Raw genomic sequence first — 60,948 nt, forward strand, 5'->3', positions numbered from 1 at the left:
ATTTCATTGAGGAATGTCCTAGATTGACTTAAGCTGAACCTTAAGAAGGATTTACATTGTTGGTACACGTAGTCGTTCAAGGCATTTTATAAATAACTTGGAAAAAGCCCCTGAAGCACAGACCATTGCTGTAGGGTCTTGTTAAAAAATACTTGAAAATTAAGAAATGGGGGAGATATTGAATAATATTTTTTCGTTGTCCATGGCTAACTACAGGCATTTTTGCTCTTATTTGGCCATGGAATAATTTGTCTTAGATTTTTTCTCTTAAAAAATCCAAGCTTTTCTCTTTTTCAGCATACAAATCGCCGGTGCTTAGCCACCCATAACCTGAAGGCGTTGCAATTGTATGCACGCACACATTACTCAATACCTGGTTCAAGCCGATTATCAATTATCTTGCAAAGGGAATAAATATGTGTACAGAACTGCGTTAACCTATCCATGTCCTCATTAGTACATCAGTACATCATGCACAGATGCTTGTCTATTTCACCCCATTTCCATTTATAAACACTGAATACTATTTACTTAAGTAAAATTAATACAGTAATAAATTTGCTGAGAATAAGCTTGAACCAAGGAACCTTTGACATCTTGTAATTCATAAACAGTTATTATGCAAATAATTCAGAAACAAAACGGGAACATACTTTATATTCTGATGTTACCTGGCGTGGTCCTGAACAATAAGGCACAAACCTTTTTTTTTTCTTAGGAAGGTCGGGGGGCCAGGATATTAGGTTGGGTTAGAAATCTTTTTTTTACGGGAACACACTTGATATTCCGGTGTTTGTTTTGTCCAAAAACACTGCAAAAAAAAAATAATAATAAAGTAAGACAAACATGTAAATGAAAACAAAAAAAAACAAATGTTTTCCCCGTTCTCTTAAGACACAGACCATTTTCTTTTCGAGGGAGCCTGGGATTTTATGCTGTTTATGATTTAGAAAACATTTTTCGCGCAAGCGCGAAAAAAAATTAATTATTATTTTCAACAGCATCCCGAGTTATTTGAAAAACTACATTGTTAAGTAATGGGGGATCATATTTCTTTTTCTGTCGACCTTGGTTGAATTTAAAATATGTTTTAGCTGAAATTTGGAATAAGTTTTTTTTCAAAATAACCACAGCCAGAACCGGTGCTTAAATAGTGATTCAAGAGGTTTTGCCTTACTGTCTGTCATGTTTTGTTGAATGTGGTACTAAAAAGATTTTAAAAATAATTTGGTCAAAAGGAAAGGTTAACAGTGATAGACCAAGTCGATGAAATGCTCGCACTTTATTGGCGAAAAATACCAGTATTGGGAACCAAATTTCCCTCGACTAGTATTTAGGCACAAACACCCTCCCTGCAATGATATACAGTAACTGTCCATAACAATTCTAACTTCGCATTTATTTTCGATGTGATGTGTCGTTGTTTTATACGAATAGCAGTCTTTATAAAACTAAGGCAAGATAGAGGTGAATGACTTATTCAAAAGCAGTTACAGACCACAAAACATGTTTTAATTTGTCGCTTGATGGTAGCACGTTTGAGAAAAAAATGGTACTTTACAAGAGTTATTGCTCTTGTTTTGATTGATTTATGTGAATGATGAAAGTTACGATTTTCTTCAAAATATAGATCTGTATGCAAAAAAAGGAAAAATTACGTAAAAATATGACCTATGAAGATTAAAAAGCAAAGTATGTTCGATGTGTATTGCTGCACCCATGATTAATTTGGCAGTGTCCGAATTTTATATGGATTGGTACTTAACTTATTTGTTAATCTCTGTTTCATTTAGGTATAGAATGATAGGATAATTAATTGGAAAGAGTGAATAGCCAAAATTTTATCACGAGTGCCGAAGAACGCCTAAATTTAACGAGTGTTCGAATTGAGATAAATCCTCAAGCGTTCTTATCCAATTGAGTATCCTACTTATTATATAGATTTTCTTCATAATTTATCGATATTTTCAATATAAATTTTAAATTCTGTGTTTGGCGGATCGATATCAAAGTCGTGACGTTGGGAGGAAGAAAGTCCGAGAGTGAAATTACCGAATTTATTTCACTGTGTGAATTATCGAAATTGATTACACTGAGAAACATTCGATAAAACACTGCTATCTATATAACAACTCTTGAAAGCTCACAGTTGTATTTCTAATACGCATTGATAGTCTCCTACTTGAAGTAAAATATTAATTTACTTTACTTACCCATTTATAACGATCCTTCCTGAAAATTACATTGATTTGTACTTTTTCGGGTCAATATACAAACTATGTATGCATATGAAAGAACAATTAAAACAATAAAAAATGAAATCTTACAATTTTTTACACGAAACAGAGTATGCTGATAATACGCACGAAAGGGATTATTAATCTTAATATTAAGAGCTAATTTTCCCAGTTAAGAGTATAACACAGGCCATTTTATTCACAAACACTTCGATGGACTTTTAAAATTGCAATAGAAAGCAAGGGCATATTTATGAATATTTAAATACCAGTCCACATAAAATTCAGACACTGACAATGATAGAGTGAATCATGGTGAAGAAAAACCCACCAAACAAACGATGCTTTTTCAGTCTACATATGCTATAGTCTCGCATAACGATAATCTTTTCTGCATTCAGATCTGCACTTTTTAGAAAATCATACATTCATCGCCCACTATAATCAATCGAATGAAACTAAATCAAGAACGATGAATTTTGCAAAGTGCCAATTTCATGTACCGTCTATATAATTTATATCTCAAAATTGCAACAACCAAATTAAAAATTAAGACTGGTTATGTGATCAGTAATTGTTTCTATACAAGAAATTAAACTGAATTCGATGAATCACCTTTTGTCTGATTTTTAGAAAGACTGATACTTAGCTATCAATATATTTTGTGCAACTTCATTTAAAAAAAAAAAACTGGCTCAACAATTTTTACCAGAATCATTTTAATAAAATGAACATGAAATGTATGGGATAATATACTGTACTTGGAAATTACAATATTTTCCTTGAATTTAATGAATTTTGAAAATGGAAGAATCATTAAAAACTGTGAAACCTGTCTAAACTTTGAAATTGGTCCGATTTAGACCGGTGTTCGGTAAGTTTCACTGTAAGCTTTAAACTGGATTAAGTAGCAATCTTTGTAAGAATCATGCAAATTCTGTAATTTGTAATTTTACCTCAAAAAGGCTACCTTCTTTTATTTTTGTTATCGAGTTGTTTTGTGGGTCTATATGATGAAATGTAATATCAATCATTCCAATCAGTCTGTCGAAAGGAAATAATCGACTGGTTTCCATTGTATTTTAGTGTTATCCACAGAGTTATTTCCCTTAATTTTGAATTCTACAGCACATTTATGTACATTCTATATAATTTTTATCTCCTAAGAGCACGGGTTATATAAAAGCCACCATTTTTTTCTGTTAACTGTAACATTTTAAACAAAATATCAAAAATAAAAATATGTAGGCTTTCCAACTATGAATCACATTTTGCATGGTTCCTACCTGGAGCGCCACTTATTATTATATCCCTAGGATATTATAAGTATTTCATTTTACCCCTGTCACCCTCTGTAATAATATATACTTTAAACAAGAGGCTCCCAGGAGCATGAATCGCTCGCCTGGTTAAATGTTTACCTTTCAAGGGCAATAACTCTAATAAGGAGTTGTCGAACAATTTTGACTCAAAGAAGACTTTGGTAGGACTTATCACAAGGATCATTTCAAGTTTCTTTTTATCTATTAGTTTCAAGATAATGGCTGAAAAGAGCTAAAACATCCTTTTTCGCCTTTAAAGTGCAATATCTCTAATAAGGGGTCGTCTGACAACTTTGATCCCCTGAAGAGTTTTGTAGACTTTTCAGCAAAGTTTCTTTCTGTCTGTCGTAGTTTTTAAAGATATTAGCTGACAAATGCTAAAAACCGCCCGTTTTCGCCTTTCAAGCGCAATAACTCTAAAAGCAGTCTTCAACAAGTTTGATCCCTTGCAAACTTTGTAGGCCTTATAATAAGGATAATTTGAGAGATGTGTGAGAAAAACTTTTGACTGACCCCTTTGTTCTATTTTTAGTTACAGCGGTCATGTTTTTCCAGGGATAAAAAATTCCTACATCAGATCTATGCAGAATGCCCTGGGAAATTTTCATACTAAGTTGGTCAGGTAGTTTCTGAGGAGAAGATTTTGAAAGAAATAACATTAAAAATAGGGATAAAATGTCGAAAAGGGGCAATAAGCCCAACGTGGCTTAACAGATTAAAACGAAAACTTTACCATAGAGCTTTTACCCAATGTCAGAACTTTGCTTAAACTAACGATTCGAAGATATATGCAAAAAAAACCCCACTTCTGTCTGACCTCTTATCTTCGATTTTTTAAACGACAGCCATGTTTCACGACGGATATGTCAGATATCCCAAGAAACCAAGATGGTTCTAATTAGTCGAAGAGTGTCAGTTTTTTGAAAAATTGTTAACGACGACGACAGTGATGTCAATAGCTAACATAGCGTTTGGTAGGGTAAACTAAAAATAACAATAGCATCAATAAAATAACAATATAATTCTATTCTATAATCTATGATGGCAAATCAAACCAAAATAATACATTCATTTAAAATATCTACTTATGATATTCACAACAATATTTGTACAAGAACCATTTTGAATTATTGAGAATAACACATATTTATATAAAAACAAATCTAATAGAGGGATGTAAAGATAGAACACAGGGGCAGATTCAGACATTTTAAAAAGGGAGAGGAGGGGGGGTTCCAGGTTATCATTTGGTAATTTTTACACGAAATTAACAAATTTTCAAACTTAAAGGGGGGAAGGGGGGTGTTCCGAATGTTTTTGCCCTCAAAATGCGAAAATTGTAACATCACTGTAAAAAAAATTAACATATGCCACAAATCATAAGTGTTACATAGAAAAAAACTAAGTTGTTCATTACGTATGTACAATATTAAATACGCAGACAAAATGGATATAGGGCTAACATGGAATGGCACACATTGATGTGCTATTTATACACTCACATCTATAGGAAGTTAATATTGAACAACAAGCAAAATTCATTACAACATATGCCCCTTCTATATAAAGCCAAACAAAATTTAAAATTTGGGGCCATGATTTTTGTGTCAAAAATTCTCTCTACCATTCCATACAGTGAAGTCCCACAATAGGGGTGTCTATATAAAGCCACACACCAAATTTGAGGTAAATCCATCCACAGGGTTATAGCTGTGGGAGTCATGGCGAAATTAATTTTTGATGTGCCGGACCGAATGACAATTATAGACTTTTTTCCTTATCTGTTCAACTAAAAAATCTGAAATTTTCTGTCGGACCGGAGGAAAAAACACCGGACATCGCCTTCGGTCTGACGAACTTCGCCATGACTGCTGTGGGATTAATGTGCTTTGGTTACTGTCTTTTTCCTGTTGAACCCCACATTTAGCGAAACAATGGCCAAAAATGACCATTTTCTACTAACAGACCCATTTAACCGTGTTGGCCCATTCACATTGCAGGAAAAACAAGCATATACAAGTATTTTTTGGGGGATTACTGTGAAAGTACTATTGTTCATTGGGTATCAATTTTCGTGTGTTTCGAGGGTAGGCCAAACCATGAAATTTGGTACCCATCAAAAAGGAGATTTCTACTGATGTGTACAGTGAAAACTTCAAAACCACGAATTCAATAATCCACGAACTTGTGTTTCTCCCCTAATCCACGAAAATTGGTATCCACGAATTAAAGTACTTTCAAAGTATATAAAAAGATGGGTATGATTATTTATTTTATTTTCACTACATTGACGACATTTACAAGTATGAGGTATATATAATACAACACTTTTTGGGTAAATATGAAAAATGCAAACTATATAAATCTATAAAATTTATATAAAATTATAGACTTTTTAGAAAAGGAAGATAAAAACAATCATCTATAGGTAAACAAAATAAATATAAAATAAAAATAAATAATTGAAAATCGTAAAAAAACTAAACCTGATAATAATGAAGCTAGACAAAAGAAAAAAAAAGATTGCACAAAACCAGGATTATTATTCATTATATATAAAATAGTGTAAAATAGATACCGGGTATATAATTGTACGTACAAATTATTTTGTAAAGGGGTATTTTTGGTTAAAATAAAATTTGCCTTGCATACAAACTTCGTAAAATCAGTATGGATATTTCAAATTTGTGCTTAATTTGACAATACCACCAATTTTACAATTAATCTTTTCACAACTTAGAAATAAGCAAAATTGTGTAACGCCTGTCAAACAAAAAAAGACAAAACACGTGATTTCATTTATTTTTTTTTCTAAGACAGAAATTTTGGCCACGTGATTTAACATCGGAAATATTTAAATCATAAAAGCCTATTGTCTCCAGACAACTTTTGAAGAATTACTCAATTTGATGAAGCATGTAATCCATATATCCAGATCGAAAAACCACATCCAAAACTCGTTGAAATGATGATTTGTTTATGTGATTTTGACTGGTAAATGTTTTAACAGATCATAAATCTTTTTTTTATTGGGTAATAAGTCATCTTTTGTACACCAAAAAAATAGACCAATAAGACTTTCAAGTACATAAGCTAAATTCTCAGGAAATTACATTGCTGTATTTGGATTAAACAAATATACCCCTTTATTTTTTAGCATTCATTATGTTGTAAAATCTGGAAAAATATAAAAAGAAAAAATAAGCATACTGTTCTGCAGTTAATCTTCAATCTTCGAAAGCGTCACCTTGACACGGATCTTCAATTACGTACATTTCAGTCGCACGTTTGTCATTTACAAGTAAACACATATACTTTTACAGTAACTGCAGTTATCTACTTTATGTGTTATATTTGCAATTATTGATTGATTCTTTATTCAAAGCTGCAAAATACTGTATATTGTATGCTGCAAGACAATCACATAAAATTAAAATCAGCTAAAAACAAAAATCTGTTTTTGTTCTTAAAACACATTTGTTTCTACAAAACAACTTACTTACTGTGAAAGTACTTTTGTCCGTTGGGTACCAATTTTCGTGGTTTTCGTGGGTAGGCCAAACCACGAAATTTGGCTCCCAACAAAAGGGAGAATCCCATTAATGTGTATACTAAACACCTCAAAACCTGGAATTCAAAAATCCAGGAACTTGTGTTTCTTCCCAAATCCACGAAAATTGGTATCCCAAATTTTAGTAGTTTCACAGTACATAGTGCACCTAAATGCATTTACGTATAATAATATATGGAAGAGATGTTACAATATACATGCGGTGTTTGATTTATATTCTAGGTTGAAATATTAACACAATTTTATTCTATGTGCTTGTACAGTGAATCATATCTAAACAAAACCCCATATAACATAAAAAACACTGTCCAAACCAGACAAAGTCTTATTATACCAATGTAAATATATATTTTGAACCTTGGTAAACCAAACACATGTCCAAACCAATTATAAGGTACCAAGGCGGTGAGGTTTAGACTACTTTCACTATACAGTTACTTCAATGCATAGCAATATTCCATTTTTTATCCATTTTCCATCTTTTAATCAATTAATGTGATATTTATACATGTTCATAGCACAACACTATTATTACAATAGGGAGGTAGACCTGGGGTAAGGAACATAACTCTTGAAATCAGTGATATGTTTGCATCATATTCAATTACACCAAAGCCTATCAAGCTTTCATTTGAAATAGAATGAAATCAATCCAAGTTACTTTGATGCTTATATAAGAGTGATGTAAAATGCTTTACACAAACATTCCAATTACTTGTAAGAGTTTTGCCCCTTAGGTCTTCCTTCTTAAATAAATTAAATGAACTATACAGTAACTTTCATGTCAATTAAGATTAAGTGTCAGTTTCTGTAAGAATCAGGCACTAGGTGAAACATGGTATGAAAAAACCCATCATTTTGATAGTGTAATTTGACTATTTGCATCATCAGAATCAAGGAAAACAGAAAAGAATTTCCATATCATGCTTAACAATTGAGTTACAATTTCAAAGAAAAGCATTGAAAATGAACATTTCAAGAACAGATTACTCTGTCAAAAACCTCATTTTTCTAAAATTATGAAATGGGCAAATCCAGTGATACAGCCAACAAATAATGGACTTTTCAAATAGAGAAAGCATTCTTCAGTGAAATCATATTGTCGGATTGGTGGGGTTTTAAAATGCATGTTTGCATGATTCAGATTTTTCTAATTTTGCCTGATTCTTACAAACACTAAAATTTAATAATATATATACATATGTATTTACAATGACATGGATTAAATACCAATGAATGACATCAAAAATAAGATTATCCCACAAAGCAATTCCCCAACTGTTGTTTAAAGTCCAAGAACAACTGATAAGTTCAGTAATTTTCCAAAAACAGAAGTGTGATGTAGTCTACATGAATTTTGTAAAACCATCCTACAAAATTTCAACAATTATAATAGCTGATTTTAAAGAAGTTACATGGATGTAGTAACGTTGGTGTATTGAAAAAGACCATTTGGAAGTCTCTGTATCATTTGGCAGCAAAAGGAGGGGCAAGGTAATGATAAAGTAAAACCATTATCACGTAACAACACGGAAACAATAATACAGTAAAACCTACATCATGTAACAGTTTAAAGAAACAAGATAGAATATAGGAACCGAAAATTAAATAATAAACATAAATACATGTCTGTTTAAGAGGCAGGAAGATAACGGTACAAATGAGTTGTATCGTATTGATTAATGGACATAGAAAACACTATAGTACAAACAAAAGAACCGAGATAACATGGTGTAGACAGGTAAGTTTTGACAAGATATAGGCAATAGGCACACTTACAGGTAAAATTTTCATTTTTTTCTGTTTATTCTTGAAATTGTTGTTTTTAACTACTAACCTTTCTTCCAGGTATGATTATGAGCTCAGGCCTCAATACCACAAAGCTTGAAAAATTACTTAAGTCTGAGAAAATTCTGAAGTTTATGACATCATCAATTTTAAAGATTTCAATTGAAGTTATCATGGTAGTTAAGAATATTCTCAGACTTGGGTATTTTTTAATTTTTGTGGTGGCAGGGCCAGTAATTTTGTTTTAACCTTTATTCATATCATTTCTGAGGTGCATTAAACGTTTTAGCAATTAAAAACTATGCACTTTTCTTTCCTTACTGTCACTATAAGAGCTGCATGACACTAACATTGATTTGTATGTAAATGCAGAGGCATCTTTCTTTCATTTTAAGTCAGTTATTAAAAATGAATGTGACTTTAACCACTGGGCACAGATTAAATTTCTGTGAGAGATTTCCCACCATTATGCAATTTCCCCAACATGAGAGAAAAATATTGTCTTTTAGCCTATTTTTCTCCACTCACAATGATAAAATTTGGATATTAATAAGCTCGCCAAAGCTTGCATGTTGAAAAAACTAAATTTTAGCATCTATAGTGGTGAAATAATTCAAAGCACTCATTACTTCATGAAAATTTCAATGTACATTGTATAAGCTTGTTGTCTATACCCTGCCAGTGACTTATGATAAGTAGTAAGTTGTGCATGTGCATAATGGAACTATATAGATGCAACTTGAATTCTATAATGCAATAAAAAAAAAACACAAAAATACACCTATTTGGAAGAACCTCTTTGATAAAAATAAAGTCAGACTGGATTTCATGCAGAATCATTATTATATGAAATCAAATGAGAAAAGAAACTTGTTAAGTGTAAGTCTCTGTAAGAATCAGGCAGTATGATATGAAAAAACCCATCATTTTGATAGTGCAATTTGACTATTTGCACCATCAGAATCAAGGAAAACAGGCAAGATTTGTCATAAACTGGCCTATTGAGTTACAATTTCATTGAAATGCACTGTAAATGAACATTTCAAAGACAGATAACTCTGTCAATACTCATTTTTCTAAGATTCTGTTAAAAAAAAATAATCCTTATTAAAATATTTCCGCAGAAAGCAAGTGATGCAGAGATCAAATAATGGTCTTCTCAAATACAGAACATATCCTTGAGTGAATTTATATTGTTAGATAAGTAGGGTTTTGACATGCGTGTTTCTAATTTTTCCCAATTTGCCTGATTCTTACAAACATTTACACTTAAAAAGCATAAATATAGAACAATAATTGTACTAACCAAATAGCCTGTAAATTATGCAAATCTCATCGTACAACACATACCAAAATTTTATCAATATGCAAAAATTATTGTTTTTTTTTTCTAGCCTATTGCTCTGGCAAAAATATTCAAACTCTAAACATTTAGTAAGTAGCATTACTGGGCAAAAACTGAAGCTTGACACTCAACATCCTTCAAACTGACAAAGATAATAATCTGCATTAATAATTATCAATAAAAAATAAACCTCCTATATGCATAGTACACTTATTAAGAAATATAGCAAATCCAACACTTAATTTTTTCTTTTAGAAATTAACTTACCCAGTATAACATAAAAAAAAATTTAAATAAATTGGAAGCAATGTAAAATAAATTGTAGTTGTCTCTTTTCTAAAAAAAAAAAAAAAAAATCCTTAGATGATACCTGCTGAAAAGTGGAGAAAACTCTTTAACTGGGAGAAAACTACATAAAGATGAGGGGTGATAACAAATTTATGGAACTAACAAATCTAGGCATTAGTCTAAAGGAATAGTCTAATTGGAAAGTCCGTATAACAAATGGCAATATCAGGGTATAACTGGAAAGTTGGAAAACAACAGCAATGGTCTTGACTTGGTTTTATAAAAAAAAATCATCAGATTGTTGAAATTGTGAATTTAGGAATGGCTTGAAAAACTTTCAATTCGAGATTTTTTTAATGAAATCAAGCCCAGAGTCCCAATATAACTACATTAAGCCCAGAGTCCCAGTATAACTACATTAAGCCCAGAGTCCCAGTATAATTACGTTAAGCCCAGAGTCCCAGTATAACCACATTACACTCAGAGTCCCAATATAACAACATTAAGCCCAGAGTCCCAACATAACTTCATTACACTCACAGTCCCAAAATAACTACATTAAGCCCAGAGTCCCAATATAACTACATTAAGCCCAAAGACCCAACATAACTTCATTACACACACAGTCCCAATATAAGTATGTTAAGCCCAGTCCCAATATAACTATGTTAAGCCCAGAGTCCTAATATAACCATGTTAAGCCGCAAGTCCCAATATAACCACATTACACTCAGAGTCCCAATATAACAACATTAAGCCCAGAGTCCCAACATAACTTCATTACACTCACAGTCCCAAAATAACTACATTAAGCCCAGAGTCCCAATATAACTACATTAAGCCCAAAGACCCAACATAACTTCATTACACACACAGTCCCAATATAAGTATGTTAAGCCCAGTCCCAATACAATGTATAACTATGCTAAGCCCAGAGTCCTAATATAACTACATTAAGCCCAGAGTCCCAATATAACCACGTTAAGCCGCAAGTCCCAATATAACCACATTACACTCAGAGTACCAATATAACTACATTAAGCCCAGAGTCCCAATATAACTACATTAAGCCCAGAGACCCAACATAACTTCATTACACACACAGTCCCAATATAAGTATGTTAAGCCCAGAGTCCCAATATAACTACATTAAGCCCAGAGACCAAATATAACTACATTACACTCAGAGTCCTAATATAAGTATGTTAAGCCCAGAGTCCCAATATAACAACATTAAGCCCAGAGTCCCAATATAACAACATTAAGCCCAGAGTCCCAATATAAATACATTAAGCCCAGAGTCCCAATATAACTACGTTAAACCCAGAGTCCCAATATAACAACATGACACTCAGAGTCCCAATATAACCACCATACACTCAAGAGTCCCAATATAACTACATTAAGCCCAGAGTCCTAATATAACTACGTAAAGCCCAGAGTCCCAATATAACCACGTTAAGCCCAGAGTCCCAATATAACCACATTACACTCAGAGTACCAATATAACTATGTTAAGCCCCGAGTCCCAATATAACAACATTAAGCCCAGAGACTGAACATAACTACATTAAGCCCAGAGTCCCAGCATAACTTCATTACACGCAGAGTCCCAATATAACTACGTTAAGCCCAGTCCTAATATAATTACATTAAGCTCAGAGTCCAAAAATAACTACATTGTGTACTTAAAAAGATTATTACCAGACTTTGCATCATGTAACATTCTCTAAGGAAACAAATCTTTAATTAACATCTGATCTTTACAAATTACCTTAATTTGTAAAATTTTCTTGATTGACAATTAAAATAAAAAACAAGATTAAAAAAAAACGGGAATAAAGATTTGAAATTCAACAATAATGTAAAACACAAAATAATGACTAGAATAAAGAGAAAGCACTTCATTAAGAATCAAAAAGTCTGTGATTAGGACAAAAACAAATACATGGATTTCAAAGCAGAGATTCTTGAGCAAAACAAAAACAAAATCTATGAGAAACAAACTCCTATCGTCCACTAACACACCAAGCATTCTATTAATTAATTTACAAATCATTTCTGTATAAACAAAATATGTAAATTCCAATAATCAATAAATGCAACAGTTTCTGAATTTAATGTATTACATTTCATTGAAAATTCTGCACTCAAACACATTTAAGATACCATAGTTTTAAAAAAACTAGAATTTTTCAAACTTGTATTTATTTCTGTATTTCTTAAATCTGAACTACTTCATATATGTCTATTGATTCAAAGAACAGAATGCCATATTGTTCATTAGGTATCATAGTCAACTTTCTTTCACTATCTGAATCATTACATCTCAATATTACACTTAAGGAGGTAGATCTAGTGTAAGGGACATAACTCTTGCAATCAGTAATATGTTAGTTTCATATTAAATTTCATTAAAACCTGTCAAGTGTTTATTTGAAACAGAATGAAATTAATCTAAGTTACTTACACGCTTATTTGAGATTCTTGTTAAATGGTTTTCACAAGCGTATTGATGACTTGTAAGAGTTATGCCCCTTAACCTAGAAACATCAGCAATTTTCAATGACGTTATGTCCAACTCATTGTAACACTACCAAAAGACAGAATAATATTAATTTTGTAGATGGTACAAAACATTCACTTTTCATCCTATAAGACTCTCTGTGATTTTTTTCAGTCTAAACTTAATAACTGCCATTTTCCTGTATATACTGATAAAGTAGATCCCACCAATAACAATGTGCATATTTATTACATGTAGCTGTCACGTTAAAATTACATGTATTAGCAAAGACCATTGTCAATGCATTTATATACAAATAATAAAGAAGTGATTGGTTCTTTAGAAATCATTTGAATGGACAAAAAAAAAATTATGATTTGTGACTTAAGTGAATAAATATGGGAAGAAGTATAATCTGAACTAACTTATAACTTATTCTTATAACAATTAACAATTTTATGAATTTTAAGTATCTTTTTTAAAACATCATGTATTAAATCTCTTGATTTCATTCAATATGCTTGAACAATATTGGCTGAGAATTATCAGATGTTTGCATACATGTACTGGTATTTGTGTACTACCTACTAAATTTTTTTGGGAAAGTTTGACACATTTAAAATATTGATCAGATATTTTAAATTTTGATTGGCAATCTGACATATGTCATATTCCCTACAAAAAGTACAGCATGTACACAGAAACACAAGTCATGTTGATCAACACAAAAATTAGTCTATGAGTCTAATGACTATGCATTGCTTTAAACACCTTGACCCTGACTGTGTCTGTTAACCTGATGTTCCTAATGGCGCAAACTGCTCACCATACTTCACATTTCTTGACAGGGTTCATAGGAGAGTTCTTTGCACAACCATAGTTAGCTGCAAATTCTTTGGAATTAGATAATGTTCCTATTACTCTGTTAAGTAAAACAAGGATAAAATTACCAACAGATAATCATATGGTGGCTTATTTCAGCAGATGTTAAATTTGACCATTTTGATGCAAAAAGGTATACACAAAATTTTGGCATTTCTAATTTTGGCAGAGTGGCTAAGTGGTGCATTGAATATGGAAGCACAGAGTAAATATTTTGTGAAATTCATTTTGGCATTTTTAGATAGACCACTTAAATATACCAAAATTACCTCCTAGCAAAATATACCTGCTATACGGCACAATAAGAAATAATTTTCATGGTTTTGGTAACTGATCCAATTTTGCTGCTTAGACTCCTAAAAATTCTTCTTTTAGAAAGGGACTTAATGACAATAACCTTTCTGAAGTTTTCTTGCATGTGATATTAACAAAAACATATTTGCTAGGGACTGTAGGTTGGTTGCTTTACAGTAATAAGTAATTCTAATATGACATCCTTAAAAGGCTTTGAGACCACAACTGTGGTTGATTTTCAATTGATAAATGAGCAGCACGCAACTTATTAGGTGTGGTTTGAGTGTGTGTAAATTACTGCCCACCTTAATCATATAAACAAACACACATAACATTCTGATGTGTATCAGCTGTTTTCTTCATTTCAGTCGTGTAAATGAATATCAAATTCATATTTAATAAAAATATTAAACGTTATGTTTTAGAAAACTTATATCATATTCTGTAAAAATCACTTCCATTTGCACATGGTAGCACTCCCCAATACAGACTGACCATTTATGCTGATATTTACCCATCGCTTTTGCTCAGGGTAAAATAATATGGCATAAATGGTCAGCAAGTGGTAAAACAATGATAAAATGAAGTTTCCATGATTTATTTCTTAAATATAAGTAATATAGACACAGTTCACATAGACACATAATCTAAAAACTTGGCAAAAAATTCAAAACAATCCCTAGTTACCTATATTTAGCTGGACTGTGAGGATCTGTTAGTATTTGGAGATGGTCTGCTTCTTTCGTACTAGATGAGCACCATACCTGATATTTAAAATATGTTAAATCATTCCCCAATACCTACATGAAATTTATATTTCTATTGATATTGTTTTGCCTAAAAGTCCTACTTGGAACTTCCAAGTAACCGAAGGACTCTCACGTTAAAGTACAATACAGATCTACATGTAATTGCATTTGCTGAATGACCAAAGATATTGTTTGCCTTAAATTACCTAAAAAATAAGGCTGTTTCTTCTGATGAAAGAAAAAATGGCTAAAAATAATACGAAAGAAGATAAATTGGTAATCAAAGGATAAGGTGTATGTGGTGTTTAAAATTACAATAATTAAATGTTTATGACCTCCCTTTTTCCCCTTCATCCACTATAAAATTAATCTTTTTAACTACAAATTCAAGGTTTTGTATGGTCATTCCAAATTTCCCAATAAAAAAAAAAGAAATGAGGCAGTTTTGAAAAAGCACCAATATCACTAGGGATCTTCAATGAGTGAGGTTTTTTTTTTATGTCCTTGACTACCCTCTAGGGTCTAGCATGGACGGTATTAGGGACCTTCATTGCAGATTCTACAATAAAGAACCACTGCATCTAATCCAAGTGACTATGAACAACTATTTTGTACAAAATCAAACTACATTTGAAATTGAAAATTAGCTTGATTAACCAAGGTTCAAAATACATTAAAACGTATATTAAGGGACTTTGTTCAAAAACTTTTAAGGAGGTAGACCTAAGGTAAGGGACACAACTCTTGCAAATCAGTGGAACGTTTGTAATCAGTATATTACATCAATCTCATGTAAGCATCCAAGTAACTTGGATTGATTTTATTCTGCTTCAAAAGAAAGTTTGAAAGGTTTTTGTGAAGTTGAATACCCGGTATGATACAAACATATCACTGATTTCAAGATTTAGTCCCTTACCCTAGGTCTACCCCTTTAAAGTGTATATGATTTGGGTAGGGGAGAGTGAAGTGAAATGAAAAAATTGAAAAAAACAAAAAACAAAAAAAAAACATGAAGTTGCATGTGTTATGCTAAGCAAACCAACACACATACTGGAAGTCGATATTGAAAAGCAATGAAAATCTTTTTCAACATATGCCCTATCTATATAAAGCCACACCAAATTTAAAATCAGTCAATCCAATGGGAGCTAAGATTTCTGCACAAAATTAGATGGACTGACAACGGTAAATTCTGGATTTAAAAAAGCAGAAGAAAATCAGGTTCGCTTTACAACAGAATAGGATTTAAATACTTCTCTGTCTAAGAATGAGGCAAAATGTGTATAAGGTGTGGCACATGAAGAAAAAAAACCTATGCAAAGATTTTATTCTATTAACCAAATGTTTGTAAAGATTGTCTTTTAAAGATATTAATAGGTCAAAATTTAATTGAAATGCACTAAAATATCTATGTCAAAGATGCTTCAGGACAAATTTAAATAGCTTTTGGGTTGTTTTCTTAATGTATTGAACATATTTCAGGCAAAAAAGACCAAACTGAGAAAAAAGATGTGCCAACCATTGCCAAATTCTTAGATAGAACAGTACTTAATAGCTTACTTACCTGAGCAAAACCAAGGAAGAATAGTTGTTGATGAGTTAAATTTAATGCTGGAAGAGGTCTTTCTTTGGCATGGGTTTCTACCCAGTCTAAATATGCCTGTTAATATATAAAAAATATTTGATAGCTTTTACAAAGTCATAGAAAATTACTTCAGAAACCCATCAGTGCCCAGTTTCATAAAAAAAAATCTTAAAAAAGGGGAGATAACTCATTTAAGACAAATGATTCATTAACTCCAATAAATACTTTCAACAAAGCTTTTATTTTAAGTGACCAGTGACTGGATTCATAAAAAAAATATCTCAAATTGAGAATTTCCTAAAATTCTTACTCATCTCATATTTTGACAAATTAGATCAGTTAAAAAAGATTTTAGTAAAACTCAGGATTTAAGGAAATTCTCAACTTGAGATTCTTTTTAAGGAAACCCAGGCTTGATATGAATGTAACATAAATTAAGTAAGAAAGACATAAATTCACAATTGTCCTTTTGCTATGACAGACTTTTGGTGTCAGAGAAACAATGTAATTTTACATTGTTACGTCATTTATCTTCAGTATTAAACAAAGAGAAAGTATATTATTGTCCTCAATGGAGTCACAAGCGTGATATTTAAATGAATTATATTTTTGCATTTAGAAACCATTGGGGTGCTGCCACTGCTGGTGGACCATAAGTCTCTGAGACTATTCACCATCCCAGCAGTCAAACATACACATGTATCAGACTTGAAAATATGTATTATATAGTATATACCGAAATTTGCCGTAGCACATAATTCAAGACTTCTAGAACACCAAGGCTTCATACCTTGTATTAAACATGTATCTAGGTGCTGAATTTGCTTTCCTATTTCGATGGTTTTTGTTTTGAGTATTTCTTGTACGTAATTTATTTTTCAATCATGAAGTTCCTAATGATTTGGTTTTAATGCTGCTTAAGAGAGATTACTTATTGAACATGTGTAAAGCATATTGTAACTTGCAATATTCAAGTACCAGTCCACATAAAAATCAGACACTGCCAATGGTAAAGCGCCTTTGTTATCAGCCATTGATTGATATTGTCCCTTGGACTAAAGCTCTCAGGGCTGATAATAATGGCAATATTAAAAAGGCCATGTATTAGTCTTTTAAGTATTTTAGTATATAATCTTACATGATAAGCAGATTTCAGACCACCATTATCAGCAATATTCTCCCCTAAAGTTTGTTTCCCATCAACCTAAAAAATAAAATATAAAAACTTTTATTGTGAGATGAAATACATTAAAATAAACATGAAACTTGATGTTTTCACTATCTTATTAAACAGGAACAACTATAACACCTCAGGCCTACAAAAGAAATTCTGTGTTTCTGGTAACCTGACATATGTAGAATCATGCAGGTATATAGTCCTCTGAAGGTTAAAGTTAAGGTAAAGTTCAGAGAAGCCATTGAATATTGCGAAATTAGCACAGAAGCCTATGGGAAGTGGAATTAGTGGTTTCTAGCCTATATAGCATGGCAAGTTCCGGGAGGTTCCACACTCCCTGCAGAGTCTATTTCCGTAACAGAAGATGATGATGCTTCCTTTTCTGATTAAGTCTTCTAAGCATTTGACACTATAACAATTAACCATTTCATTCAAGCGTTCTATAGACCTTGTTTAAATCTAAGATCTAATAAAGAAACAAATTTATGTTTTCAACACCAGGGAACCATAGTTTCAACAGTACAAATCGTAAATCATATTTTTCGGCCAATATTCATAGAAATCACGGTGAAATCGTAAATGTAAACACCTCTGCTGTAAGCTATTAAGATTTACTTACATTATCATCATAAAGCTTATATGAAGAATACTGCTTCACAAAACAGTCTGTCTGTCTGTTGAAGTTTTGAATAGACTGATTGTTCCACCATGGCCTCAGGTTACCATATTTATCATATTCTCGACCTTAAATAAATGAGAATTACTTATCTAAGACTTTTTTAAAACTTGTTGATGACTCAAACAGACAAAGTCAAATCTTTAACATTTAACAAAATATAATATTGTAACAGATATGTATTTCAAAGATTCCAAAATTAAACAGTTAAACATGGGTTACTTGAAATTTCTGAATCTATATTTTTCTCCATAAAGTTTTTATCTTCAGTGTTAACAGAGTACATTGTAGTTGATATAATTTCGTTCGAGTTCAAAAAAGAAATTTTTAATACTGTAAATGTACTATTTTTCATGGTGCACTAATTTTCACTATTTTCACATTGGGCAGAAAATCACGAAAAATAGTACCAATCAAACTGATTTTAAACACTTAATTACGTTAACCATTTTTTGAAACTGTGAAAATTATTACCTGTGAAAGAGTTCGCTTGACAGAATCGGCAAAAATTAGCTACCATGAAAATTAATATGCTTACAGTATTCTATGAAACCTGTCTTTCAATATGACAGTTTTTTTTAACTTTCACAATTTTTTTTTTTTACAAAGTTAAAGGATCTCATAAGAAATGACATTCAAGACTGGTTGAGTTTTATCTAAGGACAGAATATAGAACATAAACACTGACTTATCTAAGCATTATGGCAAGGCTAATGTAATATGTTTTTATTAAGTTTAAAAACTTAAGTGTCAGTCTCTGTAAGAATCAGGCAGTATGTGAAACATGGTATCATTTTGATAGTGTAATTCGACTATTTGCACCATCAGAATCAAGGAAAAGAATCATGATTTTCCATATCATGCTGGACCATTGAGTTACAGTTTCACTGAAATGCACTGAAAATGAACATTTCAAGAACAACTTTTTTTGCCTGATTCTTACACACACTTACACTTAAGAATATATGATTATATATATATAAAATCAATAATCCTTCTCCATCTAAATTTTTTCTATTTCAAATCTGTTGCAAAAAATTTTACATGCATCACATATCAGGCCAACTAAAAGTAATTTCTGGTTCTTAAGCCCTTTCATCTTTTTGCAGTTGCCTCATTTTTTTCAAATATAAAAAAAATACAATAATAATTATTTAAAACCTTAGTGAACATCTAACACATCCACATGTGCACTCTTTAGAAAAGTCCTGTCATTAAATACTATGTATAAATAAACATGCTCCCTTTTTTTGTTCTGTAAAAATCAATGCCTTCCAAGCTTTCATTGCTACTAACTAAGCACTTTAACCCTGCTGCATTTTTTGCCCCTGTCCCAAGTCTGGCCTTTGTTTGACTTGTTTTGTTTCAACCATTAGTTTATTTTTATGTTACTAAAGTATATAGGGACAATTCCTTCACTGTATCTGTGTATTATGATGTTATGGGGACAGCTGCAGCCTGCCCAGTTGTGTCAGGGTTTCTTGTCGTTCATTGAAGACCCATCAGTGGCCTTGAGCTGACATTTTCATCCTGGTGAGGTGGTCTCTTAGACATGTATACCATACCTATTCTCGTTATATTCATCAGTTTGTGGTAAGAGTAATCAAGCGAGCCAAGATTCTAGCATTAATGAAAAGAATGTAATCAAGGGACAAAGGCCAGACATGGAAAACAGACTTACACTACAAAGAACGTAAAGTAACTAATATAATACGTACAAAGTAACAAAAACAAATGAGCAACTCAGACTCAACTAAAAACTGGGAGCATGGACCAGGTGTGTGTGTAATAAATTTTAATATGACCTGCTTCAAAGTTCAGCCATGGTAAATCTTTGATAAACATATGATCAATATCATAAATGTCTTATTTCTGACGACGAAAATTACTTTTACGCAATTTTACAGACATCACAACAGAATTTTGCTCCATAACTGTTGCCATTTTATGCACGATAAAAGCTGCGTATTTTAAAAATATGATGAAGCTAGTCCTATAAAAATGGAAATAAATCAAAGAAACTCCATTTTATCATTGTTTTGCAAGGGGAGACCATTTATGTCAATATTTAACTCTTTGCTATAGCTCTGGATAAAATAATGTGAAATAAATGACCAGCTCGCAGTAAAACAATGACGTGAGTTTCCATGATTTATTTATTTCAAAATAGCTCCTCCCTCATCACTTAATACCTTTCTCTTTCATTTATTTCCTTGAACAATCGACTGAGAGCCCAGAAATTAACTTTGAAAGGTCATTGAAACAATATAGTTGGAATTCCAAATCTCTGGGAAAAAAAGACAAAACATTTTGAAAGAAGTGACCATAATTTAATCATGTTTACCAACAAAATAATCCTACAAATATAATAAACTGGCTTAAGGAAGAAAAACCAAAGTAAAAGGGACATAACTCTTGCAAATCAGTGGAACGTTTGTAATCAGCATATTATAACAATCTCATGTAAGCATCAAAGTAAATTAGACTGATTTCATTCTGTTTCAAATGAAAGCTTGATAGGCTTTAGTGAAATTGAATATGATACAAACATATCACTGATTTCAAATGTTATGTCCCTTACACTAGGTCTACCTCCTTAACCAACAGATCCTGCCAATACCTTGATCATCAAATCCATGAGTTAATTCATGTCCCATCACCACACCCATAGCACCAAAATTTAATGATCTACAAAATTATATAAAGCATGTTCTACATAGTTGATACATGAATTAAAAAGCATTAATCTTCCTTTATAAATAAGCTTTAAGCTAACTTTACCTCATACACATAGCATTGTAACCTGAAAACACAGTAATTAGCCATAAATGTAAAATTACAATGTTTATACATGTACAGTGAACCCAGACTACACAAAACCTGCATAACCCAAATCCTGTCTAAACCAAACCCTGAATAAACCCACAACCTGTCTAAACCAAACCTTTGAATATTCTGAAAACTGCACTACACAAGACACTTTGAAAGTTTAAATGTGCATGTGTTTTGAACCTGGGTAAACCAACACCTGTCTACACCAAACCCGGAATAAACTGAAAACTTCTCTACACCACAATTTGAAAACTATTTGTGTCAGTTCAACACTGAGTAAACCAAACCCTGGATAAACACTGAAAATTTCTCTACACCACATTTTGATAACCCATTTTCTCAGTTCAACACTGGGTACACCAAACCCAGGATAAACACTGGAAACTTCTCTACACCAGACTTTGATAATCCATTTTGTCAGTTCAACACTGAGTAAACCAGATACCTGTCTAAACCAAACAAATTCTACATTCAAAAGGGGGTTTGGTTTAGTTAGGTTTCACTGTATAAATACTGAAGATAAAAATATTTCAATGATGTTGAATGTATATGTATATAGAGACCTCTTACAGCAGTTCTCAGTCTTTAAGCATGTTTGCTGCTTATGTTCAGTCATTTTTGTTCGATTTTCAGACTCCTCTGGTTTTATCAATTTCATAGCAAAAATATATTTGCCTAGTGACCCCCACTTTTCTTTTGATAATTTCATTAAACACACCATAAAATGTAATGTGAAAAGTTTTTGTAAAATTCTTATTTTAAGGTTTTTAGTTCATAAAATCTGCTAAGGCAAAACCTACGGAAAATCCTGATGAATCCTTTTCCAGTCAAAATTTAAATGCTTATATCTTAAAAACAGGCACACTAACCAATCATTTCTTCCTATTCATAATGTTTTAGAACGAAAGATCTTAAAAGATATCACAATGGTCCGAAATCCTTGTTATTCCTCAACAAAGCAGTGAACATCCTTAAGTAGAATTTCCTCTTAAAATTCTCAATCTTAGTTAGACACAAAATTAAACTGGAAATGAAATATGAAAAAAATGGAAAGAATAAAGACCTGTCGTTTATAAATACAGAGATAGAAAATCAATGGTTCTTTTTGGGGTCCATTTAAGGAGGTAGACCTAGGATAAGGAAACAACGCTTATAAATCATTGGAACGTTTGTATTCAGCATTTTACATTAATCTCATGTCAGCATCAAAGTAACTTAGACTGATTTCATTCTGTTTCAAATGGAAGCTTGATAGGCTATGGTGAAATTAAATATGATACAAACACATCACTGATTTCAAGAGTTATATCCCTTACCTTAGGTCTACCTCCTTAAATGGAATGATAAATATAAGTATTATTTTCAAAGTGTGATAAGATCAACCAATAAATTTCTTTTTAATTTACACAACACATGTTATATGGCTAGAAAACATAGAACTTGGAAAACAATATAGTTTAATATAATGTACATTTATGCTTGTATAAAATGTAATTAAAAATGTTTAAATCCAGCAACTGTTATTTGAGCATTGTATAAGCTACTTCCCTGAACAACTTTGATAAGCTAAAGCTGCTGATATAATATAACAAAACTGTATTTTAAAGCATAAAGCAGCATACTCACTTTGGAAATTCCTGATCATAAAATGGAGCTTGCAGAATTCCAGCAGGAAAGACAATCTGATTTTTGGAAGGTGTGTAGTATGCATTAACAGTAGGTGGAGACATTCCCCAGCTGTAATACAAAAAATAGATTGGCATTTTTTTTCAGTCAAAACAAAAAATATCATTGTGATCAAAATAGCACGAAATGATAGGTTCAAAATTTCTAAACAATTCTGTTTATCGGTGATGTCATATTCAATTTGACAATGAAATTTGCCAATATGGTTAAGTAACACAGCAGTAGCCTGAGAAAGAAAATTTCAGGCTTTCAGAACAAGAAATTGTGAGGCTCACTAATGATACCTCATCTATCAATCACAACATAAGGAAAATTATCTAAGTCTTCAATGAAGAGGAAGTTGTTGTCAATATTTCCCAAAACAGATTCCTGTGTTAAAATTTCAAGCCACTGTGAAGAGTAGTTGCTCAGAAAACTGTTACGGAAACACAGAAATACAAACAAAGGTAAAACAGCAAACCAATCCCCTCTCCTTCATAGCAGGGTATTTCAAATAATAGACAAAGGATGAAGTTGGTGATAAGCAGTGAATAATTGAATAACTAAATCATGATCAAGAAAGCTGCCATTTAGGTACAATTTCTGTGGACTAAACTTTGTCCCTTTTTCACTATAGGCTAGTTGTATATGTCAATTATTATAACTTTCTCTCTTGCAAGGCTGGCCATTAATGTCATTATTCCCCCCCCTCCCCACCCCCCAGAAATAGACAGAGGTAAAATATAACCATAAATAGTTATTGTTTGGTAAACAGTGATCACCAATTAAGTACCAGTCTTTGTAAAAATTAGGCAGTGGCTGAAGAATGGTATTAAAAACTACCTCTTTGAAAGTGCAATTTGTCTATTTGTACCAACAGAATCAAGGAAAAAAGACAAGATTTTCCATGTCATTATAGTAAATTGAGTTATAATTTCACTGAAAAGCACTTAAAATAAACATTTCAAAGGCAGATAACTCTGCCAAAAACCTCATTTTTCTTACATTCTATTGAAAAATTTCTGAGCAATCCAGTAATGCAGAGATCAAATAATGGTCTTTTTTTCAAATAGAGAAAGTATCCTTGAGTGAAATTATATTGTCAGATCAGCGGATTTTTGAAATGTATTTTTTAAATTTTTTCCATATTGCCTGATTCTTACAAACAATTGCACTAAACTACTATAAAGAAACTTATCAACACACTGACTCAGCATAAGATACCTCTCTTCATGGTGTGGCTAAGTGTAAGTAATATTTTAAGACCATTCATTCCATATGACCAATTTATTTGTGCTAATTAAAATTACCAAAAATACCTATAGAATGAGAATATTATACAGGAAAGTTTCATGGTCACAAGATTTTAATTTCAATAAAAAGTGTTACTTTAGTCATTATAAGCATCAATTTAATGTTAAATTCAATACTACCAAAAGTTGACTTATAATCTTATTTTCCAACTTACGCATTTTTCTCCGGAGCTCTTCTGAGCTTCTTTAATTCTTTCCACTGCATGAAATACAAGTTTCTGATATTGTTCCAGAAATATTCATCCTCTTTCACTATTAACTGAAAACAATACAAGACACAAAGCTGCACGAGGTATCGTGAAATCTGTATATTTCTTCAAGAAATTGATATCTGAGAACAACCAGAATCTCTTAGAACAAATGCAACATAAGCATAAAACCACACACCATATTTGAAATCATTCTATTTAATGGGAGCTGAGATAATTGAGAGGTAAAAATGGGTGGAATGACAGATGGATGGGCAGTCAAGGAGATTCTACTATACTACCCAATTGTTGCGTGGGGTTAATAAATATACCTCAACAGTTGCATAAGGGATGAATATTATTAGTTCAATTTTTTTTAGATTAAGGATTTCAAAATTCCTGGATATAACTTGACATTGGAACTTGAATAAATGTTTGAAATCAAACATGGAAACTACATATACATAAATTGGTAAACCATGAGGAGTAAGCAGGACGGCATTTCAGCAATGTCCTGTATACACGTATGTAAATGCTCAGCAAGAATAGCTCAAAATCCCTTTTGGTAGGTAACATGTTTTGGAAATGACATATATATGTATGCAGTTAGAAAGAGATTGTTTGAACTTATATTCCCTTTGATCAATACATTAGTGATTAAACAACATAATCATCAAATGTCATTCAATAAAAATAGCTCTGTTCCTCATAGGCAAAGCCTAAAACTGTATTATTACAAAAATACATCATTTTTACTAAGACATGTATACCTCTTTATAATCTTTATCGAGGCGAGTTTTGTTGTTGATGTAAGCTGGAAATCCAATCATATCTATAACAGCATTAGCCTAAAATAAGAAAAGAAAGAAATTGTGAACATTGGCAAAAAAATATAGAAGCGTCAGCAGTGGGATGATTCAAATATGTCAAAATCCCAAAACATGGTATAAACCACAGCACAGGAGACAAAGACTATCTTCATACACAATGTAGCAAACCAAATAAAATAGATAACACATAAAAACTGAAGATAAGAAAAGTGTTTTAATCATTAATGGATCAAAGTGGTGTTCAATGAACTGGAATCTAACCCTTTTTTGTCAAGAGACTTTGTTAATTTTTTGCATTGTTTTTGACAAAAATGACAAGTCATAGCCTATACTCTGGGTCACCCACCCACTTTTGGAAATATTGAGATAAAAAATGTGTTTCCTTTTTTCGCCAAATGAATGACTAACATATAAAGCCTATGCCACGACCATTGATTTTTTGCAGTTGACATCATTTTCGGTCCATTGAATTTGCAACTGCACCCCTCTTTTTCTATATACCACTTTTTCAAGGTCTTTGGCTAATTGCTTGTTTTCAAGAATTATTATATAAATTGAAACCTTTCTAATCTGAAATTCCTTTTGTACTTTAAAAAATTGGTTTGCTTTAGATAAGTGTTTAGGTCTGGTTTACCAAAGTTCAAAATACATTAAAACTGATAAAATGAGACTATAAGTAGCACTCCAGGTAAGAATCATGCAAAATGTGATTCATGACTGGAAAGCCTACATATTTTTTTGTTTTTGATATTTTGTTTAAAATGTTATGTTAACAGAAATAAACATTTGACTTTTCATATAACCCATGCTTTTAGGAGATAAAAATCATATAGAATATACTGTAGAATTCAAAATTAAGGGAGATAACTGTAAATGACACTAAATTACAATAGAAACTGTTGGAATTTCATTGTGGATTATCTCCTAAGAGCAGACAGATTGGAATGAATGATATTACAGGCTTTATTGGGGTGTATCACATATTACAAAGTTTGCATGATTCTATTCATACCATGAATGGGCTTCCTGAAATGTTTGGTTTACACAGGTTTTTAGTTTATCCAGGTATGATTTACACAGGTTTTTAGTTTATCCAGGTTTGGTTTACACAGGTTTTTAGTTTATCCAGGTATGGTTTACACAGGTTTCTAGTTTATCCAGGTATGATTTAGACAGGTTTCCTGTTAATCCAGGTATGGTTTACACAGGTTTCTAGTTTATCGAGGTTTGGTTTTCACAGGTTTTTAGTTTATCCAGGTATGGTTTAGACAGGTTTTAATGTATAATGGGAAGAAATGACAAACCTTATCTATGGCAGCTTTTCTTGTTGGTTCATCCATCCATCTTAGATTTGGCAGGTTATCAATGAATGCCTTCTTTACTTCAGTGATCATGGCTTCAGCCTGCAATAAAAGTTTAAAATACAGCAACTGAAAATTACTGGAGATGATAACTGGTGTTATCACATGAATACTTTTATAGGTTTTATAATGAGTGAAAGATATCAACTCATATTATTTAAGAATTTGCAATAATAAAATTTTTGTCTATTGAAAAAAAACATAAATTTTCCATGTGCATATTGTTTATTGTGCGAAGTGCAATAAACAAAATATGCACATGGAAAATTCATGTTATTTTTCAATAGACAAAATATTTATCATAGCCAATTCTTACAAATTAATTTTAAAACATATTTTTATCTTTAAAAATGAGAAAAGTAGCTCTGAATTTCACTGGATAGGGATGTGTCAATATTTTTTTGATCCATTGAGATATAACAAAATTATGTTAACCAATCAGATTACAGTATTTATCTCAATTAATTAATATTTAATTTAAACATCATAACAAACAAGTGTGTTATATTGTTGATTAAGTTGATATGATGAGAAATACAACAAAAATTCATTGAACTTTCTTAGTACATTGACACCTCTCTGAATACAGTGATGATTTTACTTGATTGACAAACAAAGCAGAAATTGGCAAAATCAGAAATAAATATGCAGGAAAAAAAAGAATCACAATGGTAAATCCAGATTTGAAATAGTGGAAGTCTGCTAAAAACCAGGAAAGAAATCATCCCTATAAACAAAACTTCTTTTGGACTGAAATTTTTCACTTGTTGTCCGTTGTATACATTTATATTGGGACAAATGTTCTAATATTCATAAATGACAAATATTTGTTCATGTTGATTATAGCAGGTGTTTGGTTTAAACAATTTCTGAAATATTGAAACTTAAACACTGTACACAGGTTTCTGTTATATCCAGGGTTCAGTTTAAACAGGTTTCACTGTACTGTTACCTTGTATTTACTCTGCCCATTGAAAGCTTCCTTTACAAACATTGCACCAAGGGCAAAGCCTAAAACGCTATCTGTATCCGATATACAATATCTCCATAGCTCATCACCACCTGTTACACCTGAAGGAAAAATCAGTTGGCAGTAGTTTGTCTACATATAATACATTATGTAATTGTTCATTTACTTGCAAAACATTTCGTAGCTGTTCGTCTGCTTGCAGTCGTATGTCTACATTTTATATTTGTGTGTCTTCATGCAATACATTTTGTAGTTGTTCATGTACATGTAATACATTTTGTAGTTGTTAGTCTACATGTAATACATTTTGTAGTTGTTCATCTACATGTAATACATTTTGTAGTTGTTAGTCTACATGTAATACATTTTATAATTGTCTGTCTACATATAATACATTTTGTAGTTGTTAGTCTACATGAAATACATTTTGTAGTTGTTCATCTACATGTAGTACAGATTGTAGTTATTAGTCTACATGTCATACATTTTATAATTGTCTGTCTACATGTAATACATTTTGTAGTACATTTTGTAGCAATCTGATTAAAATCAGCACTTTGTTCGGTTCTGAGTACTAAGTACTACACCACATTGGAGCAAAATAAAGCTAATTTAAATCAGATTGCTTCTGTAGTTGTTCGTTTACATGTTACACATTTTATCATCATGCACGATTAAAACTTAAGTCATTAATTAGAGGTCAAACAAAGGTCATATATCGTCAACCAACTTAATTTTTTAAGCAATTTATTATTTTTTTTTGGAAGGAAGAAAAACTCGATAAAAAATATCATCCCAAATAAGTAAAGTTAAATAAATCATTAACTTTTATAAATAAATCCCTTAAGATAATCCAGACAACTATCGTACCTGATAAAGCCTCAGTAAGTATCTTCCTGGCATCCCTGAACGGACGAGATAAATAATTTGCCATGGTTTTTATAACATGAACAACAAGATAATTCTGGACAATCCTGAAATAAATATAAATGAATGCACATTCCTGAGAATTTTACAGCATAAAGATTGTTCATTTATCATGCAAAAGCAAAAGCACTCCATATTTGGTTTTAGGGACAGCATAGGTCACATTTTTGAATAGTCTATAAGTGTTTTACTCATCGACACACAGGAAGGAATCACATGAAAGATATCAGGAGCGCTAACTTTGTGACATACAGACAGACAAACACACCAAATAAACAAGTAAACAAATTATCAGTGTTTTAGGATTTTTCAGAAATTGAGGTTTCCTCAGGAAAAATCCATATAAAATCAACTTTCCCACAGTCAATGACTGCTTTCCCAACAAAACAAATCCTTACAGCATATGAAGTTTTCAACTTGCCACAGGAAAGTGTAACTAAGTACCTAACTTTCCCTGACCCAAAGTTCACTTGCCCCGGGTACAAGGAAATAGGAATCCTAGAACACTGGTTATGTTCCACCATAAAATGAACAAAAAATATGTAACCTTTTCTTAGATATGTCATTTTGTTATAATTAGTACTAAATGGGATTCCTTAAATTCCTGTTTTTTTCTTAATTCTTCAATTTCATTTCAAATCGATCAAAAATCAAGTTGACAAAGAGTTTGAGGATGCCGTATGGCCGTTTATTTCGGCAGGTGTAAAATTAAGCAATTTTTCAGCAAAAATGTGTAAGAAAATTTTTTAGCATTTCTTAATTTTTGGCTCATGCTAGGTGGTGCACAAAATAATTAAACAAAGAGTAAATAATTTGGCCAGACCCCTAAAATATGCCAAAACCAGCATCCCATGAAAAATTAATCGCTATACAGTATATCATGGAAATAGGCAGAGGACTTAAATCCTACCTTTTGCCCTTGTTGGTTTTCATAGTGGTTTCCACTAACTCGGACATTTCTTTCAGGAACTTTGGGGCGTATGCCACAACTGGTTCTTCTTGTGTTATAACTAATGGAACAGGTGCAAACAATTTGTTGAAAAACTGAAGCCAGTTTATCTATAAAGAAAAATGATAACTAGTATGATGCTATACAGGTGCATGTATTCATTACAGTTATAAAAAAACTCTTTTTTTTTTTTTGTGAGGTCAAAATATATTTGAAAACTAAGTATTGTAGATAATAATCAATTAATATACAATACATCAATGAAGTAATGAAGTACAAATATGAAGTTGTATGTTAGGGGTATCCCACTTGTACATGAAGTTGATATGGTTCTTACAATGTACGCCCCATCTTTAAACCAATAAACCAAGTTTGAAATCAACCCAGTCATTGGGAGCTAAGAATTTGTTTACCACAATTTTCTCAGTCATTCCATATAGTGAAATCAGTCCATTCATTAGGGGCCAAGTTTTTTGGGGAAAAAAGTCCCACAACACAGGAAGATAATATCACACAGCAGTAAAAATAGATCACTTACAATATATAGGACCTTTACATAAAATCATATGACATATTTGAGATCAATCCGTCCATTGGGAACAAAGATAATTGCAACGGAAATCAGAAGGACGGAATGACTGACAGACAACCGGACATGGTGGTGCCAATATACCACTCACTTGTTTAGTGGGGGTATAAAATAAATTATTCTGACATTTTACTTTACTCTGAACAGTTACCCATGACACTGACAAATAGAACTGTCAGCAAAGCTCACTTAAGGGTACCCAGACCCCAGTAACCACATGATAAAAATATAAACAAATACAAATAGAAAGCTGATGTTGCTCCAGTCTGAAATCTAATGCTACTGTTAGGCACACCTATATAAAGCTTCATTCAAAATATCAAATGGCTGTAATAAGAAGCAGAGAAAACAGTAAGAAAAAGTTGTGGACAGACAGACAAACAGAAGGATGAAAAAATAGATTACACCATGATCACAATTCACCACTTGTTGTATAAAAATGTAAAGTAAAAGATTCTCTTCTTCTTTCCTACGCAATTCCATTTACTATCAAAAATAGCTATACAATACCTGAACCCATCCTTGCAACGAAAATTGGGATCGGTCATCGATCATCGATCAGTTTCCGGTCAGTCATTGATCCGTCAAACCAATTCATTAAACTGTTATGGTTTAATGATTGCATCATGTGACCACAAAGCGGACATTGTATTTTACGTTTTTTGTTGTTTTCTTTGTCAAGTTTACACAAACTTACATAATGTAATAGATTTTAACATCAAATTATACTTTTATTTTACATTTCTTGTATTTCAAACAGATCTTATGTCATTTAACATAACAAAACTGCAATCAGATCAGTCACCGGGCATCAGTTATCGATCTGTCAGAGATCAATCAGTCAACCGTCATCGATCCGTCAAATCGTTGCGCAGATTGGTTCGAGGACTGTAAAATCTAATTGCTTACAAAATTAGAATTTTCCTGAAGTTTAGCTATGGTAATCCTGTGATAAATCTTTTCTTCATCTCTTCTCTCTTCCCTTGGGGTTGTTATCTGAAAAAAAAAAGGAAGAAAAAATAATGTTAATTGTTATCTATTACACACTAATTATCCCCATTTTTTTTCGCCCTACATTACAATAAAAAAATAATTGATATAGAGACTCGAAAAACTCACTATCCCCCTCCACTCCTCCCAAAACCTTTATAGAAACCCCAAAAGTCATTTAGATGGAATAAACAAAACAGAAGGTATCAAGTAATTGAGTGATAAAGAATGTGTATAAGTTTCATTGAATTCCATTCAGCAGTTGACAGCTCCCCTCCTGGTTAATAAAAGTCCAAGTTAGCATAAGCAAACCCCAAAAGTTATTTAGATAAAAAAAAAACCATGATAAAATAGGGTTGGCATCATGTAATAAAGAATTTGTGATAAATGGAAATCTTACATTTGCAATTTTAGCCTCAAACTCTATGACATCGATCATCTGTTGTCGTGTGCTGTTCTCTTCACCTCCCAGTAACTTGCCCACCTCTGTCAGGTATTCCAAGTAAGCCTTTAATACCTAATATAAAGTATGTACAGGAAAACCAGTTAAAATTCGAAGTTAATATACCCATAGATATCAAGTTTTATGTATTACTCTTTTAAAGTTCATAAGCCTTGTTAACTTTCAAAACAAGGTTTCCTCAACATTTATTGTTAGTTTCCATGGCTTGTTTAAATGTTACATTGTATGTGAAAATGTGCTATGTTTTAACTCTAGTGTCCAACTTTTTTTGTGAAAAAGATCTGAAAGACAAAACAAAAACAAACACTGGCATATTTTGAAGAGCAAAAATAAAATATCTTTCATTCTTATATATAACTAAACAAATATTCAAATGCCATGGCAACCTATATTTACTTCATGACCATCAATCTAACCATAAAGGGATGGACACAAATCATTGACACTGTCTCATGTTGGAGATTCTCCCATCCTCCACTGACATGTGGGAGATTCTTACTATAAACAATTTTTTCTATGTTAAAATGCAATTATTAAGTATTTTTCATAGAAAATATAGTAATTTCAATGAAAAACCTCCCACAAGTCTTACATTTTAGTAGGATATTCTAAATTCTTCATTGACTTGGTGGAAACTCCCCCCTAATGTTTGAGGGTTAACAGGTATGTGTATAGATCCCATCCATTAAAATCTTTTACATCACTTCCTCAAACAGAAGATCCATTAAACACACACTTTTTGTGACAAAGATAACAATTTTAAGAATACAGATGATTTTTTTTTCCTTTGAGAAATTTGTTTCTACATTCATTTTACAGAAAACAAGATTATTCAATTTTATTCAGAATCCAACAGTGCTGAACTGAAAATATGTGTATACATATAAAAGGTGATGAATTTCAAGCCAAAATTTCGAACATTCTATAGGAATTCAGTGATACACCTAAACATAATGTACCCCTCTTTTTCTACCGCCGCAATAGAATAAGCTTCTAGGTCTACCACACAAAAAATGTACTAAAAGTTTTTGTTAACTAACTTTGTCTTCTGTAATAGTTTTGTTCAGATAATATTCTCTCTCTGGTAACCCAAGTCCGGCTTGATCAACCTGAATAAAAAAAAATATGAAATAGTTATTATAACCAGGGTAGGAAACTCACTCAAATTCTAGCCAGTCCTGAATACAACTTTTCAATACATTTACTATATAGCTATATAGATTTTTGCTAAAATTAGCCAGACCTGCCAAAAAATAGCCTCGGCTGGCAGGCAGGCTACTATTTCTAACTCTGCTATAACCATACTGTTTTGGAATGATATTCTTTAACTCAAATTTTCAACCAATCAAATAACTTTGACTTTAAGAATAAAAAAAAAACATCAAGTTCTAATGATTCATCATAAGTTTTCCAATACAATTTTTTACATGATTTTATTGACTCTCAATGTTTTAAGTTCTTCTCCGACTAAGAATCAGGCAAAATGTGTATAAGGTGTGGCACATGAAGAAAAAAACCCTGTGAGATCTTATTGCATTATACAATTATTTATACCTCATAACCTTCAGAAATAACCATCAAAGTGTTTGTAAAGTTTGTCCTTTTTATGATATAGATAGGTAAAATTTAATTGTAATTTATTTGAAAAAAAATGGCAGAAATTTCCCTGTATAAGCAGTCAAATCTATCTACATCAAAGATGCTACAGGATAAATTAAAATAGTTTTTTGGTTGTTTTCTAAATGTATTGAATATGTTTGAGGCAAAAAAAAAAAACAAATTGAAAAAAAAAATGACAAGCCATCATTTGCCTGTCAGATTCTTACACAAAATGATATTTAAAATTTGACAAAGGGACTAGAGGAAGAAAGCAATACAGAGTTGGTTTTAAATCATATAAAAGACATGGGACGAACTGCCAGGGCTGTTTTATATGTAGAATTAATGTGAAAGTACTTTTGTTTGTGGATACCAATTTTGGTGGTTAAGGGAAAAACACCAGTTCATAGATTCATGAATTGTTGATTAAACAACTCTATCATACAATTGAATGGGAAATTTTCATTTCACTTGGTTTGCAAAACCCATGAAAACCATGAAAATCCATACCACGTGAACAATAATACTTCTGCAGTATTTGTTCCCTTATACCCTAAACAGTCCTCATCATTTCCCGTACAAAAACATTTCATCCATTCTGAAACCAATAAATAATTCATGCTGCATAATATGTTCTTTTTCAATTCGAAAACAGTGAAACCTGCGTTCACCAAACTTCTTTTAAACTGTATTATATGTTTGGTCTGTACTCAGGGGTTCAATCGTACTTTCAATAGTGGAAGGTCTACGACTTTTCCAAGCTTGAAATCAATGGTTCACTTGAGTAAACTCAAAAGCCCTCAATTAAAAGTGTCAATGAAAATAGAAGAAGATCGCAGGACTGGGTAAATCGAAAGGACATATGTGTAAGGTCTAAATTAATACTTTCAAACTTGATTTCAATGATCTACTTCAAGAAAGCCAAAAGTCTTCAATTAAGTTTTAATACATAAGGTTGGAGGTCAAGGACCGAGGGAAATGAAATTTTCAAAGACCCTAGGTTGGAAATGGATGGTCTTGGACCTTGAACCCCTAATTTTATCCCTATATGTTCTAAATGCATTGAAACTCATATGAGGGACTTTCGAAGTAAAATATTATACATGTATATACAGTATCTTTCAGTGAGGTTTCCACTTTATTGAGAGTTAAGGAGGTAGACCTAAGGTGAGGGACACAACTCCTGCAAATCATTGACCTAAGGTGAGGGACACAACTCCTGCAAATCATTGAAACATATGAATTCAGCATTTTACAACAACCTCATGTAAGCATCAAAGTAACTTGGATTTATTTCATTCTGTTTCAAATGTAAGCTTGATAGGCTTTGGTGAAATTGAATATGATACAAACATATCTCTGATTTCAAGAGTTATGTCCCATGCCCTAGGTCTATCTCCTAACATTTAGACAGATCTGCTGTATTTATACTGTACCTGTAAAATGTTCGTTGATGAATTCCTATCATCTTCTCCTACCCATATAGAAAAGAATGCATTAATTCCCAACAGTTTTATATTCTCCATGTAAGCCTGTAAATCAAACTTCCAGGCATCATCAGTCGATATTGACCAATCAGAAAAGTTTGATTTTAGTAGGTCAAGCAATGGCTTTGCTTCTATCTCCTCTATTGTTTTATTTTTGTCCATACATGAGTTGTAATATAGCTGAGCTTTTATTTCAGATTCACTAGAACCTTTTGGAAGAATTTTGTCTGTAAAAAATTAAAAGATAATATGATTATATGCAATTCAATAATTTAATGTGAGCTATCTGGGCAAACCAGAAATGTAACAACAAGGGCAAATATATTACTGTCTTCAAAATCCACTGGACAAAAGTAATCCACTATCAAAACAATTCAAGTATTATCAATATGTTACGTTATGAGCAACTGGGCAATGGGAAGAGTATTGCTCCCTCTCAGGAAAACACTATTATACCCAGTAGTTAAGCAATAATCCAGGATCAAAATAAGCACTCTGCCACTAGTCCACAGCAAGCAAATTTCATGAAAGGCAAGGCAAAATAAAACAATGCTACCCCTGTGTCACCAAATTTTAAATCATTTTTTTTTCAGTTCAACATAAAGCTGCTCTTCAAGCAGAAGTTCAGTATAGGCAAAATTTACCCATTTGACCTGTTGGCAAAATATTGTTATTTCTATCCCTGGTCAGTCTTGAAAGGCTCTCTTGACTTCAGCACCTAACACTTTATTTAGTTTATACAGACAATAGCAGCGCATTGACTTAACATAAATGGATATGCAGGCAACATCCTGGCAACTTGAAAACAAGGTAATGTTTGCATGTGAAGTCACAACAAAAATTACATTCAGTCAGTAATCATATATCACTAGTAAATATATCATGTACATGCATATGTTCAGTGCATTTTATTCCTAAAATAAAACAATTGCAGTATAAATAATATGCATGTACATGTATTCTAAGTTTCATAATAATGTTGCAGTAAACCCTATTACAGTAAACCATGAAATTTTTGCGGCAGTTTTATTTTTGCCATTTTCAAGTCAAAATTTGTTACGTGAAAATAAAACTGTCAAGAATATTTTCTTCGAAGAACATTACAGTACAATTTGATGAACAATCGGGAATTTAAAACTGCACTTAAGTAGATTTAAAGCAGAAACTGCAAGAAAAAGTTGGCACTAAATTACCCGGTTTACAGTATCTTAATTAAACGATTATTTGTAAAAACTACAATCAATCACATGTTTTGACATTTACATTTTAATGCAACTTAAATTTTTTGCCTTGGAATGGATCCAAGATATTAGGCTAAGGTGTATATGCAAATAAAAATTGATTTGATGAAACAGAAAGTTGCAAAAGTTATGTTTACTTAAGTTACTGGTTTAATTAGAAATCAGAAAACAACATTAATATAATTCAGAAATGTCATTTATTTTACACTGCTTTCAACAACATATGCGTATTTCATATTAAATTCATAAATTCCAGTCATATCAAAGCAGGTGTTTGCTTTCAATAAATACAAATATATATTAAAACTGTATTTATATAACTGCAGGGGGTTTCATTATTTTTTTGCAATGCAGGTACCTTTGGTTTTGTAGGAGGTACTTATTCATCATTTTGTTTAATAAAAATGTATGAAATTCTAAAATTCTGGAGGTACCTTTCAGTAGTTTAGAAGGATAAAGGATAAAAGTACCTAGTACTGCCTCTTAATGAAAGGCCTGAACTGTAAGCTACATAAACAAAGGGTAATATTGGAATTATCAAATTGATAAAATCTAGGCAGTAGTCAAAAGGAATAGTAAAAAGGAAAGTCTGTAAAACAAATGGCAATATCAAGGTAAAGACGACCAATGCTTGTTTACAGTTTAAGTAGCAGTCTTTGAAGAATCATGCAAATTACATTATATTAGCAACACCTCATGAAAGGCTACACATTTTTATTTTGGTTATCAAGTTGTTTTGTGGGTCTATATGATGAAATGTATAATCATTCATTCCAATCAGACTGTTTTTTGGAGATAATCCCAATTGTAAATCCAATAGTTTCTTTTACATTTTAATGTCATTTACAAAGGTATCTCCCTTAATTGTGAATTCTACAGTACATTCTACATAATTTTGATCTCTTAAGAACAAGGATTATATGAAAAGCCACATGCTAATTTCTGTTAATCATAACACTTTAAACAAAATATCAAACCATGAATCACATATTGCATGATTCTTAGCTGGAGTGCTACTGAAGTTTATTCAGAGGAAAATATTATGTAATGGTACTTCATTTCTTTATTTTCACAAATTCCACAATCCAGTAATTATTTGGAAAAAAAAAATAAGCACCATTTAATATGTACCATACTAAACATTTAGCATATATGGTAACTTTCAACATAATTGGGCCATAACTATTACTGAATTATTTGTGTGTAAAGACCACAAATTGTGAAAATATTCAAGTACCAGTCCATATAAAATTCAGACACTGTCTATGGTAAAGGTGATTTATGGTGTAGAAAAAGGGTAAAACCCATCAAACAAACAATGCTTTTTGGTCTAAATACATCCTTAATATGCCTTTGTTACATAGTAATGGTGCTTTCTACATGTTTATCTGCATTTCTGAAAAACCATACATTCATCTCCACTAAAATCAACCAAGTCAAACCAATTCAAGCACGACAACTCTTGAAAAGTGCCAATTTCATACACAATCAACATAATTTTTATATCAAAGCGCAACAACTGAATGACAAACTAAGATTGATTCTCTAACTGTTTCTGAATTAGAAATAAAAGTGAATTTGGTGACATTTTTACTTGCATGAAACACTTCCAGTCTAATTTTTATAAAGACTAATATTTAAATAAAACTACTGTATACCAAGATCAAATGATGGTTGTAGCTGTCGAGAATTTTTTTAAAAACTCATTATGCCTCAGTGGCACAAATGACCACATGGCAAATGTCAGGCAGACTGCTGAACAGACAAGGTGCTTGCAATATAGCCCACTCATTAAAGTGGCATAATTTAACAGCTGTGAAAGATATTACACTTTATTTTCGTTTGTGTATTCCAATCAGTAAAATAAGCAGTCAACAAACCTATTGCTTTTTTCATCACAACCTGATTTTCTTGCCACAACACGCTAAAAGTACCCCATCGGGAATGTCCCGAGGGTATGGGATGAGCATCTATCCAGCCCCCACAGGCATACTGATAGAAATCTGTGCAGGGGTCAGCCTTCAGATCCATGGCATTTATCATAGAGCTGGCTACAGTGATACAGGCTGGTGTCAAGCAGTGTTCTGAAATACAAAGAGAAAGGGTACATGTAATGTGAAAAGTGTATAGACCAAACCATTTTGGACTTAGGTTTAAACAGGTGTTCAGTTGGCCCAGGTTTTAAATACATTTATTGATATGAAAGGATTTTAAAAAATGTCTGGTTTACACAGATTTTGGGATTATTTTTTAGGGTTTCAGTGTAATATGTTATAACTTTAAGCCTAAGTGAAACATGATGGTCCAGTCAAAGCTGATATTCAAACAGGCATTTAATCTTTCTGAACCAAGACATTTGAATTATATTTTACCTAAGTTCTGGACTTTGGCTTCTTAATGTGTTTTTCTTAAAATTATTTGCAGTGAATATTGTTTTCATGTGCGAGCAATTTGCCTCAATGTTGTCAGTTGGTAGACAAGTTAAAACTTTAGATTTTCAGTATTAATTATTCAAGTAAATTGTGTGGAAGAGTAATCAAGGGAACCAAGGTTATAGCAATAATCAAAAGAATGTAATCCAGGGTCAAAGACCAGACATGGAAAACAGACATACACAACAAAGAACATAAAGTAACTAAAATCATACATACAAAGTAACAAAAGCAAATGAGCAACTTGGACTCCACAAAAAACTGGGAGCCTGGACCAAAAAAATTTATACTGTCATCTTACCTGATTAATGTAATGATTTTGAAAGCCTTATTTTGCAACCTTCTCAATGGTATAAATATCACAGTAAAACCCTGTCTTTAAAAATTAATTTTTTAACATGTAAAGTAATGGAAATGTCATTAGAAGTTGTTAGTGAGACCTAATTTAGCTGACTTGTTAGGGAATTTTCAAAATACACTCTTAGTTATTCGCTATTGATACGAAACAAACCCATTTTCTGATACTTCCTAAAGAGTTTACCATTTTAATGGTACAAAAATCAAGTGGGATAAAAAAATTACTACAGATGTGCTACCAATATCATAATACATGGACAGTCTCTTAAGTAGCAGTCTTTGTAAGAATCATGCAAAATCTGAAAAATGTGATACACCCCAAAAAACGCTATATATTTTTATTTTTGTAATTAAGCTGTTTCATGGGTCTATACAATGAAATATGTGATTATTCATTCAAATCTGCCTGCTCTTAGGAGATAATCAACATTGAAAATCCAGTAGATTCTTTTGTATTTGAGCGCCATCTACAGAGTTATCTCCCTTAATTTTGAAATCTACAGTGCATTCTATATAATTTTTATCTCCTAAGAGAACAGGTTATATGAAAAACCACATGTTAATTTCTGTTTACTATAACATTTCAAACAAAATATCAAAAATAAAAATATGTAGGCTTTTTACCCATGAATCACATTTTGCATGATCCTTAAATGGAGTGCTACTTAAGTATCTATTGAAAGCAAAAATATATATAAAATTTGATTTTGAACTGGTTTAGTAACATTTTCAGTCCATTTTCAACAATGCTACTTTGTTAACTAATTTACATTTTATTCATAAATGTTGCATACTTATTAAATGATTACCCACTCGATTCTAATTCTCAGAACACAGCACAGCACTGAAGATTTTTATTACCACTTGTAGTACAACAATTTGAATCTAAATGATCAACTAGACTACAATAGTTAAGATGCAATTATTGAATTTTTGACTGAATAAACAGAGTTACAGCCATGTAAATAAAGACATCTTCCACATCAAAATCATGGAATTGATTTAATGACAACAACAGACATTGACATCAAATTACATAAAAATAACAGATCTTCAGGCAAAATTGATATAAATGTTAGTGCATTTCCTTGATTGAAAATTCCCCTCTATGAAGTTACACTGTAACACTAGATACCAGGCTTCAAAGCCTGTAAAAGGGCTCTAAATCGACCAAGGAAAAGCTGTTGGAGTTATTTATATTGAAAACCGTGAAGGAAACTACTCTGACATGAAATGTCAAAACTTGAGAAAATATAGGGGTACAAAGTGTCAGCTTTAACTGACACTGTGACTTGAGTCTAAGGAAAGACAAATATGGCAAAAGCATACCACCAAGGGACGGATCTAGAAATTTTGAAGACGGGAGGGTTCCAAAAATAAGGTGGTTCCTAGGTATCATTTACTTATTTATGCTCAAATTTACGCAGGATTAATAAAGTATTTTAAAAAACACCTTTGGTTCATGATAAGTATGTTTTCTTTCTATTTTAGGTTGAGGGGCATATGCCAGGTCAAGCTACACGTGTATGGAGCCACAGCTCGTAAAAAATTATAAAATTGTAAAATTTTCACAAAAAAATCACAGTTTTTTTTGGATTTTGAAGATTAAATAGGGCTGTTGGTATACAAAGATAAGGAAAATTATGAAAATAAGGACCAGTTTAAAAGCCTGGATGCAGAAATTTTGTTAAATTGTAAAAATAAAGACAGCACTTTTGGCTAAATGACATAATTACAATTATCCTTGCATGCAATTATTTCTCATTTCCATGTATTTACTTTATTTTATGGTATTAAGTGATGTCAATCATATAGAAAAGAACGAAAATTTTATAGACAATATTTTACCTTTTGCCTTTAGTTTTTTTATCTGTGTATGTTTAGATGCTACCACGATTGCCAGCACAATTACAGCAATAGCCAGGATGACATTGAGGATGAATAACACTCTTTCTAACACTGTCTTCCTTTGCCATACTGTCAGGCCCCCTTTAAACACAACCCCAGGGTTAAAGTCCAAAGCTGGTGGGCTACCTCCATTGGAAATTTCATCTTCCTCAAAATTAGTCCTCTTGTAGCCCTGGCTGGACATCTACAATGTGAAGTATACAATTAGAACAATACACAAAAGGAAGCCTAGGCCTGATTTCAAAAATATGAGTCTTCCATCATATCTTCAATTTCAAGTAATCTGAATGGTCAAAATTTCAGTTGAGGAACTATACTTATCTGAGGAATAAAGTTGAGCTTTTTTAGCTGAGTTCTAGCTGAGGTCTGCAGTGGAAAACATACAATCAGAAAAAGACTGAAAATAAATATACCGGTACTTAACATTTGTCCCATACTGCAGTGTAGCACTATAGAGGAGGGCGTCATTGTAATTATGCCATTTATCACATAATGATTGAGAAAATGTCCCATCCAGTTAAAATATTCATACCAAAGAATAGAAATATAAAACTTAGAAAAATTGCAAACCTGGTACATATAGGTTGAATTCTCAAGAATGACCAGTTGACATAGAATATTGCTTATTATTGTTCAAGACCTCTGATTTAAGTTGCCCTCACTAGAAAATATTTATAATGAATGATTTATCCTTAAAGTATAGTAATTACAAAACACCTGTAATGACCGTCACCCCCACCAAAAAAAAAAAAAAAAAAATTATGTTTCCTGCCACAATCTTATTTTTTGTGTCTACCCCAAACATTTCAAGGCCACTTCAACTCAAGCACTATTTAAGTCTAAATTGTTTCCCCATTAACTCAATGTAAAATGTTTTTGAAAAATTAAATAATTTTTCTACCAACAATGTACCTTCCAAACTGTTTTCTTGCTTGTAGCAAGAAACAAGACAATGTTTGGCCACATGATATACATACAATGTACATGTTTCTCATTGGTCATTGGTCATTTCGTTCACTACTTTGACAGCTAGATATTTGAAATATCACACTATGGACAATATAATATGTCCTAGCGATATGAAAACTTCACAGTCGGGATTAGATGTGTGATTGTGTAACATTGTCTATAAAATCCAATAGGTCCAATGCTATATATGTTCCTGACATCATGTCAAAGACAAACGATTGCTAGAATTTCTGAAATGAAAGTTGCCAAAATGTCAAATGACTACAAAAAAACTCCAAAAGAATCATAGTGAAAATTTTTTCATCACTCTTGAAAGTTGAGATATCCTAAAATTTCAACATTATAACAAAGGAGCGGAGGCTCGTTTTTTGTGATGTTGAAATTAAATAACTTGAGTTGATATTTTGTGCTTTTCAATTTTCACCCATTACAAAACCTATAAGAATTAATACAAAATGTACCTCTGCCATCATCATATCCTTTAGATATATCTGTGTTGCTCTGGTGTGTGATAATCAAATGAATGTCATAAAGAAAATACGTGAAATGTATACCAATGCTAAATTAAGTAAATCATGAATGTAAAATGTGATTCATGGTTGAAAGCTAACTTATTTTTAATTTTAATATTTTGTTTTAAATGTAATGGTAAATAGAAATTACGTTAAAATGTGGCTTTCCTTATAACCCTGTCCTTAGGAGAACGACATTATAAAGAATGTACTGTAGAATTCAAAACTAATGGAGATAACTCTACAACTGGCAATTGAAATACAATAGGTATCAGTCTTGTATTACGTATTCCTGAGCGGGTGTACGTCAAAACATGGCGGCTAAAAAATATAGTGTGCTTCTTTTTGGCCTTTTCCTGTTTTTGTTTCTTGGCAAACGACTATCATTTTTCATCACAAGTACAGGGTAAATATCAATCTATGACACAAGAAGTTTTTTTTTGAAGAAAAAACAGTATTTTCATGAAAATTAATGCTTCAGAAAAGGGGTCTATTTTATGAACTAAAAATAAAAGTGAAAGTCCTGGTCCTGTCCTGGTATACCAAAGTTCTGCCGTTTTTTTTTTCTAAAATGGACCTAAAAATTATTTTGGACATTTCCTTAATTGAAAAACATGGTCTAGAGTTAGATTAATCCTGGTCTATTTCTTAAAAAATCATGAAAATTTAAGGTATACTATAAAAACCTATGGGGCAAAGAATACATGACTGAGATCAATAGAAGTACTGCTGGATTCTCATTGTAGATTATCTACTAAGAGCCGACAGATTGGAATTAATAATTATACATTACATCATATAGACCTTTAAAGCAACTTAATAACAAAAATAAAAATCTGTAGACTTTTTTGGGGTGTATCACATATAACAGAATTTGCATGCTTCTTACAAAGACTACTACTTACATAATTCACACCCATGAAGGATCAGATAACCAAACCTGATAGAACATTAAGACCAGTCTAAATAAAATATTTTTTCCTAAACAAAATTGTTTGTTCATGTAAATCTCATCTTAATTTGCATTTCTAAATTTCGTTTGCTGTAGTTTATAAATAACCACTGGTGATCTAAGCATAAAAAAATGATATATACATTATATTTTTTTAACAGATGGTGTTAATAGGTTTTACAAATCTCAAGGTGACTGCTACATGTATGTCAATTACAATTTTCAATCTTAATTGGCAATACTAATAAACAATTAATTTTAAGATTTACAATAGAACTTGGTTCCATGCATTAATAGTCCAGCCATGCACTTTTAAAATGGAACTTCTGTAAATTATGCAACATAAAAAGGCATACCTATATTCTACACTGTCCCCAATTCAGTTCAGATAAATATCCAAAATAACAGAAATCGACAAGAGTTTCAGAATCAGTAAATAGACAATGTATTAGAATCCAACAATTTTATCCAAGTTGACTATATCAATAAACAGAAGAAATAAAAAGAACATTTAAAAACCTTACAGCATTAAATACTTCTATATCACACTTAGAAGTGTCTACTTAACCCACTTTAAAGAGTCATACCGTCATACATTGTCAGTTTTCTCTTTCACAGTTTAATCACATCTAATTAATTTTATCAGTATGGAACCTAGAAAGTACGATCATATATAAATATATGTGTAGCAAAGCTCTAACTTAGCCATGAAATATGATATATGACTGGAGAATTGTTTCAACTTCCAATTGATGAGCAATTCAGCATCAAAACAAAAGGTAATTTGAACAATGGCCAATCCACAGCACAAGACATTAGAACCCATTTTTTTTTAGATTTTTTTTTTCTTTTCACCCAAAAATTGAGCACATATGAGCAAATAACATCCTGGAACCACCACCCCTTTTTCAGAAAATCTAAGAATTTAACCCCATTCAATATAAAACACAACCCTCACTTCCAGTTTCAACCCTTCTTCAATCCCAGGTTCATCCACCCCTGTCAAATGTTCAGGTGTAACTTTGAAACATAAAGGAAAAAGTTCACTGATCACTATTGTTTCCTCCGAAAAAAAATATAATTAAAGAGTTAGGTTCACCAATCACTATTATTGCCTCAAAACAATTTTGAGATAAAATTTATAACAGTTTAATACAATGAATTAATCAGCAAAAAAATTGAGTTGCTCAATAAGGCAGAATTCTAAATAAATCAAAATACATCTTGAACATACAGAATATCATCTACTTAGTTCTACTTATAAAATGAAGAAGAATATTGTTTGCCCTCACTTTCATATTGTATTCAAACTTTTGTGACACATCCTACTGTAATATCAGTATACCATATATAACGAATAGCCGGTAATTTTGGTGGGGTGTTAACTATGGCGTATTTTAGAGGTCTTTCTATAACCACTTAATAAAGTCAGCCAAATTCCAGTCTAGGCTTAAGTTCTATGTATATCACTTAGCATCTGCCAAAATCAGAAACATCAAAGTTATTCATATATACATTTTTGCCTCAAACTGGCAAAATTCTAGACCCACCAAAATAACACACAACATTGTACAAAAATCCATGTGTACTAATAATTTTTATCCTATTTGGGAACATCAAAAAGCATATACCCTGTGAAGTCAAACTAAATTAAAGCTTTCAAAATGGTGGTGACTCCTTCCATGCCAAGCAAATAGTATTGTTTTTGGGATAGAGTGATGACTGGATGTGTCCCAGATGCATGACATGCCCACCTAATTGGCTGTTGCAGATGGAGGGGAAGGAGCCAGGGAACCCAAGGACCCAGAAAATTTGAAAGGGGGAGGTCCAGAAAAAAGGGGTTCAGGCTATTATTTGCCTATTTTCGCAAAAGTTTAGCAGGATATTAACAAAATTTTCCAACAAGAGGGGAGTTCAGACCCCAAAATCCTCCTAAATCTTCCCCAATATCAATAATTGCATGATACTTGATAATAAGTTCACCATTATTATTGTTATAAAAGAGCAAACTTTAATCCTGCCTTATATATACACAATGTACATGAACATACAAAAATGTATATAGTATGCTTTGATAAATTTTAAACAAAATTTGCTGATCAACCATTAGAACTCATGAATAGACAGTCTCGAGAACTGATGATATACAAACATTTAACAGGTGCATTTATATTCCACCTTAAAAATAAAATTAACTACAGGGGTAGCCTGAACATGATGCATAAATGACTAAAACTCCACAGTTTCTCCATCAAGTTTATAACTGAAATAAAAGAGTTATTTTATGTACACAGAAGGGGTAAATTACAGACTTATTTTGAAATGGTGACGTGGTTCTTCATGTTAGGGGGCACCAGGAATCCACTCAGTGAATCTCCATTGTGAAAAGTAAAAAAATTAAAATTTATGTGGTCAGTAGTGCAGGGTTCTCATTAAGTTTTAAAGTAGTTGGAAGAAAATTAAAAGTAGGTGGCACCATTGAGGGCCCTCATTTACCAAAAGAAACCTACATTTTTTTTTTTCAACAAAATAGCCGGCGCCAATGTCAAAGTAGATGGCAATATTGCCGGTCACCGGCACTTATTGAGAATCATGTAGTAGTGTACTGTAAACATACTTAGGCCAAAAAATAGTATTGGTTCCTGCACCCACCAAGGATAATTAGGTTCTAGGTAGGTCCCTAAGTTAACTATTTTATTTTTTAAAGTACTCATATACTGAATTAATTTACATCGATCGTTTGAATTTTTATGCCTCCAAATACGCCTCAGACAATCGTCAAATTGAAAAAAAATATGGGATGAAAGGAAAGTAGGGGGATCAAAATCAATATCACAAGACCACAAAGTGACATGTGCACCATTCCTGAGAAATACATTATTGAAAAGCAACGTTCCATTTAAATATGTCATCTCCGGACTTTGGATTTCCTGATGCGGTTACCTAATTAAATTACACGATACAGTGGGTAATATATCAGGATGGTTTTGGGGGTTACTCCACCCTTTGGTAAATGTCTGGCAAAAAATGAGCAGCAAAAAATAACCAAAAACAGTGGATGCAGTCTCTGCCTGAAACCTCTTTCTTTATATAAATTTCTTGATCATAACTACTGCCTCATTTTTGTAAATACATGTATATGGACCAGCTAGGCCCAGCATTAATTCTTCCGATTGGTACTCAACATTCCTCTTTATATTTCATTTCTACGAAAGATGACTATGTATAATTTCGCTGGGGGTTTTTCTTTCTAGCTTAACATTGAATGGTTTATTATGTGTCTATAGCTAAGAATAAAGCATTTTATGGGGGCAACATATATATATCAACAGTGAATGATCGATTTATTCAGGGAAATGCATAGAAATAAACATGAAAGTTAGATTTTAATTGAATTGCTGTCAATACAAACCAAATTATTAGCTTATTTAGTCGAAGTAGAAGTTGTTTATTGGAGTACAAAACATGGAATAAATATGATGTACATGTATTAGAAATACCTATAAAGTGAACCTACATTTTTGTAACTACATGTATCTGCATTTAAACTTTAATGGGGTATGCCATTAGGACTATTTTCTTGCAGTAGTGTAAGATAATTGGAGATGGTAATAAACTTTAAAAATCTAAAGGCTCTCGTGACTGTTATATCAATTCTTCGATCTAAATTGATAAAAACATTTTACATTGATTTAAAGGGAAAACAATCTACACTTTAACAGTGCTTGAGCCAAAATTTTCATATAACATTTTGGGTAGACACAAAAAAATTGGGTAGGAAGAGTATCTTGTTTTTGTGAATAATTTATTTCACAAGTATGACAAAAAACACAAAGAAAATATCTGTGATTAAGTCTCTATCTATCTCCAAAATTCTAAATCCAGCAAAATTGATACAAACAAAAATATTTTGTTCCAGTATATTGATGTAACATTTGAATAAAAAAACTTGAATAAGATTAAAGATTTACATCAAGAAAACAAAGATATATTATGTATAAAAGTATAAACCACTTTGGCACAAAACACTTCCATGTACATCACAGTTAACGTCATATTTACATACATGTGGATAATTGATAAGATCAAACACATCCTCTAAAAGATTCTACTTTGAAAGTATCATTGTTCAAGGGGTATCAATTTTGTGGTTTTTGAGGGTTTGGTAAACCACACGATTTAGTTCTCAATGAAAAGGAAATTATCCACACATTTGTATGATAAAGTTGTTAGTTAAATTCTGGAATTCGAGAATCTATGGTACATACTTATGTTTTTCCACTAGACCACAAAAATTGGCAAACACAAATTAAATTACTACACTTCTAAAACTGATCAACTGATTTCTTAACTGCAAAACTACTGGAATCATATGATTTTTATTAGTCAAAAACAAGTCTTGCACAAATTTTAAAAGCAGTATACATTCAATTATTTATCAAAAATTTAACTGTTAGATTTGATCGAAATCATCATGAATGAGCACAATTGAAAAGTTTAATTAAGAACTATTCAGCCTATTACCCTACATAAAAAAATAGCTCTATATATTGAGTGAGGCTGAGGAGTTCAGATTGATATTTTGTGCATGTATATTACATTTCAATAAGGAAATTGTTTTCAATAACTTAAATCTGTAATGTGCAATAAATAAATAGCAGAGAAATATGAAAAGAAAAGTTTTCAGGTTAATTTTTATGCAAGTTGTTTAAACTACCTAATCCTCATTCTCTAATTGAACCCAAATAAAATTTAGTCAGACTAACACAGTTAACAATTCCGTGAATCATTTGCACAATAGAAAAAGAAGGGATATGGTGAAACGTTACAGATATACCAGGGTATTGGTACTAAATACAAAACAGTTAATACTTTCAGAGATCACATAAGAGAGAAGTTCTATGTGGACACTATATTAAATTTCACCTCTAAGACCTCATGGACACTGGAAAAAACTTGATTACTCCCCCTATATAAAGCCATAGAAATAGGGAACTCCAAAAGTCATTCAGATACAGTCTTTCCAAAGGTTTGTAGAAAAACAAAATCTGAGGTGCACAATGGAATCATGTAAAAATGAATCTTCAATTAACTTTTTTTTTACAGGAGTTGTGAATTAGAAGAATTTGGTTCCCCTCCCTTGATTAAATTGACAAATTCTATGTTAAGTATCATGAAATGCTAAAAAGTCATTCAGATGGAAAACAAAATAGATGCATGGTGGCATCATGTCTCAAGTGTCAAATGAGGGGAATCTGGGGGTATAATTAGGATATTAAGAATGAAAGCACATGGTGAACAAGCTCCCATATCCCATGCTTCAATATGTACATTTAAGGACAAGTAGGTTTAAGGTAGATCATACCTAATATTTCTAGTAGATAATGCAGCCTTATTAAAGCCAGTATTTAACTTCATTTTATATGGAATTTAAAGGGAATTTTCAATATTTCGCAAACTTCTAAAAAAACTGGTACATAAAATTCCTTATAACTTTCTGTAAAGAACACTTAACTGACATTCTTTCATATTTCAAAGCAAATATTAGGGGTCACTGAACTCTTTTTCTTGCAATATTAAAAAAATTAAAATTCCCCGTTACATTTTCCTAACAATTATCTCCCCTTGAAAAAAACATTTTAAAAATAATGTTTTCATTTTTACCATTCTAATTTTTATGTCAAAAATCATTTCAAACACTATTAGTTTATAGAAAATATATATGTTTGTATGATTCTGCAAGATGACAGAAAAGAATGCTCAATGTAACAGCTATGATCTATCCTAATGTTGGATAAATCTAAAACCTTTCAACATAAATACATGTACTGTGAAAGTATCAATTTCATGGATTTCATGCATAGGCCAAACCAAGAATTTTAGTTCCCAACAAAAAGGAGATTTCAATCGATGTGTATACAGAAAACCTCAAAACCACAAATTTAAGAATCCATGAACTTGTGTTTCCAAAAACTGGTACCCATGAATTAAAGTACTTTCACAGTATATCAAAATAACCAAATGATGAATCTGAGCATTGTAACCTGCATTAATAAACTGCTAATATGAATAATTTTTAAGTAACATTCCTACCAAATTTAGTAACAATTCTGTTACAAATAAGTTAAGCTTCTGGGTACGTCAATAAAACAACCAATCAAGCAGTCAAATACAAGTACCTGGTAAAAGAAATTTCATTTTATGGGAAAAATTTATCAAAAAACGTACTAATATCCATCTTGACAGATATGAAAGTAGACTATATTAAATGATTTCATAAGCTCTTTTAAGACTTTGGTCCCAGTGAGTAAACACTAACAAAAAAGGTACCGTATTAAGAAGATATCAAGTTTGCATAAGTAACAAGGTTGACTGAGAGAAAAAAAAACTACTTTATACTCCTACAATCAATAAACTACCACAAAACCCAGGAAAATAGTCATAACAGCATTACAAAATATCATCAAAAGCTTTAAAACGGCTTGACACATAGAAGAGGATAACACTGCCTGTAAGTTCCTGTTGATTTTAAGTAAAGAATAGAATACCAATAAGTCAATAGTAAAATAAACACAGCATGACATTGTCTTATCAAGTAAAGACTTCATTAAATCTTAGACATGCTTTTGGGGGATCGATAACTTTAATGATATTCAATTACAGCACTCCAGGAAGACCTGGCTGTAATAGTGGGATTTCATAGAAAGACTTGTAAACAGTGTAGTGATGGAATCTGTCACTTTTGATTTCATACATGTACATGGTAGATTGCTTTACTGCAACTAAAGGCCTAAAACACACCCTCAAGTAAACTCTTAAAGGCCCTGACAACAAAAGTAATGACCTTCAAAAGTAATAAAATGCATGGTAACAGAGCAATGACCTTCAAAATAAACTAAAATGTAAAATAACGACACAAAGACACATCAATGACCAACATTATCAAACACTATTGACATTAGGGCAAAATTATTCATTTCTAACCAGCACCATACTGCAATTAAGTGCAGCAGACAATTTGGAAATAGTGGACAAACATTCAAAATTGACAAAATTAGATTAAGGCAATGAAAAATCACCATAAAACAGGTATCAACAATTTACTGAAAATCTTGAACTTGACACCACAAAGCCATAAATCAGATATGATTTCAGAAAGTAATACAAATGTATAACCAAACAAAGGTACAAAGTTATAAATAACCAACCTCTGAATCATGAATGAGGGCATGAAATCATACAAGGAAGGTCACCATTCCCACCTTGATACATGTATATACATGTATTACGAATTCTTGTTTTTATTGTATGCATTAATGACAGGAGAACCAAGACTTGATTGCCTCAAGCAAATCTCTTCCCACACACATGAATAATTTACAAATCATCTCAGGTTATTTAATTCATTTACATGTATATGTAAGTGTTCCAACGGCCTTTTATGTATATATAATATAAAACAATGGCCCGAATAAAATTACAAAAATCATCCTTTTCAATCTCATGGAACAGTTAGTCCATTTGTTATATTTCCACGGAGATATCTGTAACATGACAGAATACTTCAGATATTTCCATAGAATCACATTATAGTCAATCTTGTCAGTTCTAAATGATAATGTAGCTTGATTGGAGATGACATACTCCTACTTCATGGCATCAAGGTAGCAATCAGGAAGCAATTGCCTGTGTGAACAACAGGGCTGTTATAGTGGACATCAAAAACAAGGCCAAAGAATGAAATATTTGGTTTATCCCTTTCTAAGCCAATGCACATGACTGGGTGGTGAGCAAATTTCTGTGAGAGGTTTCCCATCATTTTTTACATCTCTAAGTTTTCAACAGATTTCACAGGAGAAACCAGTGCTCCTTCAGCTTAACCTTGTTTTTTTTAACTTTTTTCTCCACTCTCTATAGTAAAATTTTTATTTTAACATGCCCACTACAGATCACATGTTAAAAAAATCTAACCATTACCATCATGAGATGTTCATTGTATTCAATTAAACACAAAGAACATAAAACATTCCACACCTTAGATTTTAATTCTCAATACTCACATTTTGTTTTAAATAAGAAATTAACAACAATTCTTTGGGTCAATTTGGCTCACTTTTAAACAATCTTTTTTTTTCAAAATGAAAAGAGACTAGATTTGTTTAAGTTAATAGCAGAAAGTATTAGATTTGAGTTTTGTTGTGTTTATGTGTCTCAAATGTGATACTTTCTGTTCTTTATTTAAACAAACTGAGATTGTGTTCATTTTGGAAAAAAAAGATTGTTTAAAAGTGGCCCTTCACCTTTTTTGTGGAGTATATATAGGGGTAGTCCATATATATAACTTGGTACATTTTGAGTTAAATAAAAGAGTCTTCTTTTTTACTGCATGTATATGGTACTCCAGCAAAGCTAGAGGTTGTCTGGCAAGATATTTTCTGAATTCAATGTGCCATCCGTGGAGTATGGAGGAGTGGAATACCAACTTCTTACATTGTGAGAGTATAATTGTGTAATATTTCTTCAAAAGTAGCCCGTTTCAAAAGGGGGAGGGTTGTGATGTCCCCCAAGTTCTTTAACCCTGTCACATTTTTTTGCAACTGTCCCACATCATGAATTTCTGACCTCCGTATGTCACATTTCGTTTTCACTTTCAGTTTACATTTATGTTGCTGGAGTACATAGAGGCAACTATTCCTCTGTTACTATGTATAATTATGTTTTGGGGCCAGCTACAGCCTGCCCAGTGATTTTAGGGTTTCCTGGTCATTCATTGCAGACCCATGGGTGGCCGTGAGCTGACTTTTTCATCCAGATGGGGTTGTTGTATCATATTTACCATTTTTATTCTACTTTGATATATTTACCATATTCATTCTACTTATATTCTACATCATCATACATGTACATGTATGCTTGTTATTGCGACTTCCAACAAGAAAAAAATTGCCAAACAAATCCATAAAGTACAAAATATAATCATGTGGCCTAACCTTGAATGGTAACGGTAGGTAACCACTGATCAATAATCAGAATGATCTAATGCAATCAGTCTGATAGAGACAGTTCATAAACACGCGATGAAAATTTGTCAAAATCTAATTTTGGTTTACTGACAAATGTATGGTATTAAATAACAATAACTGTCACTCTGAACTGTTTATTCTGCTTTCTTTTTTTTTTCACCTCGACTGCAGTATTTATGGTAAACTTGCATTTCGTACAAGCTGTATACGTAAATTTAATACTGGCTTCTATTTGTTGATAAGTAGATAACAAATTTAAGATATTCATTGGTCTAATTTCAGCATGTACACATGAAGTAAAACTAAGGAAGCCATAGCTACAAACCTAATCTGTGGTAGATTCTAAAGGGTCAGTGTACATGTACATTTTCTTAATTCTTTTTTTACTTATCAGTATATCCAATTTTTTTCGATTATTCTAATATACACAGTGTATTTTTTTTTATTAATTTTGCCAGCGCCATTCTAATCCTAGATCTGTTCCTGCTTGTACATGTACAAGAAATATAAATGTAGTCTTTTAGGCTAAAAAAATTAGTTTGTTTCCCCTTACTGTTTATTGCCATTCTCTGACAAGATTTAAAAAAAAAATTCAAAGCAACATCTACCACTTATATTTAATCATGATTTTTACAGCATCATATGAACTTAAAGGAGGTGGGGGGGGAGGGGAAATTTTTCCTTCTTAGCTAGGGTCTGGTAAGGAGAAACAAACATTATTTAAATGTGGCCTAATTTACTGGTACACATGTACTCTATAAACAAAACCAATCTGATTAATACATTATTAAAGCCATTTTTTATCAACTAAGATTAATGGGGTGTATTATTACAGCCATTTTTTTATCAATATAGGTCATCAAGACAAACTTGTAATTCATGCAAATTGATATTAACAAATATAAACAAAATGACAAACTTACTTTCATTTTATACTAACAGAAAGTACATCACTATAGATAATTTGAGTAGAGCTACATGTACATGCACTACAGGTGCTATTCCTACCTCCAAATACCCCCTGGTTCTACCAATGAGTGGTATTGCATGGTCCAAATATAAATAAACCATGTACATTTGTACGTGTTTATAATGTTGGATCACAGAAAGGTTCTGGGGATTGGATTCCCCATTTTGTTAGAAACTTATGTTAATGTCATATAAATATTAGCAAATAATAGCCTGGAATCCTACCCCCCCCCCCAACTTCCCCCATTTTCAAAATATCTTGATCCAGCCCTTTAATTTCCCTTCCATTGAACCAGTTTTTTATGTGTTATATTTAAATGTAAAACAGTTGGTATAAATGGAGACCAACCACGGACTTCACATATATACATGTATATAGTGAACAAATCTAGATGCTTTAAATAAGAATATAATGGATTAATGTACAACATGTACAATAATAAATAGAGCAACTTCATCAAGTTAGCTTGAGAATTCACATATTGCTAATAGCTTTTACATTGAGGAGGTAGACCTAGGGCAAGGGACATAACTCTTAAAATCAGTGATATGTTTGTTTCATATTCAATTTCACCAAAGTCTATCAAGCTTTCATTGAAACAGAATGAAATCAGTCAAAGTTACTATGACGCTTATAAGAAATTGGTGTAAAATGCTGAATACAAAATGTTCCAATGATTTGTAAGAGTTGTGTCTCTTACCCTAGGTCAACTTCCATGATACACTTCATCTACAATAACCTGTTTTAGCAGTAGAATTTAGCTATATTCATAACCAAATGCTAGTAGAGCTTGCATGTGGCAAATATAATATTGAAGAAGGCTCATTTAAAATAATACAGCACATAGCTATATATTAATATTAGCATTTATTTCTATGTGTAACAGTAGAGTGGCTACTAGAAATTGTAATTTTGTTGCTTTTGCCAACGCCATGAGAATTTTTCTCGCAGATTCTGATAGAACAAATGTGACAGTGTAAGATCAGCAGATATTCGACCATTCATTACTGTTATTTCACAAATAAATCAATCTAACAATCAAAGAATGATTGAAAAACCAATGTACTGTAGAATTAAATAAGAGTGGCAATAAACGCTTTACATATATAGAAATCGTTAACCCTTACCTTATTGGGATAGTGACATTCTGAGAGTATTGATTGCTGCCCAAACAACAGCTAAACATGAAGATTTTAATATTACATGAAGGAATAGGGAAACGCATGCACTTTTTTGGCCAATAATTTTTAAAAAGCAAATTTACAATATTATATGAAGGAATATGGAGATGAATGCACTTTTTTGGCAAATAATTTTAATAAAGCAAATTTACAATACGATATGAAGGAATGTGGAGAAGTATGCCATTGCTTGACCAATAGTTTTAATGAAGAAAATTTTCAATATTATATAAATCAGAGGGAATAATGATAGAATAGTTATTTGGAAAGGGTGAATAACAAAAATATTATCACGAGTGCCGAAGAGCGCCTTGATTTAACAAGTGTTTTGCACACAAGTTAAATCCTAATGCATTCTTGGCACAAGTGATCATACTTGGTTACACACAATAAACAACTGATTATTCTATTCGTTATTTAGATTTTCTCCATTATTGGTTGCTTCATGTATTTTCAACATAAATTTTTTATTTTTTGAATGGTGGATTGATATTCATGTTGTGATGTTTTGTCTGGAGAAAGTCCAAGAGTGAAATAACCGAATTCATTTCAGTGTGAATTATTGAATATTTTGTAAATTACTGTTATCTACAAATGTATATAATAAGGAGACTTACACATATGCCTATATTTGGCTTAAGCCAATCTAAGTTTTAACGAAAGCAAATATTGACTATTACATGAAGGAATGAGGATGCTAATGCAGTAATTTATTGAGTATAAAACTGTATTAATGCATCCAACATTTTGGTTTGTGCATTAGTGTAGCCACTCGCTAAAAAATTCACACAGAGTTGTGAAAATTTAGTGAATTGCTTACAAAATCATATAAATTCAAGGAAAAATATGTACATATACATGTATATAGAGGCATTAACTCAAGGTTAATACAACAGGCTCCAAGTTTTCTTTAAAAAAAAAACCTGTGGGCAAAGACATTGAGCTAATGTTCCTACCCCTTATATCAAAAAAGAACCTTGACCTGTTTCAAATACAAATGTACCTACAAATGTACATGTTCATGACCAAAATTTTGCGTTTCACTACTCCTTTCACAAAAAAAGAAAAAGAAACGCGTCAAAATCAGCAATTTAACAGCTCTATTAGTTAATTACGTAACCATGACAAATCATGATACATTAATTGACTCTTCACGAACATAATTTGAGATTTGATTATCAGATTGATTAATGTGAGAATTTTCTTTACAATGTAGTAATGAAATGAATATTGTGATTGTATCTTCAAAGTTCACATGTACTTGTGGGGCAGGAAAATGGGATCACATGGTTACTTTTGATTTCATGTTTGTTTGCTGAGGGTATGTTGATAATAAAGTTGATTCATTGCTAGAATTATCTCTATCTGATTTGATAGCGATAGTATTGAAAAAATAAAGGCTACTATTGAAATTAAATATGAAAGTGACGTTAGCATCCAGTTAGAAAATTCAATGGATTAGTGTTTAGAAATGTTTTGATAAGATTTTTACATTTGATTAATCATTAAAACATCATTATTATAAGAACTTACAAAAATCACAAGTTTTACAATTACTTTGAAAATTTAATTTTAATTTCAGTTTCTTCACCATTTTTGTCACATATAATCAATTTATTTTACATGCATGTACAGTGAAACCAAACCCTGAATAAACTAACACCAAGTCAGTCTGAGGTTTTCTTGGCTTTAGACCATTAAGGGTCCATTTATTGGGAGCCTATGGAAATATTCAGGATTTCAATGGGGCATTTGACAAAAAGATGGGCCAGAAATCTCTTAATACTGTCATAAGGGACAAATAAATGGTATATTTTTGTTGCCTTTTCAAGGCGCAAAGCCAAATAAATGACCAGTTTAATTCTATCTCAACATATTTTGCTGCAAAATTGAAAGAGCCCATCCCAGGATAATCCCTGCAGTCTAAACCCAGACACTTTAAAAGTCCTTTTTTATCAGTTTTATGCATTTTGAAAATGTATAAACCAAACAACTGTCTTAACTGATTACAGATTTCACAAAAACTTTTTTTCTGATGTCGGACATAGGACTGACAATGGCAAATGTTTTGTCAGTCCCTCTGAAAATTTGCTGGTCCCATGTAATCAGACTCCACAAAACCTTTTTAACCGCTGTCAGTCAAGGGACCAGCACAAGAGGTTGAAATGCTGGTCCTACCCAAATTTTACCTGTCAGGACCGGCATGACCGACGATTTTCACAAACTCTGTGATCAACAAGAGATTTGGTTTAATGTAATTGATTTAAGATTTTATCCTTTTCCTGGGATTAATCTTCCATTGTGCAAGTAGACTACAGTGTTCATGGTCACATCTCTGCCCATCCTCTTTCCCCTATTCACATTTCAAAAACAAAATGACCTTGAACTTTGCAACTAGTCAGTAGTGACCTTAATATTGATAGATTGTCTTCTTTATCACTCAAGCTACATGTACATGTGCTATTAGAGTGCAAGTTCTATTCACACTGATCAAGGGAAACCATTTGAAGAAAGATATAAACAAATGGTTGAATTTTTATGGCTCCTTATTTTGTGAGAGGCCATGGACAATAAAATGATGTAGTCAACTGGTTTACTAAGTAAAAATTAAATCATAAAGAATAAAAAAATCAATTTATGATTTAAGGTATGAAAGATGTTCTTAAATTCTACATGTAGAATAAACAAAATGGAATTCCTTCTAATACACATGTACTAATAATGAGATACCAAAACTACATGTACATTCAAAATTTCATTCATGTAACTTACATGTATACTGACGTAATATAATCGGGTTTGTAAATCTCATTATAGTTTCAGTTTCCCTTCCGGAATATCCAATGCAGAACATACAATCAAACTACTCAGTCATTTCCCCTACACTAAAAAATAACCTCGGATGCAGAAAGGAGAATTTCTTCTTGAAAAATTTGCTGGAATTGTAGTTATATGTGACTCAAAGTAGTTTGATTAGATATCACTAGAAATAAAGAACAATAACTCAGTCAAAAATTTTGGCACAAAGCAAGGAGCTAGGTAAAAAAAGTAATAGCAAAAATTTCAACCAGTAAAATTATAATTTTAGAATCGGATCGGTCAAAATTCCAGACAGATTCTTCCGCCTAGTGCCTCCAAGGTTTTTCTTCGGTGTAACTAGAAAGGCTGAGGACTTCCGATTGGCAGAACGTATTGAAATCTAAAGACCGGTCTGCATTTTATTGTTTACTTCCTGGAAATCGAAACACTGCATTACAATGCAAAATCTTCTATTTTACATGCTTTCCTTTAACATTTTAATCCTGTATAACTTGATATTTGTCAATTTTTATCAGTATTTTTACACAAATGAAAAAGATATTATGCCTTTAATACTGAACTCAGTGTTATGTTAAAGACTAATCTCCATGCATTTGAATGGTAAACAAGAACCCATTCTCATGAAACCAGAGAGTCCATGATGAAATTTATATACCCTATAATGGTCTTGTTAATCATCATTAGTGGATGATGTACGTGTAATAATGTTTTCAACAACTTCAGGAGGAAGACCTACTACAAGAGACATAACTCTTACAAATCATTGGAACGTTTGTGTAAAGCATTTTACACCAATCTCATCTAAGCATCTAAGTAACTTGGATTTATTTCATTCTATTTCAAATGAAAGCTTGATAGGCTTTGATGAAATTGAATATGATGCAAACATATCACTGATTTCAAGAGTTTACCCCAGGTCTTCTTCCTTTAATTGAATTGCACAAGGTCCAAGTCATCATTTTTTCCCCTTTACAAAAAATTAATCACTAACCTAAAGCAACTTTCAATAGACTCTACAAGTAGGTTCACGCAGATTATAGCCTATAGGGGCAACTCAGTACTGGCATTAGATACGAAAAAAGATTATGCATATTGGTACATTGCATACCACCAAATTTTATCCATATACAAAAAGGTTTTTTCAATTCTTACACAAAGAGCAGGTGCTTAAAAATCCATCTTTAATGTACTTGTAATGATGATGTACAAGTATCTTGTTACTTGTATACATGTACATGTACCTATCAAATTAACTAGTCAGTATAAATACCTGAAATAAACAATATGTATGTATTTGTGGCTGTCAAAATGTACATGCACATTGTAAAAGGAATTTAATTCAGTCAGGGTACATGTAACTATAATTTATTGCTACATTATACATTTTGGACTATATGGAAGGATTTAAAAGTAAGGGTTTTAACAACAAACATGTAACAACAATAAATTGTGTAATACACATAAAGTATAATGGTACTTGTACAAAATGTATGTGTACATGTATAAAAAAAACAACACAAACATGTATGTACATCGTATACCTTATAAACAACACATATGTACCTTATAATTATCCATCCTCATGCCAATCATGACTATTGTAAAATTTAAATTGTAGATATAATTATTATTGACATTGTAGTTAAAATTATTTTCAAGTTAAAGAAGAAACAGAAACGATCTACACATTTGTACATAAAAACAAACTAAGACACTGAATACATGTATATTTGTACATGTATAAAACCAGCTAAGCTAGAATTGAATCAGGGTATGGCTTTAAGAATTGTCAAGCTACATGTACATTTTGTAGCTGCCCAGAGCAAATTAATCTACCTCCTGGAACAACAATATTATATGTACATGTACTTGTCTGAAGGGTACCCTCAATTCAATGCAGTGAGGTACTACATGTAAATTGTAAATGTACATTTTTGTATATACAAATGTACATGTAATAATCGTTACACATTAATCCTTCCACCACAATACACTTTGCACAGAAATAATTTTAAACCAAACAAACCTTAATTACATGTATTAGATCCTAAAAAATAGGTTAGATAAAATTCAGACTATCTGCATATGTAAAATATCATATTAATAAATATACTCAAAACATGTCTGTATAAACAAAAGTAATTTTGAACGTTTTATCTTCTGTGTTCAAAAGAGTCCACTATCTTTGCTTACAATAAATGTATTTTAACCAGATGGAAAATATGAGTCAATATTCTCTATGTGGGAAAGTTCAAATCTACACTTCAAAACAGGAAATCTTTGACTGTTTACACTTCCTTCGGCTTACATTACAACCAAGAAAAAACTGCTATGACTACATGTTTTCTGCCTGGTGTAATAAACACACCTGTCACTGTATACCAGGTGGTCACAGGTGTGTGAACAGTACCTGTTACATAGTAATTATCAATGTAATTAACAACTGGATGGTCATACACAGGCCCTTAGATAGAACTTTTTAGGGTGTTTTGGAGGGGGTTATTTGGACAAAATTTAATTGTGCTTAACAAATACAAAGATCATTTAAAAGATTTCTTAAAACTGTTTTGCTTCAAAGAGGGGATTCTTCATAACCTCCAAACCCCTTGCTAATGGGTATGATACATTTACAAGAAGACCATCATCACTTAACATACATGTACATGTACACTACTTTATAAAATATGTGTATATGAATAAGATGTCTGAAGGTGTGCAGTCATCCAAGGAGTCAGACAAGAGATGTGTAGTGTCCCTGTCATGCAGAGAACTTTTGTTTTTTTTTAAATAGGATTTAAAATTTTTAACTATCACTTGTATTGGATGCCATTTATTTTATTATATGTTATCTAAAAACATTTTTCAAAATTAAATCGAAAAAAATGGAAGTTGAAATTAATCCATTCTGTCCAACGCATCACCAACTGAAATTAAATAACTTTTGAATTTAAACAATTTATTAAAATAGCGTGATATTTCCCTATAATAATAGATAAAGGACGTGCTGACATTTGTTGAGGATGTTGAACTGCGGTCAGTGACCGAAGAACATGGATAAATATCACAAATTTAATCATTGAAATATGATTGTAAGACGGTTTTGATCAGATATTTTCTGTAAAGTATTAAAATTTACATATCAACTTACTTTGCCCTGCCAATTACAGCAAAACAGGGTTAACTTCGCTGGTTTCCAACTTCATTTATTTACATGTAGCGCCATGTTAATTTATGACATTTCTAATTTTTGTTGCATATCGGTACATGAATCGATGAAATTCCGGAAAATTCTTACGGTAAAGTTATTTTTTAATGACTCTCATAACATTGTAATGCATATGTTTTAATTCATGTAAATAAGGCCACAGTTTTTTATTTGTAAGTTGCAGATTTTTGACTTACGAAATTGGATTGGTCGGTCAAAAATAATAAAATGAATGACATGCAGAAATGGTCTATTCCAAAAAATAATCACTACACCCTATGGAAGAGGCACACACTCGTAAAAAAAAAATCCATGATTTTTTTTTCAATCCATCAAGATAAAAAAATCTGAAACATCCAGATACAACAATGGAAAATAGCATATTCATGTGCATTGAACAAAAATACATGGACATATTTCACCGAACCAAGAAAATATAGCCTGAACAGACGATAGAGGAAGAGAAAGCTATGGTGGTTCTTACAGTGCAGATGAATACACTATAACGACCCCGAGTTCATGAAGACGACCATTAAAAAAAACTTCATAGCGTCGTTTTGTAGCTACATAAACCAGAAGAATATGGGCTGGCATACCCCCTTCCCACAGAGGATTTTGTAGACCCACATGTATATAGCATTCATCATTGATATATTTGACATACAATTCTGCCTGTTTGCTAAAAATAAAAAGCAGCGAGCTCAGGATTTTAAAAATTAGTGAAAGACGTGACGTGAAAATTGAATTTGGTAAAAACCGAGTTTTTGAATAAAGAAAATACGGATTAAAAAAATG

The 60,948-nt window shown here is 31.8% G+C and overlaps 1 protein-coding gene across 3 annotated transcripts; it reads right to left on the reverse strand.

The window, feature by feature from the left end:
• Window positions 1-4,561: 4,561 nt before the first annotated feature.
• LOC148601799 (endothelin-converting enzyme homolog) lies at window positions 4,562-60,190 on the reverse strand. Of its 3 annotated transcripts, none has more exons than XM_088554360.1 (20): window positions 60,097-60,190; window positions 40,462-40,705; window positions 37,705-37,908; window positions 34,533-34,810; window positions 32,538-32,606; window positions 31,435-31,551; window positions 30,954-31,040; window positions 29,417-29,565; window positions 28,450-28,553; window positions 27,562-27,680; window positions 26,553-26,651; window positions 25,189-25,266; window positions 24,386-24,489; window positions 22,879-22,989; window positions 21,041-21,108; window positions 18,364-18,488; window positions 17,706-17,771; window positions 16,547-16,642; window positions 14,921-14,997; window positions 4,562-13,979 (listed from the first exon to the last, which is right to left on the reverse strand). In XM_088554360.1, exons 2-20 carry the CDS (start codon window positions 40,703-40,705, stop codon window positions 13,880-13,882), a joined length of 2,295 nt encoding a protein of 764 aa, XP_088410486.1. In that variant the 5' UTR covers window positions 60,097-60,190; the 3' UTR covers window positions 4,562-13,879. The 3 variants fall into 3 exon arrangements, with proteins under 3 accessions (XP_088410486.1, XP_088410488.1, XP_088410487.1); XM_088554362.1 differs by lacking the exon at window positions 60,097-60,190 and adding an exon at window positions 43,479-43,981; XM_088554361.1 differs by lacking the exon at window positions 60,097-60,190 and adding an exon at window positions 43,311-43,462.
• Between the last annotated feature and the right edge of the window lie 758 nt (window positions 60,191-60,948).

This window comes from Perna viridis, chromosome 12 (genome assembly GCF_037379345.1).
Source record: "Perna viridis isolate PV_CMFRI_1.1 ecotype Kerala chromosome 12, ASM3737934v1, whole genome shotgun sequence".
Lineage (NCBI taxonomy): Eukaryota > Metazoa > Mollusca > Bivalvia > Mytilida > Mytilidae > Perna > Perna viridis.

Bases quoted from the DNA above. Each gene is read 5' to 3' on its own strand.
- LOC148601799 (XM_088554360.1), bottom strand. From the start codon at position 40,705: ATGTCCAGCCAGGGCTACAAGAGGACTAATTTTGAGGAAGATGAAATT. The intron at 27,681-28,449 runs GTACGATAGTTG...TTTTTCCTTCAG, and splicing joins ACTTACTGAGGCTTTATCAG to GTGTAACAGGTGGTGATGAG. The intron at 13,980-14,920 runs GTAACTAGGGAT...TTTACTTAACAG, and splicing joins CACAGTCCAGCTAAATATAG to AGTAATAGGAACATTATCTA.